Below are 53,813 nucleotides of genomic sequence, written 5' to 3' on the forward strand. Positions count from 1 at the left end.
ATAAACATTTGAAAAACATTAGTTTGTTAAAGGAATTAATCGAATATACATTTTCCACTTTTAAAAGGGATTACTGAAATAAATGAACTGTCGTATTCTAATTTTGACCAGACCTGTAATGAACAGAAATGCTAATTTCCTACATTTTTGCAGCAAAATGTAGATGTGGAGAAAAACTTTAGACAGAAATGCAAAAAATGCTCAGTCAGCTGCAATTAAAGATTCTGAAACTTCAGCTTTGAGTAACGATTTCCTATAAAATAAACAGTTTGAACCTTTTAGAGTGGTGATGACTCAACAGGAAATCAGGTGACACATAAATGACTGCCAGACATTCTCCAGGTAAACTAAAGGTTTTTATTTAGTTTTGAACATTTTATGTTGCCATTTCAGCCAAATTCACTTAATTTCCTTTAGTTTCACGTCTGACTGGTGTAATAATCCCCTTCTCTTCATAACGAGACATGTTTCATTCCTCCAGGTTGCTGAGGCCACAGAAGACCATGTAGTCTACATGTATCTGCTGATGGGACACTCCAAAATACAAATTTAGAATTTTGTCCAAAACAAGAGAAACCAAGGTGTAGGTTTCATCAAGTTGAAGTGATTCTGACCGCTGAGAACAACAACCAGTCTACTGCAGAGACTGACTTGTGAACAGCACGGCAAAATATCTGAGAAGCTCAAATGAGATTATTTATGAAGAGACTCGTCACCATGGTGACACGAGTAAGAAATGATCTCTGAACATTTATCAGTTTCTATAAGGATCCTCTCCATGGAAGCAGAACCAGGAAGGCATTTCATATTTGGCAAACATCCTAACACAAGTTTGTAAACATTTTTTTGTCCCTTGTTGAAATAAAGTACAGACCAGAAGCCACGCGTTGATCCGTGAAAAGGAAAAAAATAACTGAAATCTTCTGTTTCTCTGTGGAATTCACACTAAGAATGTAAAACAAAGTACCAGAGTCCTGACGGGGCCTCTAGAGGAGGAGGAGGATGACGTGGCTTCTTAATAAAAAAACTCAAACAGAAGACTTTTGCCTCTGGATTATCAGGCTCATTAAGGGGGCGCGGCCTAGAGAGGAACCGCTGTGAAAAGCGAGGATCCGTTTGCATCTCTTCGAGGAGAATCAGGTGTCTCTCCAGCCAGGTGGATCCTGATCCTGGCTGCTCAAACACTAGCAGCTTTTTTACTTTTTTTTTTAAAGTTTTTTGTCATATTTCTAACTTTTTCTCCGTGCTCCTGTCACTCAGCATAACTCTCACATGAACACACTTTTGTAACTCTCCTTTCTCCCTTATGACAGCCACGCACGCACACACAAACACATACACACACACCCACACCAAGTCTCCAGGCAGTTGTAGTTCCTTTGCATAGTGTGGATTCATTGGGGTTGGGCCCAGCTCAGACGCTGGAAGGCTCTGTGAACAGTGACTTAATTACCCCCAACCTCATCACCCTTTGTGGTTGTAGCAACTAAACTTACCACCCCCACTGCTAGTGCCTGGTGACCTCATTTCCTGTTTGTCTTCACAGGCTTCTCTAGTACGTCATCTTACAGAAACAAAAGGAAATGAGGCAGCAGAGAAATATTTGCTAATTCGGATTTCTGGAACTCGAGTGCAGAGCGACTTCTCAAGTTCAACACATAAGGCTGTTGGTAATTTATGCTGCATTGTTCAAGAAAAAACAAAACAAAACTTAATATATCATCTGATGACTCTTGTTTACACTAGGAGTCTAAATAAATATCTCCCTCTTAATTTTTATACTTAAATACAAGTTAATATTTTTCTTGATGCTCCAAAATACTTTGTCTGAAAAGAGAAAGTGTCCTTCACAAGTTTTCTCCCTCCCTATCTCCGATCCAGTGGTACCAAGTTCCACCAGAACCAACGAAAAAACAGAACAGATGGGAGTCGAGTCGGATGTTTTCGGTTTCAGGCAAGTAAAGACGCCCGTGGAATCAAAAGGAAAGAGGAGGGAATGAAGGATGAGGAGGTGTTGTAATAAATAAGAGTGGGTTGGTCACGCCCACCCTGGTTTGACACTCCGTTCACAATACTGATGATAGAAGATGTGCTGTGCTCTCAGCACCAGGACTGGGCTCGGCGCTGGTCGAAATCAGCTATCAGTCGCTTGATGTGGGCCAGTTTGTTGTGCAGGTATTCACAGCGCTGTTTGTCTTCATGGTAGTTCGGGTTGTGCTGGGGGGGGGGGAGAGAGAAAAGGTCAGAATATTAGACTAATAATGCTGATCCTTGAAGCAGCTTGTGATTCAATTTCCTCTAGCAATACACCTGGGTACATAGCACCTGTACACAAGGGCTTAGATCTTTGACTGTAGTCAGAAAATAACCCCCCAAAACACGTCAAATCCTAATTTAGTGAGTAGCTGTAAGCTTCAGCTGATGTTTGCAGCTGGGCTAAAGCTACAAGTTTCTGCTTTTCTTTCTCTTTTTCTTTTAAAGAAGAAAATAAAAATACGAACGGGTGCAAAGATGCCATTATTCCTTGTTTACCACCAGGAACCTTATTGGTTCATCTTTACCCAAAAAGAGGGTGCAGCCATTTATAGGAAAAGGAAGTGGCTTTGCATCACTCGGTTTTATGCTAATGCAGTCAGGTCTGGTGTTTTAATATTTGTTTTAACATGAAACACATCTTACAAACATTTCTCTACCTTCTCTGTAGTCACACAAGCATCTCTAGTCAGGCTGAGACAGTTTAAATAATGATCAGTAGATCAGATCAAACCTCAGTGGAGGTTGATGTCCAACACAGAAGTAACAAAGACAAAAATAAAAACTCCAAACACACGTTGGTCAGCCACGTTGCATTATTAGAGCAGAACGAGAAGAAAGTTTTTTTTATAAAGCATCTCTTTAGATAAAAATCACAAGAACCACAAACAATAATAAAAAAAATTAAATAAACAAATAGCTTTTTAAAGTTATGATGGTGTGAAGTCATTACCGGTCATGTTTGTAAATATTTTGTCAACAATGCGCTGAACCTTGATTTGAAACTGAAATCGCAGTCTCTGCCAGAAAAATGATCAGAATTCAATCTTTTCTTGAAATCGTTCAGCTTTAGTAAAATAAAGATGTTTAAATAAAATATTGCATTTGTGTGTTCTGTATTGATAGCAGTTCATTAAGGAATAGCATAAAATGGCCAAAGCTGCACCAATAATTTGATATGTTTCAATAATTACTGATATTGATCAATACGAATAAAATTTGTATTGATATGCTTTTTAAAACATATTGCCCAGCCTTAACCCTGCCACTGTCCTCGTGGGAGCTCACTCCTCACCCCTGCCACGTGGACCTCAAGGGATAAACCATCAGTCCTGCTCAATGGTCAACTTTCCAGGCGGGGTCACGCATGAGGACAGTGGGAGGGTTAAGCGTATGCCACATCATCATAGCCTGTGCAAAAACTCACTTGTTTCATCTTTTTGTATTCCCTCAGGACCTCATCCTGCACTTTCTGTTGAAGGTGAAAAACAAACGTTGGTTAAACTTAAAAACAACAATCATGGAACATTTTTACCAAACAAAAACATCCATCACCCCTAACAAATGAGTTTACATCTTACTGTCACACGTGTGTGAGCCTTCTTGCCTGATCACAATACTCTGTATGCTTACACACACACACACACACACACACACACACACACACACACACACACACACACACACACACACACACACACACACACACACACACACACACACACACACACACACACACACACACACACACACACACACACACACACACACACACACACACACTTCTGACCTGATGCTCTTTAGTTCCAGGAGTCAGCTTCCGACACTGAGCCTCCAGCTGTGTGAAGCGGCGGGTGATGCTCTCCACACGTGCGTGTAGCTGACGATACTCGCCGTACTCTGCGTTAAAGTCATCCTTGTAGCCTTGTCTCTGGTCAAGGGACACCAGCGGCGTGTACTTCCTGTAAACATGGGAGCGAGTGGGTTTCTTTCCTTCTTGTGACTCTGAAACATGCAAATACTCCAAACTCCTTCCTCTGGTGTCCCAATTAGTTTTTAAATGATTGGAGTTGTTGGAGGAGAGTTTCTGTTGAGTTTAATGTTACTCACACGACGTAGTCAGGCATCTCAGTTTTGGATGAAGACTCAGTGGACTGGACAAGTGGCTTCTCTTTGTCTGAAAAAAGAGGGAAGGATGACAATCAATGTGTTCAGCCATTGAATTTATCCGTTACGTGTCATTTACATGTTCACACACTTCCATCCCTCTGTTATTGTTCTGTGTGTGTACATAGAAAGGTCTAGGAAATATACTTGTGTAAAGATTTAAACCTCATGGCCACTAGAGGGTGTGAAAACTCCAAAAAACATCTTTTCAGAACAAGAAAAAGCCATTTTCTCAAATGAACAACAGACGTTTTCCAGTCAGTGTGCTCAGATTGAGGTTTGGACTTTTTCTGCAATCCAAGAGGGAAGATTCTTGTTAGGCAAAACAAAGTAAACAAGTGTTTTTACTCAGACATGCTGTTGTCTCCAACCTTCACACCATTTTAGAAAAGGAAAAACCATCTTGGTCTGAAACAATCAGACATTTAAGTGTAGATGCTTCAGTTCAGGTTAAATCCTGCTAAATCTAATTAGTAAATCAGATCAACCCTACATGCTTGTACAGGTTTCCCTTCACTCACGCCAAGTTTCTGCCCTAACATGGCTAATTTATTCTGCTGGAGGACACTTAACATAAAATACATTTCCATTATGCTTTTATCAACTCGAGCGTTCAAAGCTGAGGCGTTGGATGTTTCTTGAAAAGATTAAAAAAATCTGTTCTGTAGAGATCAAGTGTTGAGGTCTGAAAATAATTCATGAGTTTGCCTGAAAACAGAAGTTGTGTTTTGTCTGTTTTATACAAGCAGCATCTGCTTAAACACACTTATAATAAAATAAAAAACACTTATTTTACAGTCTTTAGTCAAATAAAGTATAGGGATGCACCGATCAGGTTTTTTGCCGATCACCGATACCGATATCAAACAATGCTGATCACCGATACCGATCACGTGGAATGGCCAGAAATTTTCTACATTATAATGAGTGCTACAAACTACATAATCTGGGAATAAAGGAAATGCAACCTAATCTAAAATGGTCTGCATTAAGGTTGTCACGGTGTGAAAATTTAACCTCATGGTTATTGTGACCAAAATTACCACGGTTTTCGGTATTATTGCGGTATTTTTTTTTAAACGTGCTACATTTTCACACAATTAAATAAACCCTGTATGTCAGGAAATATTGTCCTCAGTTTGTGTCTAAATTTTGCCTAAAATGTGTTATTTTGTAATTATGTTGTTTATTTGTTTACATTTTTTCCCTTTAGTCTTTAAAATACCAATATTTGCCCATAACTTCTTATTTTATGTCTGTTTGATGTCATCATTTTAAAAATATTAGTTCAGATGGTACTCAGTACTCAAGTAGCCTTATAATCAGATACTTGTTTACCCTTACTTGAGTAATAAACCCTATATCAGGAAAATATTGTCCTCGGTTTGTGTTCCAGTGAGCTTTGCAGATGTGGGAAAATGTCATCAGGCAGTAATCATTGTTAAATTCATAATTATTCTCGGAAAGAGACCAACTCTTATCTGCCCCTGGGAGCCCCGTAATGCATGGCGTCATTTCAACATGGGGGTGTCCGTGACACGGTTTATATGCAGGTAGCGGCGCTGCGGCTGCTTTATATAGCGACTCGTTGCATTCTCCCTCAACCCAAATCCTCGTATCACGCATTTGATCTAAAATGCTAACGTTAGCTTGCCTTGCGTTGACTGTAGAGTTGTGGGTGATGGTCACGCAGATGTGTCATGAGATTTGAAGCATTGCTGCCTTTCACAGACACTTTTTCTGCACGTGCTGAAAACAGGATAGCCGTCCTCTATCAGCTGTCCCTCGGCATTCTTCAAATATCCAAAAGATGCCCGTACTTCCCACTTTGTCTTCTTTGAGGGATAATAAATGTCCTCCTGAGCACTGCCGTCTCCTCCTTTGGCCATTATTTCAGCTTTAGCTTCAAGAAAGTTTTGGTTGTAAACAACAAAGTGCGCATGTGCCGCCGGCAACTTCAGCAGATGATAAGGTGGCTGGTAAGGGTCACCGCGCCTACACCGCAGCCACGGTAACCACCGAGATAATATAGTTTTTTTTTTTTAAAAACAAGACAGTTATTATTATTGTCAACTTTTTTACTGGGGTTTATCGCTACACCGGTTACCGTGACAACCCTACCTGATCGGTCTGCTTTGATCCATTTTGAAAACTCCGATCAAAACCGATAGGGGCGCTATCGGCCGATTGGGATCAAATGCCGATCCATCGGTGCATCCCTAATAAAGTAAGCGACAATCCTGGGTTTGGTGGATTTCATGTTAGTGCAACACTCATTAATGAAGCCATACCTTGATCTTTGTGAGAACTTTTGCTAAGAGCACCTCCCACTTCCTCGTCAGCGCTGCGTTTCTTTTTAGCTCTCTGACTCTCCTGCACCTGCTCTGCCACAACCGGAGGACTAAAGCTGGGTCTTTCCGTCTGTTTCCCTTTATCCTTCTCTCTGTCCTTGTCCTTGTGCTTCTTGGATTTCTTCCGACACTTTTTACTTGAACCGCTACATGAGGGAGGGCTGGTGATGACAGTGGAGGTAACAGTGAGGGAGGTGCACGGCAAAGGTGTAGGGGAGGCGGCGGGTTTGGAGACGGGGTGCCGACAGGAGTCCTGCAGGGTCCCATCAGCAGAAACGGGGCTGGGGGAGGGGTCTCTGCAGGAAGAGCTCTGGTCCATGGGCAGGTCCTGGGTGCCGCAGCCCTCTGGGGTGCTGGGTGAGTTAGAGTTGGAGGCTGGGCTGGGCTGCTGATGAGAGGGAGCTGGAGGGTGAGATGATATGGGCAGGTGGGTGGGAGGGCCCGAGGTGACATTGGGGGGTAGGGACGAGTGTTTAGAGCTGGGGCTGCCCTCATCCTCTCGGCGCTCAGAGGAGGATGAAGATGCAGCGGACCCCCGGTTACTGAGGTGAGAGATGCGTGCCTTCTTGGGAGCCAAGGGATCAATGAAGTCAAAGTCAGGCTGGCGCTTCTGCAACAAAATACAAAAACAAACCCATTAACCCAACGACTGTGTCTCTTTAATGTCTGCCTCTGCGTCCATTTGTCCAGCTACCTGAGGGGAAGTGGGGAATCCGTCTTTAGGGGGACTGCTTGATGCAACTCTCTCAGTAGGAAGACCTAATTTACTGTTTAAAACAAAAGAGGAAAGTAATTCAGCTGCTGTTTGTAAATCACTAAACAATCACTAGCTTATTAAAAAATAAACCACTGAGCCCTATAATCGTATTATTAATCACAAATACACAGATTCTATTAGAGATGCATTTAGCCCTATGCTGCACTGTGATGTGTCCGTCAGTAATATAAAACTTCTGACTGCTTACGTCTAAATTTCCTGTTTAATTACTCATTTATTTTAAAATTATTCAGCATTTTCCCTGATGGCTGTAAACCAAACTGGTCATGTAATAAATAACAACAATAATAATAATAATAATAATAATAATAATATAAAACAGAACTGGCCGTTCCTGTACCGAGCTAAGATCCGGTCGACCTGGGTCTTCTCGTCTTCGGAATAGCCAGGCCAGTCTCGCTGGACATCCCGATACATAAAGTCCTTCAGAGAGTACGTGTTGTCTTTGGGATTCATGTTAGCCACCTGTTAAACACAAATGCACTAAAGCAACATTGAAACCTTCACAGCTTCATACAGAAACTTCAGATTTCCTGCCATCTGTGCAGGCACAGTATATTTAGCAGGTTAGGGCTTTATTTCCAGTAAACCAAGTCTTCTGCAGTGAACGGCTCTATTCACGTCTTTAACATCAAGCCAAACTCAAAGCCTCCTCGTGAATCAGAATAACCAAGCTAGGCATGTAGATGGCAGACGTGAAGGAAAACACTTGTCCCAGATTTTCTGTGCTGCTCAGGAACTCAGCATCAGATGGTCATGTCTGGCAGATGCTATAGATCACTGTACACAAAAACTACCAGACACAAGAACAGTTTCTTTCCTTCAGCTATTTCTCTCCTGAATCTGTAGATTCTTTCACCATCCTTTTACTATACCTTTTAATACTTATTCAGTATGCTTATGGATATGAGTGTGTGTGTGTGTGTGTATATACATGTTCTTATGTGTTTTTTATGTATTTTTATTCTCATTTATTGTAGTTGTATGTTTTAGAGAGCGAACATCTACCGAAGCTAAATTCCTTGTAAATGTAATTTTACTTGGCCAATAAACCTGAATCTGAAATATTATATTACTGTAAATACTCAAAAACAGTCCGTTATAAACTGTAATCTAAACCACAAAGATCACCTGCTGCAGGGTGGTCCCCAGAGAGTTGCGGTCCTTCTGGTTGATCCCGTCCCGCTGCAGACGGCCAAGCACCTCCAGTTTCTTGTAGGACCTGAGCGCCAGCAGGTGGATGATGCGGTCCCGGAGCGGCCTCTGGGACACGGGGTTGTTGGAAAGGCACTTGCGTATGGTGTTGGCTGGGTTGATCGGTGTGGAGCGTTTTCGCTCTGGGACGACATCTGGGGCTGATAGTGCAGGCTTACGAATGTGCACTTGCTTTCCTAAAAGCAAGAGAAAAAAAGGTATTTTAGTCATTTTATAGTAGCGATGCTAAAGACGCTGAATAATAAAAAAAGAAAAAGATTAAAAGGACCTGAAAGTACCTAAACTCTCCAACTTTCATGCATTTTTACAAAGCAGCAACCTGCAATGAGTCATGGGAGATTATCTTTAAACGAATAAGAGTCACAGTATTATGCTGTTAAACTAATGGCACCAACCAGCGGTTCTCCGGTTACCTCCAGTTCTAATCCTCGCCGCCCTTTCCTGTCTGTTATCTAAACGACGTAAGGCCCTGTTGGGTATTTCTGGGCCGTGTGTTTTATCAGGGTGCCGCCACACTCCCCTATTCTTCCACACACTTGTTATGAAATTCTAAAGCTCTTTAAAAGATTAGAGTTAGAGAGGAAAAGGAAACACCTCCCCTCCTCCACCTTGGCCAGAAGGCAGACTAGAGCGTACCGTGAGATCACCCTTGGCAACTACCTAACTGACTGCAGTCTCCTCCTTAGATCCTCTTCTGCACACCTGGAGTTGTAATAATTTTCCCATCAAATGCAAATGAATTTACAACACGGATTCACTTGTCATTAGAAATAAATGACAGGTAATAGGAGTTTCAGGTTCCTACGAGGACCTATTAGGAGCAGGACCATAACACCATCTTTCTCATTAGGCGCCAACGTTCAACCAGCTGCTACAAGTTTCTGTGCAGCGTCTCTCGTTTCCCAGTTTCTGTCTAAGCCGGTTTCTGTTTGAGCCTGCCTATGCAAATCCATCCCTAGATCTGTGTTAAAGAAGATATTACAAACCATCAGAACAACTCAAGACCCTTCTAGAGTTAGAGTGATCACGTTTCCGTACCCGCATTCGCTCTATGACTTTTTTTGGGTAGATGAAGATAGAAATGTATTCAAATACTTCCATTTTGAATTTTTTTTTTTGCCTGGCCTTTCAGGCCAAGTTGAAAAACCGTTTTAGCAAGTGCCATACAACGGGTGTACGCCGTATCCATTACGTGACATCACAGGACAAGTGATGGTGTGACTCCCTCATGGACACGATCTGCATCCTCATGTCCAAAATAAAATCCCAAACTATGGAAACTCTGGGTAGTACCAGGAAGGAGCTGTGCGTGACTAACAGGGACTCAAACAGTAATGCAGTTACATGGCGTTGTAGTAATATGACTAACACGAGTGTCCACTTAGCCCGACCTCAACCGTGGCTAAACACGTCAGCTGCAAACCAAAACGTGTTGTGATGCGCACGTAATAACAAACACAAACGGTTTGTTGTTTTTGACTGGTCTTTGGTTTTAGTTTAGAAGCTTCCAGAATTTCAGACAGCACTAATCTATCCAGATTGATCCAATATATCCAGATTAATCTACCCATATGAGTTTGACAATGAAGACATAAATGACTCTGAATCAGTTTAAAGATGTTCTATATTGATTTGGTCAACAGTAATTAATAATGTGATGTGAATGGAGTCATATTGATGCTTGAACATGCATTAGTCCGTCCAAGATGAAAGCAGCAGCTGGTCTTTCAAAGTCGTTTCCATGCATTTTCTCTGTGGGAGATTCAGTTTTCAGTGGTGTCCTTTATCAGCAACAGTTTTTAAACCTTTACAAGATAACTAAACAAGATTTGCTGATATTTGAAACCAGACTGTATGAAAATATAGATTTGCATGAATAAAACTGCCACTTGTCCATAAAAAGAACATTAAAAACACAGGAAAGAAATACTCTGTACTCAAACGTCTAATCTGGAACAACAGAACAGTTCACATAATCATAATTAGGACTTTAAACAGGATTTTGATTCATATTTCTACAAAATTAGACAAAGAGAGGAGAGAGTTGCTGGTTTTAAAGCCATAAGTTGGGGCCTTACCTCTGTACTGGCCCCCAGGCTTGATGACTTTGGTCCCACGTTCACGTGTGTCCTCCACAGCCTGGGTCATGCGTTCCCGGGTCACCTGGTAGGAGTCATTGGTGGCGCACACTGTGACCTTGTCCTGTACCGTCGCCAACAATGCCAGGTGTGAGGCCCCTGAGCTGTAGACAAAGATGGGATGGTGAGAGAGAGGTGAGGCACTGAGGGATTATCTTCCAGCAACATGTAGCAAGGCAGCAATAGATGATTCAGCTAAATGGCGATTACCTTGACACATACTGGTGGATACACTCAAAACTTCCCTGAGGGTTGTCTTTGCCCACATTGGACAAGTAGAAATCAAAATTGTGGAAGGTGTCTGAGGGGGAGTCAGTCTTGGGAATTTTAATGTGCTGTGAAACAAATAAATGCACAGAAACAAAATTCACACACATATAACAATATTGTGAGAATGAAGATCTGAACATATGAATATAATTAACCGGTTTAATTAACTAACATTTTTAGTGTACAACGCCTTGTTTGGTTGTAATGCCTTGTTGAATGCGCTTTATAAATAAAATTGGATTGGATAACTGTCATTTCTTTAAGTGAAGATGAAAAGTTAGCTTGTATATAAAAAAAAAAGACAGACTGCATTACTGGACATATGTTGGGTGATATTAAGGGAGAATTTTCTGATGTGCATGATTCACAGCTTAAAGCAGCAATCTGGAGTATTTCCCCTTTCAGGAATTATGTAAGATTTTTAAGAAATCCGTAAAAGTGATAGTCTAGCCCCGTACTGTCTCGTAGAGCTCTATGCAATTTGAAATGAGCGCCGCTCAGCATTAGCCAATACCGCTAGACATCCATTTATGTAAAGATGTCAATCACAGTACGTGTGTGTTTGCAGAAGTATCAAGAATAAAGCAAAGTTGGCAACATGCCTTATGAACAAGTACATCTTTAAAATAAAAATATAAACGAATAAGCAGCATAACAATGAAAAAAATTGTAAAGCAATGTTTTTTTTAGCTCTGTTGGGCAGCTAGAGGTGCACTTTCATGAATGAGAGGCATTGCTTGTAGTTGTAGTCACAGAAGTATAGAGAGGGGCTTGAGGTGCAAAACAGTTTTCCACCTCTAGATGGTACCATCTTAGAAAACTCCAGATTTCTGCTTTAAACAGTCCAGGCACTGGTAAATAGCTCAACCTTTTTATCAACAAACCTTATTGAAGCAAAGAAGCATAAATAATACTTAAAAAGTACTTAGTGAGAATGTAAGAAAATATTGATACATTAAAAATCACAAATACTTTTGATACACATTATGATACCAAAACAAAGCACTGAATACATTTGAGAATTTACATGCAAACTTTTACTATTCATTGTGTGGTGCAAATCAAATTCCAACAGCTAGGTGGCAGCAGTCTTTCCCACCTTCATTATGACAGAAGTACGACATTGCTTGATAACAAAGGGTTGTGTCTTGGAAGCGTCTGTCCGGAGTTTTCCATTTAAGTTCAGTCTTCAAAAATTGCAAATATCACCTGGCTTTAAAGTGGCAGTGTGTAGTTTTCTGACGATAGGGGGCAGTACACAGTCCATTGAGAGAATGCTATTGCAGAATGCCAATTGTAGTTTCCAGATCTGCTCGGGGTCCTGCGATAGCCGATGGCATCAAACTTTGGCAATACCACTTGACCAAATTATATCGCCTCTCTTTTTTGATTCTGTTTTTCCACATAGATTTTGGAAAGAGTTTAGTTGTTTGGTCATGAAATTCATGTTTCTTATTGCCAACATGTTTTCAAACGTGGTAACGTAACTTCTGTAGGTCGTACGTCCAGCCAATCATCTAGTGAGACATCATCGAAGAACCCCGAGCTGGCAAGAAGGAAACATGGCATCGAATATAGCCGCCAATATTTTTTTAAAGAATGAACATAATTTTATTCCTTTTCAACAAAATTTCAATGGATATTTCCAGGGATTAATGGTAAAAACTACACATCGTCCCTTTTGGGTGTTGCGATATATCGTATTGTCTCCCAGATTCTTGCCAATACACACCCCTGGTAAATAATACAAAAATGTTCTTCAAATTTTAAGCCTCACAACATAAAATCACTTTAAAAAAAAAGCAATTACCCCTTGGAGTCCCTTGAATTTTATTGTAGGTCGTGAAGAAGGTACGTTCTGAAATAGACAAAACAGTTAAACACACGAAGATCTTTTAAAATGAACCACTGAATGTGTATGACTCTTAAATATTGTAATTATCCAAACAGTTGAAGTTTGAAGCAAACATTTGTCTAGTGATGTACACTCTGAAGTGATTTTTTATGAAGCACGTTTATTTCAAGTTTTGACTGAGAAACAAAATAAAGTAAAAAGCCACACATTTTGCAGAGACTGCTGTGGAGCAGCAGATCGCAGGTTAGGACAGGAAAGCACAAAACTCCCAATTTTCCACATAGCTCAAACACACCGAGCTAGTTGGCTGGACTCCTGAATGAGTTGCATTTAACTGGTTGGAGTGCATTTTATCAGCGCTAAACCCAAAACATCTTTGCACATTAAAAAAAAAGGACTGGTTGTAAGATAAAGTGTAGATTCTGTTACGAGTGTGAGACAAATGTGTCACAGTTTGAGAAGGCTAAGCTACTCCAAGTCACGGACTCCCTCCCCCACTCCCTCACACCGTTCTTCTGATCACATTTCACATCACCACAGAACGACAAAGATAGCCACCTTCCATAGTTCGATGACTGGTTCAGCTGCAGCGCACATTGCTGAGAGGGAGAGAAACAAAAAGCAGGCAGTTTTGGCTGCTCAGTCAGCAAGAGGTGGCAGGCTGCCGTCCAGCACAGCAAACTGACCAACGTGTCCAATAAGGTTTCAGCGTGGACAGCCACAAAAGAAGTTTTTCAGCCTAGCGATAATGCAGTCAAACTGACTGAATACTTATGTGAGATTTAACTAATAAAAACCAAATGCTTTTCAGATGTCCACATATTAATCTAAACCATTGCCAGCAGACACGTGTGCAAGACATTGACACCTGAACATCACCTATATATGTATATTTTACATAGACAACCTCACTTGGCTGTCAACCAGACAAACCTTTGCCTTCAGAAATATGTGCAGTGTCCAACATACAATAAAAAGACGCCATGCACCATAAAAAGCAATCACTGAGACCTCTGGACACTACAGCTCCATATAGAGCAACCAGTCCTGGATGGATCCCTAGTCAGAGTCCCGTGTTATGTAACCGTATAGTTGTTGGCAGCTTGACGGAGTTAAGGTCAGGTAACTTGGCTTCAGGAGTCTGCAACTCAAGACTGCATTGGTTTCTCTAGATTAGTTCACCTGTGTTAACCTCAACTCGATTACATAACCAAAACAGTTCTGGATTAACATGTTATATTTAATCTGGTGCATTTAATCTGAAGTCATTTGTACATGTAAGTTCTGCTTTAAAGAGTGAATGAGCCATTCTGTATTATTGTGTTGCAGTACATCACTGATAAATAGTTGCTTGACGTGGCTGGGACTGTGAAGGATGGACATAAAACTAGCATAAACCATCTTTTTAGCTACTGTTTGATTAGTAATAAGCGGGTTAAATGGCTCCACAAGGCTGAGCCTGGCAGGAGATCCCTGCCAGGCGGTGGTGTTAGGTTTTCCTTCCAGCAGGAACTGTAACCATATGGTAACATGACCAGTCACTGACATGCTTCAGACACCAGGAAATGATCAAATATTGTTCCATTTAGCGACCTTATTTGTGTATATTTCCACCCTGCTATTCACCTGAACACAATTTAATTGGATAAAAAGTAAAAACTGGATCATAAAGCATTAAAATAAACTAAATTTAACTCGTAAATGTCCCTTCAAGACGTGTATTAAACCCTATAAAATGTCCTTATTTGGTGAGTAGTTTAAGTTAACTTGACTAGAGGGAGAAAATGCGACTTGCAGCTAATGCTAACAAGCTTGTCACTAAATTAAAGAAGTTTTTAAGTTAATAAAGGTTTGTCAGTTCGTAAAACCAGGCCAAAACACACGCCTAGGTTCACGTGTGTCGCATTAAGTTGATAAACTGGACGAGATAAACTAGTGTAGTTTAATAACAAGCGAAAAGTCTCCCTGTCAACAGTTTAGCTAGGTAGCCTTAGCTGTGCGTGGCAGTTGGGCTTCCTAGCTGAGAGGAGCGGTGTCAGCCCCGAGAAGTCTCCGCTGATACACTTACTAAAAAGGTTTTAAATGTCTGTTTCACTCACCGAGCTATTTTGGTAGTTTTCTATCGACCTCAGTGCTGTTTCGGTCAACTTGACGTGCAGTACGGTGACTCTTTCTGCGTTCTGTTGGCCACAATTTAATCCGTACCTCCCATCCTCGGAGAGAGCCGCCATCTTTACCAGCCCTCCACCATCGTCCCTCTGAAGCGGGAGGCTTAAGCAGCCTGGTCTCCCTGCGCTCACCCCGCTCCTGGGAGGGATCACCGCTGCCCTGGAGCTGACAGCTGGAGACAGCTCGGCTCAGCCTGCTTCATTCAGTGATTCCAGTTAAAAACTAGGCTAAAAGTGCTGCATTTTTCGTGCCGTTTAATCTGCAGATCGACTTTTTCTTTTTTTTATTTAGATTTTAATTAGTTTTTTTTGTTTTATTTCTTAGTTAAAGAAAACTCTGCTTCATCTTTTCGACCCTTACATGGTTAAAACACTCATAGCTACTAGTTCCCCCTTTCTCTTTATGCCCATAACCTTTCAGTCAAACATCACACACACACACACACACACACACACACACACACACACACACACACACACACACACACACACACACACACACACACACACACACACAGCTGCATGTTGCTGACATGGTAAAACTAATTGTAGCCAGCTGAAAGTGTTAGTGGTAGCTTTTGTGACAAGTCACTTTTTAGAAAACGTTTGGGATGCATTTTCATTAGACTGATCAATTTAAAATCAATGTATTCTCTTTAATCAATTACTGACGTCAACTTTCAAAACCTTCCCAAAAACATCAATCATACACCTTTGTTGAACAAATAATGTCTCCATGAAGAAAAACAACAATGAAAAATGTAAAATTTTGCCTTTTTTATTCATTGGAATTATATATACAATTTAATTACATAATAATGTAAAGCACTAACATTTAGAATTGACATATATTTAGGATTTTTTGTTTTATACTTTATATGTCCCAGATTGGCATATAAACTGACATTATTACAAAGGACGTGCACTTTCCTTGTCAACAGGACTATCTAGCGGTGTCAGTCCCCTTGACGTGGTGATTAGCGGTGTAGCCATGGGCAGGGTGGGGAAAGGCTTGAGTGAATCCAGCAGATTACCACAGCTCTCTACCCCACCCATCCCCCTGACTAGTCACACAATTATACAGGTCACATGTTTACAACATTAACAAGGTTTAAAAAGGGAACAAATAGATTTGCATGCAAAGGAAAATTGTAGTTTTACATTTGTAGTGACGCAACATTTGCATGGGTTTAGTTTACAGTGTTACATTACACTCACTATTTATCTGCATCCATGTCAATTTCAGAATTGTTGTCTGACTGGTTGTCTGCTGTGCAAACAATTTTGTAAAGCTTTTGGGTGGATGACTCACTCCGTGTGTGTTTACTGATGCTCTGAAGTTGGGATCCAATGTAAGAGTATCTTAAAATTACACTCCCTTTGTTTCAAGTTAAACATCAAAGACCTAGTGTGTTACATCACAGTGCATGCTTTATTTCTGTTTGTTGTTTTGTGCGCTGTGACACTTTCCTCGAAGTTTTTATTACAAATCGCTCATGGTGATCAGGTTGCAGCTTTGAGTGACACACATGATGCTCTTTTCTTTTTAAGAATAGTATTTTTTATGATTTTATGTGTGATGTAAACTCAGACTAATAGTTCTAACACACTCTAAAATCACTCAAGGATCCAAACCAATACCAAAGCTTTAAAAAAAAATCAGTTGTTTTAAATCCCAGTGGACAGGGAGACAGAAATGAAAGTGAAAGGGGGGAGAAGAAAGGAAGACACGGAGGAAGAAATAAAATCTCAGTAAGATAAACAATAAAAGGTGTCGAAAAAAATTCTCCTAGACCTGCAGAAAAAGAGAGAGAGTGAGAAAAAAGGGACACAAAAATACAACAGAAGCTAAATATCACTCCACCAACAGCATGAGGATGTATAGCTAACATTTTTTGCTGAATAGCACATGGTAATAATTCATAGTGTATTTTGTGCCAACCACAGCCTTGAGTTATGTGTCAAAAATGCCTAAGTTCATAATAGTAAGAAAACCATGTGTGCTCCTGCGTGCGTACACGCACTTGTGTATATAAGGTCCATAGGAGTGTGTATGAAGGGCCAAAGACCCACAGAAAATGGAAGAGTTCCAAGCCCCAAAAATATGTATTTAGTTATTTATTTAAAGGGAAATTCCACCTCTAAGTGCAATTTATTCTGTTGCCACATGCCCCAGAGTTAGATAAGTGGGAAAACGCATTTTGTAACAAGCCCAGTCATTCTCCTAATCTGACTTTAGCTTAGCATAAACAATGTAAGTGGATGGTAACAGCTAGCATTTCAATCATTCAAATAAAAAAATAAAAATAATACCCACTTCCATCAACGCAAATGTGTGGCTACTTATACCCAGTACAGTATTTTGAAGGAACAGCACAAAGTTGCACTAAAAATGGCCAAGTACTTGAAGAAGTGTCTTTTGGGGTAGCTGTGTCTTGTCCCTGCAGCAGCTGCTTACAGCTGTGCTTTGTCGTAATCTAGTCCCAAGCAGAAGTGTGGACTCGAGTCAGATGACTTGGACTCAAGTCAGACTCGAGTAATTATTTTAATGACTTCTGACTTGACTTGATCAAATCTATAAAGACTTATGACTTGACTCGGACTTGAATGCCAATGACTTGCGACTTGAATCGACTTGCATCTGTTGACTTGATGATGACTTGAGCATATTTTATATTTGAGCACAAAAGTGCCACGACATGGACAAAAATCATAAATCATTCTTCATTCTGGGTTTGATCTTGTACGGCTAAAGGCAGCAGCACATTGTTTAGAATCAGTTTCAGTTGCACTTTCTGCTTGTTTGAGCAAATAAATAAAGCTTTAAGAAGCTTTATTTCTGGAATGTATTCATTATCATTTGTCCAATTGAAATTGGACAAATGCCTTGATTATGACTTGAAAATTCAAAGTTAAGGACATCATTGACTTTGGACTCAACTTGGACTTGGTTGTCTTTGACTTGGACTTGACTTGAGATGTGACTAGAAAGACTTGGGACTTTCTTGTGACTTGCAAAGCAGTGACTTGGTAACACCTCTGCTCCCAAGTCTGAATCTGCTCCTATTATTCCTTCGTGTTCCTTATTATTTTCATTTGTGGTTGATACGATTATTGAGGCTTCGGCTTACTCCCACAATCTCAAAACATGACTGTTAGGTTCATTGGTCTCTCTAAATTGCCCTAAGGTGTGAGTGTGTGTGTGCTTGGTTGTTTGTCCTGTGTGTCTAAGTGTTGCCCTGCGATGGACAGGCAACCTGTCCAGGATGTACCTCGCCTGCATGCCCGGAGACAGCTGGAGGAAGGATAAGTGGGTAAAGAAGATGGATGGATGGATTATTATTGAGGTCACCAAGAAAAATAGGCATCATTACTGAGTAATTTTCATGACTTTTTTCACACAAAATGCTAGCTGTTACCATTCACTTACATTGTTTATGCTAAGGGGCTGTGCAGTGGCGCTGTGGTTAGAGCTGTTGCCTTGTAGCAAGAAGGTCCTGGGTTCGATTCCCGGCCTGGGATCCTTCTGCATGGAGTTTGCATGTTCTCCCTGTGCATGCGTGGGTTCTAATGAATGCACTGTTTCCTCACAAGCTATAAAATCAGTGGCTCCTGACAATAAATTGTTATGTTATTCTAGGATTAGTTAAACTTTGGAGTTCTTGGTTGTGTTTTCCACACATTGCTGCTCCTTGTGTAAAATACTCACCAGAATGATCTGGAAAAGTTTAGCAGGAATCCAACGTCATTCGAATTCCTCCTAAAATGACACAACCTGCATTTACTTGTTGAGTTTTAACGGTCTGATAATTAAATAAGCAAGCAGGCAGGTGATTCAGATTTAGCTCAAATGATAGAATAACATTTGTCTGCTAACTCACATGGAGAACTAGATAACAGCTGCTTTTCTTGATAAACTAGGTTAAAGAACATGAAAAGAAACCTGCACATCTCCAGGAGCATGTCATTTGGAAGAGATAAGACTCATTACTGCGCATAATTCAAATTATGCTGCTACTGCAGAGCAAAGACGGGTTGTTAAGAGCACCATGAGGGCAAACTGTTCAAGGAGTTGACTTTTACGGTTGGAATCTGTGGATAGACAATATGGAGTCGTCCCCACCCAAGCTAGGTTGACAAATATTCTTCAATAAGATAAGGAGACACACGTATAAAAATCACTAAAGCACTTCTGAAGAAGAAGAAAATGACAAAAACAACCAGGCATGTCGCTGGTCTTGAATTCCAAAAGAACCAGTTTGAGGTTCATAAGAAATTTAAAGTTACACAACTTTTTCCGGCGGTGTTGGTAAGGGTTTTGGCCCCTTCTTTTGGTTTCCTTTCTTTTTAATAAAACCTTTGTAAAGACAAGGACACTTTGAGTTTGGTTTTTGCTTGGTCAAGCCTTTTTCTCCTCCGTTAGGGTTACTTTGCGTTAAACTTGTCCTTTTTATGTTTATTCCCCTCTCTTTCCTAGCAGAGCCCACAGAGGGGTGTAACAGCGGGAATAGTGTTTGAGGAAATAAAAGTTACTTTGTAAGAAATATTGTGAACAATTAGGTTCCTCTGCAGTTTTACAAAGAGTGAAAATGAGCTTTTTCATGTCACAATAAAAGCCCCAATAAGAATGTTCCCACAAACAAAGCCCCAGAACAGATTCTGCACAAGCTTCAGCATTTTTCTGTATGTTTGGTGTGCACATAGAATAAAGTGTTTTTGTGTAACATTACAAGTACTTATTTCACAGTTTTGGTAAAGGTTTGTCCTCTTTAGACATTCAAAATTGCATTAGAGTTGGATTTTGAGGCATGGAAAATAAAGATGTTTTAAAGAGCAAGTCACCCCCAAATCAACCTTTTTTCCTGATAAACTATATAAATGCGTGTCTAATCGTGCCACAGACACGTGTAGTGAATAGTTTTGCACTTTAGTGCATTTTAATAAAAATTTTAATTTTCGCCCTAAATCTGTCAGTGTTGTAGTCAGGTTAAAAATTCTGCTCTGCATTTGAATTAAAATCTGCCATCGCTATTGGCTAAGAGGTACCCTAGAATGTTAGCTGGTACCATATGATGTCACAATGTCGTTGTGAGCCTGTGTGTGTGTATTTGTTAGTGGCTCCGTCCTCTCGGTCTGCTAGGCAACAGCATTAGTTGCATTTTTCAAACAGGAAGTGGGAGTGGAGTAATACTCTGGTAGGGGGTGACTTGTTCTTTGAATAAAAAATATTCTGTGGAATTTGCTAATTCATGAAAAAAAAACAAAGTGAACACGTGTTCCTTCCTTATTTACTACCTCATCTGCAGAAAAAACTGTTTAGCAGACTAAAGTCCATTAGTATAAAGTTACTATGATCAATGCAGTAAAACAATATATAGATTAGCCATTTCAGCCCAATGAATGAGGCTCCTTTTAGTTTTAATTATTTTTGGTCAGTCTTAATAAATGTAAACAATAAACTATGGTACTTATTTGTGAACTTTAAAATTTGCATTTACTTTTAATTTTGTAGTGGGAACTATTATTTTGTCTGCTAATGTTTTAGTCAAATGAACCATTTAGTTGGTTTTCTTGAATTCAGTTAACCCTTTAACTGCCACACATAGAAAAAAAAACGTGAACAATTTTTATTCTTTAGCATTTTGATTTGATTTGTCTGGTGCAGTAAGGGTTAGAGTATGATGTAGGTTAATAATTATATAAAACAAGAATGCTTATTCAAACAGCCCCATACTCTACCAGGAGTGTGACTTAATGGGTTAAAGGTGGTGTGTAGGATGTGGAGACATCTAGTGGCACACATCGTTGCCAAACGCACACAATGAAGTCAAAGTGTGAACATTATATTCAACAGCATATTTCCTCCCTTTTTGAGTTATTGTCACAATAAAATTCTCTATATAAATTCTTGTAAGCTGGGTGTTCTTTTGCAGAGCACTAATCAACCCAACATTTGTTTTTGGACTGTGCCAACTTGCTAACTCCACACATTAAAATCCCCAACTAAGATTTAAATAATAACGCTTTAGCTCTGAGCCTTCAGCGCTGACTAAAGCTCCATCCTGTAGCCTGCTGCTGGAGATGTGAATAGAAATTTGAAAAATTTCAGAACTCTTCAAGTCTGCACCAGTCTGCCAGCATTGGCTTGGCAAACAGCCAAAGAAGCAGCTGGTTCAAAAAGTTATCTGTCAGGAAAAGCATCTGTCTTCTTCATCCCCTGCCCTTCCCTGCTTTTTGACCTCTGTTACCTGCCAGAGTCTCAGTGACCCAAATCACTTTAGGCTTTAGTTTTAATTCAGCCCTTTTTTTTAAAATTAAACCAGTAAAGTTAGAATAGAAGTGAAATAAAAATAGACGTTACATTTATTTATGAGACAGTGAAAGCCTCCAGTATAGAAGTTGTCACTGTTCGCCACATATTCATTCATAAAAGTCGAAGGATTTTGCTTTCAGTCATTTTACAAACCCATTTAAAAAATCGTATTTTCAGAAATAAAGTCTAGATAATTTAATGGCCTCCAATGAATTGGACCTTATCAAAAAGGAATGTTTTCCAGAAGGGAGAATTTTTGCCTGGATCCTAACAACGACTCTGAAGCAGCAAACAGCTGTTTGAAGTTCATCTCCTTCCTAGCTCCACGTGGCGGTCTGGCCCTGAGGACAGATTCTGTTGGCAGTGAGAAACAAACATCTGCTCCAGCTTAACCCTCCCATAAAACACACACACACACACACACACACACACACACACACACACACACACACACACACACACACACACACACACACACACACACACACACACACACACACACACACGAAGGAAAGAGGGATGCGTGAACGTTGGGTTTGTGTTTGACGGAAAGAAGGAAGAAGACGACAGTCATAACTTACAGACTCGAGTCCTTTTTAATGTCTCTTAAATTTACAAAACACACAGCTGATTGTTTTTACAGAATATTTTCTTAATGCACAACAAATTCATGTCAAAGGTTAAAATTTTAGACACACACAGCCTGGGAAAGCAGCTCCCTGCTGGATTTATTTGCACCCACCTGGTCTTTAAAGACCTTGAAACAGCAGCTTTTCCAGTTAATGATTGGCCAGTATGGGGGAAAGTGTGCACTCACTGCTGTCTCTTATCGCCTCTGACCACAAAGCTGCTGGAGAGGTATCTCAGTGGCTGACATTAATATAGAGGGCAGCGCTTTGTTTAAAGAGACAGGTTATTTTCTGTGTTGTCTGCTGGAGGAGGAGATGGGGAGCATGCAAGAGCCCCGTTGACACAACTGGAGCTTTAATTCATTGCAGATTGTGCAGTTTGCTTTGGTTTGATTGCACGCTACGTTTTCCAGCTACGAAACCATCAAATAAAACAGATGTGTAGTCTTTTTTAAAGATGTCTGCAGATTATGCTTTTTCTTTGTCTATTTTCTTGTCAAATCACCACTTGGAAATTATTCTCCCCTGCAAAAAGGATGGAAAACTGTAAACTTTAGCATTCCTGTTCTCTCTTCTGCATATCGTATGCTGCACACTGCCTTCCTAAGGAGATGAGCCTCTTTGTAGGAACATGAGCCGTCAGGGTGGATTCCCACCAGCTGTACTCTGGTGACAGCACACAGGTGGGCCTGTGGTCGATCAGGTAACGGTTCAGGTAGCTTTCCTCCAGGCCTCTGGCCGTCACCCTGTTTGCTTGGTCCTGCAGAATGAGTAAAGAACAGCCATGGACTAGCTTACGCATCTCAGACACCGACCCGCCGTAAAACTCCGAGGTGTAATAGTAGTCCCCTTCATCCTCCTCCACACACGCTGATGAAACCTCCTGATCCTCATAAGGATACATATTTCTTTGCATCCCGTAGATTTCTGGGTGCAGCGTCGCCACGAGATCTCCCAGGATCTCCTCCCCAATGGGGCCCACAAACTTCTGGTCCACATCAGCGCAGAAAATGTACTCGACCTCGCTGTCAACAGAGTACCGGATGGCATCAGTCAACAGGACCATCCGACGATACGCCAACCGCTCCCACCCAGGCAGTTCTGCAACAGGGAGCACTTTTATCTGCCGCCCGGGACCCAGCTCGACTTGGGGATCCAGGGTACGAGAGTTGTCTGTGAGGATGTAATATGTGACCATCTGGCTGGGGAGAAAATGGATTTCAGCGGAGGAGATGAACGACCGAACAAAGCGGGCGTACGTTCCCACCACCAGAGTCAACAAACCAACATGGATTCCTTGTTCTGAGAGTTTAGCTCTCTGCAACGCTGCGTTACTGCTGTCCCCCCACACCAAAGGTGCGCCCCACGGTGTCTCCCCTGGGGTTTGGAGCTCTGCTGTTTTGACCACAGTCATGTCTTTCAGGATTCTTCCATCTTCCAATCCCAAGGTGTGGTGGACGGAATGAGCTGACTTCAGACTGCCCGCAGTTTTACGTCCATTCAAAAAATCTAAGAAGACAAAAACAGCATTTCAGTATTCATAAGAAAGGGATATTTATAAAACTGCACACAAAGATGCATAAGCTCCCTCGTAAACAAGACAATTAGTGTTTAATGTGGCATGGTGGAGAAACGAGGGCCCGGGCGGGATTCAATCCCCAGACTCTTGGGTGAGAGTCACGTACGCCAACCAGTCAGCCAAAGGGACATCCCCTTAGCCAAGTAGCCAGGGTGCACGATCAATCGGTACACTGTGACAGGATGCTCACACTGCCACATCAACTCAGCTGAAGTCACTTTAAAGCAGTCTGGGTATTATCTTTTAGCATTTTTGTTTGTGCGTGCATTGTCCTGATACAGAAAGAGTAGGAACATTATCTTCTGCACACTCACATAAGATAAGAGACAGGAGAAAACAGCTTAGGAGTAGCTGTATTCTGGTCATTCGGACTGGACCTGCTGGGAGATACAAACGCACACATGCACTCATCATTTATTTATTTAAAGCTGCTACACTTTACCCTTATGCCACCTCCAAATATCCCCCTTATACTGACAGATTTGATAGAAATATGGTTGTTATAGAACTGTTTCCCCTTGAGAAGGATCCTATCTTTAATTTTCACAAGTAATCTGTGAAAAGCCTGCTGAACGTCTGTAGTAAATTGCATTTATATCAGTTTATCGCAGTCTGGATGCTTTTCCTGATTAAGAAGAAGGAAGAAAGAAGCTTTTGACTAAAGGATGCTCCAACATATGTCATGTGTAGGAACATTAAACAGGTCAGACTGATATCAATGGGGGCATTAGTGTCACTCCACTTGATTTCATGGGACTGAACCGTCACTGGATGGTTGACATCACGTTTTAGCTGAACCAGTCCCAGTTTACATGCCTGTAAACTAAAGCTGCAGCACATGGGGCAGCAGTTAATTCATGAGATGCCATGAAAAAAAAAACCATGACAAAAGCAGAAGAGGAGGAGCAGAGGGCATGGAGAGCGTACTGACCTGAAGGTGTCTTGCAGAGCAGAAAGACTGCCATGCTGTGGATGAACTTGTCAAGTTTTTTCCAGACGGGATTTTTGCTGCTTCCTAAGTTTGTGGATCTTGGTAGCTCTCTCTGTCCCTGGAAGCCTGCCGTTAAAGTCCCTGTTTTTGGCCATTCGTTTTTCAAGTCTAAACTTCACTTTCTGCCTCGTCTTGCTGCTTTTCCACTGTTTTCCACTCCCTAGTCTTCAGATAACTGGTTCCCAACTCCCCCTACTCACGTTCTCTCTGAGGCTCTTGAAACATTCCCCATTGGAGCACAACCAGAGCAGCCAGATGTGAGGGGAGGAGTTGGAAAAAAAAATAAAGCAACCAGAGAGGGCGTCCAAGAATTGCAGAGAATGAAGAAGGAATTGTGTCTTCTTTTCCATGCTGAAAGATAAACTTTAAAAACTAAATCCAAGACTGAGGTTTATGAGCTACTTGTTCTTTCCACAACATTCATTTTAATAAAATTCTGCACATATTTAGGAAAAAGGGGGAAAATTATGTAGTGCAGCACGATTTTATGTGCAAATTTTTGTTGCTGTACTTGGCAAATGTTGTCCTCAAGGTGGCGATATAAGAGAGGGCAACACGTAATCAGAACTTAGCATGCAGGCAAGTGTTGCACAGTAAAATAAACCCATGTACTTTCTTAAATGAAAAGCCCTCAGGCAAATCTGTTTAACTTATTTTATGAGTCATTGCAAAGGTGGTTTTCTTTACTTAGTAAGTCTTTAATTACTGGATTTGGGGCTTTCCTGATATATATATATATATAGGTCCTTCTCAAAAACTGTGCTTTCATCCGTAAAAAGTACTTTGGACCACTGTTTCTGGTTAAAAAAATTATCATATTGTGATGAAGTTCATTATTTTCTGTAATGTACTGAAAAACATTAGACTTTCATATATATTAGATTCATTACACACAACTGAAGTAGTTCAAGCATTTTATTGTTTCTAATATTGATGATTTTGGCATACAGCTCATGAAAACCCAAAATTCCTATCTCAAAAACTTAGCATATCATGATAAGGTTCTCTAAACAAGCTATTAACCTAATCATCTGAATCAACTAATTAACTCTAAACACCTGCAGGAGATTCCTGAGGCTTTGAAAAACTCCCAGCCTGGTTCATTACTCAAAACTGCAATCATGGGTAAGACTGCCGACCTGACTGCTGTCCAGAAGGCCATCATTGACACCCTCAAGCAAGAGGGTAAGACACAGAAAAAAATTTCTGAACGAATAGGCTGTTCCCAGAGTGCTGTATCAAGGCACCTCAGTGGGAAGTCTGTGCGAGGAAAAAGTGTGGTAGAAAAGGCTGCACAACGAGAAGAGGTGACTGGACCCTGAGGAAGATTGTGGAGAAGGACCGATTCCAGACCTTGGGAGACCTGCGAAAGCAGTGGACTGAGTCTGAAGTAGAAACATCCAGAGTCTCCGTGTACAGGCGTGTGCAGGAAATGGGCTACAGGTGCCGCATTCCCCAGGTCAAGCCACTTTTGAACCAGAAATAGCGGCAGAAGCGCCTGACCTGGGCTACAGAGAAGCATCACTGGACTGTTGCTCAGTGGTCCAAAGTACATTTTTCGGATGAAAGCAAATTTTGCATGTCATTCAGAAATCAAGGTGCCAGAGTCTGGAGGAAGACTGGGCAGAGGGAAATGCCAAAATGCCTGAAGTCCAGTGTCAAGCACCTACAGTCAGTGATGGTCTGGGGTGCCATGTCAGCTGCTGGTGTTGGTCCACTGTGTTCTATCAAAGGCAGGGTCAATGCAGCTAGCTATCAGGAGATTTTGGAGCACTGCATGCTTCCATCTGCTGAAATGCTTTATGGAGATGAAGATTTCATTTTTCAGCACAGCCTGGCACCTGCTCACAGTGCCAAAACCACTGGTAAATGGTTTACTGACCATGGTATTACTGTGCTCAATTGGCCTGCCAACTCTCCTGACCTGAACCCCATAGAGAATCTGTGGGATATTATGAAGAGAAAGTTGAGAGACGCAAGACCCAACACTCTGGATGAGCTTAAGGCCGCTATCGAAGCATCCTGGGCCTCCATAACACCTCAGCAGTGCCACAGGCTGATGGCCTCCAAGCCATGCCGCATTGAAGCAGTCATTTCTGCTAAAGGATTCCCGACCAAGTATTGAGTGCATAAATTAAAAGAATGATTTGAAGTTGGCTTTTTTGTATTAAAAACACTTTTCTTTTATTGGTTGGATGAAATATGCTAATTTTTTGAGATAGGAATTTTGGGTTTTCATGAGCTGTATGCCACAATCATCAATATTAGAAACAATAAAAGGCTTGAACTACTTCAGTTGTGTGTAATGAATCTAATTTATATGAAAGTCTTATGTTTATCAGTACATTACAGAAAATAATTAACTTTATGATGATATGAAAATTTTTTGAGAAGGACCTGTAAATATATATATATATATATATATATATATATATATATATATATATATATAATGATTTTTCAATTTCAATTATGTTTTCATTCAAAATTTTTAATATTTATTTATTAATTATTTCTGTTGTGTCCTTGGGCAAGACACTTAACCCCATGCCTGCTGGCAGTGGTCAAAGGAACCGGTGGCACCAGTGTTCGACAGGCCTTGCCTTTGTCAGTGCGCCCCAGGGCAGCTGTCGCTACATTGAAGCTCATCCCCACCAGTGTGTGAATGGGTGAATGACTGTGTTGTGAAGTGCCTTCGGGGTTGTAGAACCCTAATAAGGTGCAATACAAGTACAGGCCATTTACCATGTATTTAGTATAAAACATACCAATCGGTCCAAAAGGCAAAAATCTATAGAAAAACTATTTATCAAGAGCACTTTAATTTCATGTTTTTATTCAAGTTCCTCTGAATTACAGCTTTCCATCATTTCCTGCTCAACACCAGCCATGTAAAGAAGCTAGCGGCGTCATGGCGAGCAGCAAAGAAGCAGTCAGTGACAAAATCGTCTCTCCCCTTGGATACTATTGTGTTCATGGACGTAGTTGCAGAACTGTCAAGTAAATAGGTGGCAGGAACGGCCAATCACACGTTAGCAAGTATCAGCAGAGCCAGTAGATGAACTTATGGACGGTTCTAATGGGAAACAGGCTTCAACACAAAGGGTTGTTTTCCGCTTGGTCCTATTGCTCAACTAGTGTCTATTTAATATTTCCTGCACACGCCTGTACACGGAGACTCTGGATGTTTCTACTCCAGACTCAGTCCACTGCTTTCGCAGGTCTCCCAAAGTCTGGAATCGGTCCTTCTCCACAATCTTCCTCAGGGACCGGTCACCTCTTCTCGTTGTGCAGCGTTTTCTGCCACACTTTTTCCTCCCACAGACTTCCCACTGAGGTGCCTTGATACAGCACTCTGGGAACAGCCTATTCGTTCAGAAATTTTTTTCTGTGTCTTACCCTCTTGCTTGAGGGTGTCAAGATTTTGGATGAAAAAAGTGCAGGGGACAAAAACTGACTTTGGAAAAAATGGTCTCCCATTATTCTGTGTCCCCTCCAAAGCTACAACCATGATTGTGTTCAATCCCTTGTAAAATAATGTCATATTGATCGATGGTTTCTAAATCGAATCAAATCAAAACGGTGTTGTGACAGAATTTGAGGTATCTGTGAACATCGAGTCCATTGTATCGATCTCTTATCGCGAGTCACCCTCTGAGTATCCCTGTATTTTCTCTGATCACAAACTATAAAACATTCAAACAGCACATTCATGATGTCACTTTGCTGTTTATTTTGATAAATCTCATATTTTTACACGTCCATACAGAAACTGAAACATAAATATTAGTTTGTGTAAACAATCTTTGACTGAGGAATTTGTCCAAATCAAGCCAAAAATCATAAATAAAACAGCACAGGCTAGTCTAACGGATAAATCACTGGGATCATGGAAAGCTTCATCCCAAACATCATCGGAGAAAGAGTCAAAGCTGGAATTTCACAGACAAACAACAGCATTGCCTTGTGTGAAGCGAGCGTCCTGACAGCGCGGTTCTGGCAGTGATCTGATGCTTTAGCTTCGTGAAACGGTGCTACACACAAAGAAATTCCTGAAGAGTTTTGGTTTAGTTATTTTTTTCACTTATTTTATATTTTTTCTGGACTTAGAAAAATAGTTTCTCTAATGCAGCAGAACTGATACAAAACTAAATAAGTTACAGAAGGAAAACAATCTCTTTTTAGGGTTTCATTGGCATTTACTAATCCACCAAGTTATAGATCTTCACTTTTTATTAGTTCTAATAAAATAAAATATGAATATGATCATCCTGTTTAACTTGTCTGATTTATAGCAAATAATAGCTCACAATAAAATATACTTCTTTATGTGTTTGAAAGCAAACTAAAAACCATTTTGTTGCTTTTGTTTCACTGAACCCTGAGAATAAATCTTGAGTCGACAGATTTAAATATTTAAAACAGTTGAATATTTTGTGTCACGTATAGCCAACATAATGCTAATTTAGTTTTGAAAGGTTGATTTATTCTCAATGGGAATGATTGCTCATCATCACATGGAGTTCTCAGAATAAATGGGATTAAATTAAACCCATAATTTCACAATCGTTGTCTCTAAATGATACATAGATGTAGATAAATGTGGCATGCTTGAGCAGGCAGTAAGGAGAGGAGAACCAAGACCACTGGGCTCTCTGCTACCTTATTCTGATTAAATGCTTTTAGATTCAACACAGAGAGTCACATTTTACAGCACAGAGGCTCTGAATAAGTCCATATTTTAAATCACATCAAGAAAGGTTACACGTCTAAATGAAGAATTAATGAATCAAAGGGATGGATCAGAAATAGATCGGAAATGCAGCATTTGGGGTCTTTCTCACTTTCTTCTTAACATTTGGATTTTTTTCCCCTTTCATCTGTTCTCCTTGTTCCTCTGTTCCCAAAATCTCCTCCCCCGAACCTGCTCACTTCTGGTCATCATCCAGCATCTCAAACAGGGCCTGCAGCAGCCGGTCGTCTCTGTGCCTGTATGGTTTGGTGTTGTAGAAGCCGTCGCTGTAGTCGCTGTACAGACTGTCCTCGGGGCCACTGTACTTGTTGATCAAGTCCAGAGCTTGGTACAGCTTTTGGGCTGGGAATTTTGTAGGAGGAGGAGGAAAGATGTCCCGGGCTGGCTGCTGGTTGCTCCACATGGAGGGGAAGGGCCTGGGCGTGGCGCGGGGCTGCTGCGATGCGGCGGCGTGTCGGTTAAACGCCGTCTGCAGGAGACGCAGCAGGGCCAGAGAGGGGGAAGAGAGGGAGTTTGAGGGGAGTTTGGGCTCCTTCTCTGGATTGGAGGAAGAGGCGTGTTCAGACTCAGCCCTCTGAGGTGGGCGGGCCTGTGTGGGTTCCTATAGCAACAAATGTGACACAGATTGGCGTTGTAGAAAGAAAAAACAAGATTTCAACTGGGAATTTCCACAGTGTACCACAACTGTACTGTTCCCAGGACACCAGCACGGTAACTCACCTCCATCATGTCATCCATATGTTCCACACCTCGGCGGTCGTTCTGCACTGCGTTGTACGGAATGTACACTCGAGGTTTCTTCATGTGCTTGGGTTTCTCTGATGTTCCGTGGAGAATCAGCTTCCAGTTCAAGATTCGTCCCTTGTTCTCCATATGGCCCGACTGTGACAGGAAACAGGAACTGTCTTAAGACCTAACGGGAAAACTGTTCTGTAGGTCCTATGATTGTTTTGCAACCCTGAACCTGATTTATTTGTGTAGCTACCCTAAAGAAATGTAAACCTGAAGGCTAAAATAAGACTTTTCTCTATAAAACTCACAGTATCTGTGATCTTTAAGGTCCAGATTCCCGCAGGATCTTCTCCCCAAGTATGAACAGACATGAAGTCCCAATTCTTGAAACCATTGGCTGAGGTATCCCTTTCTCGCTCTGCCAGTAGAACTGTGGTGGTGCCTTAAGAAAAACCCAAAGGACTGAGTCATTTGGGGATTTTGTTGTTATAAACTTGTGTTTATGTGTGCTTGTGTCTTTTCTCACCGGCAGGGGAGGTGAGTGTGATGTGCAGATCTCCTCTCCGGGTGTATTCGATACTGGCCTCCACCTGAACATGCTCCAGCGAGTGAACGGCGTTCTCCTGTCCCACGCAGGCTTTGGTAGGAATCTCTATGGTGATCTCTCCCGATGCTTTTAACTCTCTGTGGATAGCAACAAGGGAGAACAGAGGTGGGCCCTGAAATTGCATGCTTACAAGATTATATGTTGTTGTGTAGCTTTATCTGTTATTTATTGATGTAGGAGAGACCACTTCAATTGATGTAGAAGCGCTTCCTCAGAAAGTTTTGCAGCTGATGTCCTTCGCAAATGACCATTAAATAACTATAATAACTAGCCTACTCTACTACAGTAGCAGTAGCTCTGCGGGCCGACCTAGCCATGCTCCATGTAGCCTCAGCAGGTCTGCCATTGGCCTGAGCAGTTTGTGTATTGCCAATCAGAGTGCTCGGTTTGGACAGGGGGATGTTGCGATGGAGCAAAACAACAAAGATGGCAGCAGCTTGTTTGAAATGGTAAATAGTAAATAGTAAATGGTCTGTATTTGATATAGCACCTTCTAGAGTCCTGGAACCCCCCAAGGCACTTTACAACACAACCAGTCATTCACCCATTCACACACTGGTGGGGATGAGCTACAATGTAGCCACAGCTGCCCTGGGTGCATTGACAGAGGCAAGGCTGCCGAGCACTGGCACCACCGGTCCCTCCGACCACCACAAGCAAGCAAGGTGGGGTTAAGTGTCTTGCCCAAGGACACAACAGAAACAATTAATGAATAAATATTAAAAAATTTGAAACAACAGCAACAGACTGAGCAGGGCTCAAACCTGCAACCTTCCAATTACGGGGTGAGCACTTAACTCCTGTGCCATTGTCACCCTGGGTATGGGATCAACATTGGATTATTTAGACTTGGGCTTTTCTTTGAGTCAGCACCTAGAGGTACTTGAGTCCATTATTTAGGAAAAGGATGTATTTGTGTCTGTCTTCTTGGACAGTTTATGGCAGACTGCCCTGTTGACTGACATCTGGAGCGTTAAGTACATCACATCATTCGTTGTCCAACAGCGTGTGGAGACAGTTTGAAAAACAACCGTAGACCTAGCACCACAACTAAGATCTGTCTATGGGTCGTGACCAGACTACATTCACATATATAGAATGGTTTGCCGGGCTAGATACTAACCACCATATCTCATCATAATCATTATCATAATGCAAAAACTATGGGGGTGAGATTTTGTATAGTGTAATTAAAAAAAGAGATGTGTCTATGACCATTATGGCCTTTTGAGATTAGACCTGTTTGAAGAAACTTTACTATTTGCCCCATTCAGCCTAGTCATTAGCATATCAATCTAGTCAGAAATATCTGTTTCTGAAAACATTGACTCAAACAAAGATTTTCTAAAAGCTAAACTTCCACCTTAAGGAGCTTAGCCTTTTGCTTAACTTGGTGACATCTCTTGGTGAGTAATAGCGCTCTTGGAGAGGCACAATAATGGTGGACGAGGAAATGGTTCCTCCAAAGCTTTCCTTACTGGATAAATAATATGTTTACAAATTAGGTTTCCTTTACTTTTATTTCAGTTAAAGACCACTCAGTCAGAACTCTGCACATACCTTGGCTGAAAAGAATCATCCCTGACGATGCACTGTTTTTTTTCCGGTACGTGCGTCCACGTGGCTGGGTCAGAGAGGTCCACCAGAGCTTTGGCGTTGAGAAGTCCAAAGCCAAAACGGCTGTTGACCATCAGTCCTGCTCCGTTCCTCTTCCAGCCTGGGTTATTGGCTAAAGGGTCAAACTCTGAGGTCCAGACCACGATGTGCTGCAGGTCTCTCCAGGTAAGATTCGGACTGCGGCAACAAAGGAGGGCAGATCAGTATGTCACGTACAGAGCTGTGTGATTTTACTGTATCCAACAATTATTTAAAATGATTCAGGATCCAACAGCGTTTTATACTTTTGTTCCAGCGCCAGGGCAAATATGCCAGCAGCCAGCGGGGCAGAAGCTGAAGTGCCGGTGTGAGTCTGAGTGCACTCATTGTGAAGATCAGCACTTGTCTGATAAAAGAACAACACAAACAACCATAAATCAAAACATTATGTCATTAAGTGAACATTTTCTTGTACAAAAGTATTTGTACTCACAATCCTCTGGTCAGTATAGTCTCCGCTGCTGTACGCTGTAGCCAGAGTGGAGGAGCACTTCTCAGCGTACCACGGGGACAGGCCCTGCTGGGAGGCGCTGCTGATTGAGATGGTGAAGATGCTGTCTGTGTAGCCATCACAGTCACAGTTATCGCCCTGGCGACCGCCGTTACCTGATGCCCAAACAAAGATGGAGCCTTTTCCACCACGGCCCTGTAAAGGAAAACGTGGATTCAATTCCACCTCTGAGTACACGAATCCAGTCAGCTCTGTACCGATCTTGTTTTATTCCCACATCTGCTGCAGAGCTCACACAACCTGAACTTGGATGAACAAAAAGGAATGTACCTTCTGAATGCCGTATTCAAAAGCCTTCTGAGCCAGACGACCAGGCCCCTCCACAGTCTTCCCGTCGTCATTGGGCCCCCAGCTGGCGCTGTAGATGTCCACATGGTTCGGATTAAATCCGATGGAGCTCGCTTCGATGGCGTCTGTCACAATTCCATCCAGCATACGGATTCCTGCAGAGAGAGACAGAAGACTGTCTGCTTGCTTATGAACACATAACTTGGTTTTACACACAAAAACCACAAAGCAACAGAATCTGCTCAGGCTAAATCTAGGAGTAAACATGCAACACTAATAAACAAGAGGGAGGCATGGCAGGAAGACAATTAGAGGTTATATTCTGCTAAGTATGATTTATGATTAAATTACTGGTAGTTAAAATATGAGAAGCCAAAATCTTTACCTCCAACCTTTGAATTGTACGCCACTCCAACACCACACTTGTTGTTGTCGGCCTGCATTGCAATCTCTCCTGCACACCTGGTGCCGTGCCTGAATCGGAAGGACAAGCTCATGATAAGCTTCTGCAGCTTTTATTTTTTGCGTTTTGTGCATTTTTAAAATGTTTTCATCTTGTTTTCGTTTATTTTGAAAAAAAAAAAAGAAGTTAACCCCAGCTTGAAAGGGAAATTACCAAAAGGGACATTTTCTAAGTAAGCCTTTGGTGGACTTACTTGTTTTCATTGGTGGAGTCGTATCTGGGAAATGGGTCGGGGTCGTTGTCGTTGAAATCGTAACTGGCAGCAGCGTCCTTCAGCAAGTAAAAGAGAAACCAGTCAGGAATTCAAATAAAAGCTGGCATAGCGTCAGAGCAAATCAGTGACAAACGCTTCAAAAGCAGATCCGGTCAACCCGTTGTCACGGTGACATCTACAGCATGAGTAACAATGTGTGTGAAGACATAAGGCCACATGTTGGTGGCTGGGAGCCAGTTTGAACAGCAGTCTGTTTCTGCGTTTGTTTCAGCATCACTACCCGATCAGATCAGATGCATTGACAATGAAGCACAAGCACTTAGATCAAATGAAATCAGAAGTTGTCTGATTTATTTATTATTTTTCTGCAGCCTAGGTGGGTAAGAGCTGCCTGGCCACAGCCGTGTGGAAAACCACACCACTAATGGGACTTTTAGGGTTCTTGTAAACAAAGGAAATGCTCTTCCTGTCCTGACTGACATCATATTCTTTCCCTTCCAGATGGGAATGAGATTAATTTCTAAATTCTTCATCCGTGAATGTAGAGAGGCTGCAGCCAAAACCACGTTTAGCTTCTATTAATTAAAATCAACAAAGCTCCTCAGGGAAGTGCCTCATCACACAGTGGATTCATTACTGCCTTCACAAAAATGCCTTGTGAGGTGTCACCAGCAGTGTTGCCATGGCAACATCAGGCTCAGACGACGGAGGCTGTCTCCATGGAAACGGTGTCTTACGTAGTTGGAGTAGATGTCTGTGTGGTTCCACTCCAGCCCGTCATCGAGGACGGTGAGGACCACTCCCTTCCCGGTGATGCCCTTCTCCCACACTGGGATGACGTGCAGGTCTAGCTTCGGCAGTGAGGACGACGTCCGCGTGTCTTGCTGGAAAACGGGAGGAGGAAATTATTCAAATACAGATCTCCGAACATCTTTAGCTGAGTTGTCCTCTGACCTTCACTAGAACTCATTACCGGGTTGTCAGAATTTCTTTTGTTGGGGCATGAGTCCACTCCTGCTCTATGGCCACTTGAAGAGCAAATGCTACTTGAAGGTCGTATTCATTTTGGATGAGTCAGAGAAAGAACTGCGATGATTTAATTGGCTCTCAAGACTTCATGGTGCCTAAAGATGAAATCTTAAGTTTTTATTCCCCATTTCACATTCATTTGAAATCATTCCAAAGGTTCCAAAGATTCTCTCATATTACACAACCTAAACCTGATCTAAAGGAGGAATCTGCAGCTAATGCCTTCAAGGGGCAAGATTTAGCAAGATTGTGATTCATGAGCTCTGATCTTTGTGCATTGTGCACACAGACTGCAGAGCACCATCCTAAGAAATGACTCATCTGCCTTTTCTTTTCTTTTCCCTCAGACTCTCACCCATTACAGAGATCACAAGACTTAAATTCCAAAATATATAATGTTCTCTGTAAGTATTTAACCCCTTGCAGATTTAATCTGTTTTTGTTTTTTGTAACCCCAAGCCTAAATGGTTCTCATTTCTGCAAATGGATTTAGGGACAGAAATGTCCAGTGTTACTATTGCTCCAGATCTTTAGAGACAAACACCTTCCAGAAAGTCTTACTTTTATCCCATCAGTCCACAAAACATTTTCCAAAAGGTCTTCATCAAAATGAATAAATTTGTTTTTATTTTATTTTATTTTATTTTATTAAACAGAGTGACTTTGACTCATAAACCTTAAACCTTGACCATGTGAGGCCTGCAGTGATTTGGATTTAATTGAATTCAGTTTATTTAAATAGCGCCAAGTCACAACAAGTCCTTTCAAAGCATTTTACAAAGTAAACATTCCAATTGAGTTCAGTTAATTATGCCAATTGGTTAAAACTTTCAAGGAATCCAGCAGATTACATTGAGTCACTGAACTGTTGTAACAATAACTTTACAGAAATCCTCCTACTAAGCAAGCATGTAGCAACAGTGGAGAGGAAAACTCATTTTTAATAGGAAGAAACCTCTATTAGAACCTGGTTCAGTATGAGTGGCCATCCATCGTGACTCACTGGGGGTTTGAGGAGACAGAGCTCATACACACACACACACACACACACACACACACACACACACACACACACACACACACACACACACACACACACACACACACACACACACACACACACACACACACACACACACACACACACACACACACACACACACACACACACTCATACACACAACATATTTGAATGTTGTTCTGGTTTATTTTATTCTTGAATTTTTTTTTGAAAACGAGACATGGAGCACTGTTTTTGAGATCTTTTAGCCTCTTTCATGTTGTCAGACAGGTTCAACTAAAGTAATTTCTTTATTCCACAGGTCAGGTAGTAATCAGACCAGGATTTGGCTGGTGGAACTAAATTTTGCATTCCAAATAAAGTGGATAATCTCAGTTAATCAATGATTTAACAAGTGGGTGAATTATTATTTCACACAGGCCCAAATTGGTCCAAATAGCTTTCCCCCTTTACATACTGACATATTTCCCAGAGTTAGATAAGTGGGAAGAAACAACTTTTAACCAACCCAGTCATTTTTAGGACACGGCTGCACTCCTTTCGCTTTAGCTTAGCATAAAACACAGTAAGTGAATGGATCCAACTAGCATTATGAGTAAAAATGTCTTTAAAATCACTCATTAGTGAGCTCACTTTTGTTTAGTGACCTAAATAATCAGACTGACTGGCAAATTAAAATAACTAGTAACATAATGGAATCACAGGTGCCATTTTAGACTTGGAACTACTTAATGACAAAGCACAGCTGCAAGCCTCCGCTGGCAGCCTCAGAGACACAGCTTCTGTAACAAACTTAATGTTTACTTAAATTTGTTTCCCAGTCCTAAAAACTGAAGTCTGAATAAAACTCAAAAACTGTTTGCAAGCTGTGACGTGACCTTTGTTGATGCTACTAGAAGCTCCCAGTTTCCAGCTTTGTAAAGATTTTAATAACATGAGGCAAACCATGCAGAAGCTCATGTGCATCTCTCTGCACCAACAGAATGATTAACATGAACTGGCTCCAGCGCAGTAGTGGATGCACCCAGGCACAGCCAAACAGGCAGCAGGACTTTCAAACTGCAAGTATGAGTCACTCTTTTAATTGAGTTTATGCAGCCACCCACTCACGATGGATGAAGATGTTCGTCCCACTCCTCGCTCCACCTCTGCCATCCTACTGGCCCTCTTCCCGTCTCTCAGCTTTACCCCAATCAGTGAGCATCAGCCCTGCCAACGTCACAGTCTTTTTATTTCAGCCTCTGCGTTATCTAATTATTTTGCTCATAATCCTGCATGCCATCAATTATTAATGCTGCAGGGAAAAAACACAGAGTGACACCTGAGAGCACGGTTTATGTTGCGTTTATTACTGGCTAAATGAGGGAAGCAGGTAAACACCACTGCCTCAGATGAATCGTGCCGTGGCCCTCACGGTGACACAGACATGGGCTGATGTGGAAATACAGAAAGCGGCACTTTAAGGCCAATTCCATTAGTGTCATCATCCCTCATCAGCACAAATGATTCATCTCAATGTGTTTTCTCATCCACCACAGGCAGCATGACTCATGTTCGGTTAGCACAGGTGCAAAAACCAGAAGAGCTGAGGCTGAGAGAACATAGTTGTAGCACAAGTCCATGTATGATGGAGAAAAAACATAAAACACCATTTATTTACTGTCATTTGTTCCTCTTTTATGTGGATTTTATATTTCTGATATTTGGTTCAATGAGCTTATTTGCATCAAAGTGCTGCCATGTTACCTGTTACTTTAAAGCTTGTGGATCAAATCCGTAACGATTTCCAGGTCAGTGTTTTATCAACATACAACAAATAAATTAGTAATGGATGTGAAAGAGGATGCACAGCTGTGACAATCTGCTGTTCTACGCTGCTACTTGGCCTCAGCATGCTAAAACGTGCCTTTCTGCTGCCCCATCCTGGATTATTGCTCCCTCCACCCCTCTCATGTCCACCAGGGACTGTGGAACCAATTAGAGAAATGGCTCTTTTGGCTGAAACTGCCTGATGGTGGGTTACTGTTTCACTGTTGTCATGTATGCACTGATGTACATGTTTATAAACTTGCATTAATGTGCAAGCACACAAGCTACATGAGCACACCTGCTGCATGCATGCACGTTGCACACTGCAGTGATCTTCAGCCCTGAGCTAAAAAATGCTGTGGAGGTTAATTGTCACAGGACTTTAGGCAAACCGTTAGGTGACGTTAGACCAAGAATATGTAAAATATGACCCAAGAGGCGATTGTGAACCAAAATCTGATATCCATTTCTAGTTACTGTATTCAGAAACATGTTGAATCTTTATTGGAAACTCACCAGGTACCACTGCTGGTTCCACATGGGGTCATCGAACAGTTTGTCCACAGAACAGTCCCTACAGCTCCTGAGCGCCGCTCTCTTACTGCGCCGCTTTTCATACTGCTGCTCGGCCCAGAGCACCTGACCAAAAAAAATTAATACATTGATGTGTCTCAAAAGGTGAGGAGCTCCCACACAGCCTGGGACAAAAAAAAAGAATAAATAAATAAAAATCAAAAACTGAAAACTCTTACCCGATCATCCTCAGACAGCTGCCTGGTGATGTGGTCAGCGCTACGTTTCATTCTGCGGGGGTGCGTTTGGTGTCTGAACAAGAAATGATTTTCCAGGGCCCCAATCTGGAGAAAAAACAGAGTCAAACTAATTACTGTCCACAATAAAGTAAGAGGGGATTTCGTATTATTTTTTTCCACCTGCAGGACAAAACCCCAAGCCTATATGAGGCACACCAGTAAATAACAATAATGCTGTAGGTTGTTTACAGATTTTAATATGAGCACACAAAAATAATCCAGAAGATGTGTGAACTTTGGGGACATTAAAGGTTTCATTTGAGCTGCAGCCTTCTGTTATCTGTGTGTTTTCATGATTTCAGAGCAACAGGTTATGTCAGAATAAAATCACCAGTGTTTTGTATCCTTGTTCAGGAAATTAGGATACACAACAGGGGTGGACAGGTGCAGTAATGGGTTGTAGAGGTGAGGGAACGATGAGTCATAGCTTGCTTTAATCCTGCGATTTAACAGCTAAAGGTATAATTTCCCCCTTCTTTCATCACTGTTTTGATTCAAATGTAATGCAACATCTTCTTGCCCTATACATGAGATATTTAAAATGCCCCCAACGTATAAACTGACCTCATTTTGAACTTATTGAGGGGTTGGTCTAAACGCGCTCCAGGAGCGTCGGTCGTCCCTACCTGTCGGACCAGATCGTAGTCCAACTCCCTGGCGATGGCCTCGGCGGCGGACATACCGCCCGGGATCTCCACTGCCCACTCGTTCAGGTACTGTCTGTCCCCGAAAGATGCGCCCAGCGAGCGGGGAACCACGGAGCAGAGGACGGCAAACACACAGCACATCACCGCTGGACGACATCTCACTTCCATGTCAGAAAAAAATTCTACCTATTTACAAAACCAACCTGATTATCTTCGAGAAAAACAGATAAAAACTGCGAGATGGAGGTGGTGAGAATAAAGATTCTCCTCGGAGTTCAGTTTATTTCCCGGAGACACCGCTGGAGGAGAAGGAGAAAACAGGAATCTGCGCGTTTTTGACCCGAACGGGAGAGGAAACCGTGATGATGGGCAGGGCTGCTGGGTTTGTGTGTGTCCTCGCGATGGGGGGTTGCTCACACGTCAAATTACTGGTGCTTCTGACGTCAGATTGGCGTCTACCTCTGGTTAAACTCCCTAAGGCAGAAAGTCCAAACGGGAGGGAAGAGGTCTAAAAATATCCCGAACGTCCACGAAGGAGGAAGAGGAGGGAGGAGAAGATGTGAAGAAGAAAAATAAAAATACAACAGACAAGCATACATAGCCTGCGTAGTCTGTTGTATTTTTTTCTCCTTCTCCTCCCTCCTCCTTTTCCTCCATATCTATAACTTTTGTCTCATCCATCCTAGTTTATCCCGCCGGTGTTAATCAGGGGATATATATAATCGTAGTTCCAGCACGTCTTTGTAGTTCTTTATCTGTTTAAAGCAAATGACTGTTGTCAGAAATCACTGTACCATTTCTTTTCCATCATGTCCCCAGGCTGCAGTCGTTTAATCAGGAAATAAAAGGGCATGTTCAGCACCGCGGACAGCTCCTTGTCTCCATTCTAACTGGAGCCGAACTGCAGCTAAACACCAGGAAGTCAGGAAAAAGCACCAGTAAGTAAAACAAAGCCGCTGACTCTAGCAGCTGGACTAGCTCTGATCCCTTTAAAGGGATCCTACTTTCAAATTGTTTTCTTGAGCCAGTATGTGCTAAAATTACCATTTACAGTGTTTATAAAAGGCCACCTAGCCCCTATCGCCCCCTGTGGCCATCAGGTTTGTTGGACTTGAGAAGTGAGCTGACATACCTGGTTTTGCAGTCTGGTTCCAGCACGTTTCCTGCATGTTTTAGATCATGAACACAGCTAATTTAGTTTAGTGATGAATCACTCCTGTAGAAATTCAATTGAATTAATTTTATTTATATAACGCCAAACAACGACAAGAGTCGTCTCAAGGCACTTCACATTGTAAGCATTCCAATACAGGTCAGTTCATTAAGTCAATCAGTAAGAAGTTTTCTATATAAGGAACCCAGCAAAGCACCCAAGCCTCTGCCTGTGACCCAGCAAATCGTGATGTGCACCCACTCAGACCGTTTGTCGAGTACCTGCTGCCGAGCCGGGTTTCTTCACGTCGCTCCTGCAGTTCTCCTACTTCCTGGTCCATGCCTGCAGGGCCTATGCCTGCAGGTCCTCCATGCTGCAGCCTCTTCTGAGTCCCGCCGCTGCAGCCTCTTCCGGGTCCCACGCCTGCTGCTGCAGCCTCTTCAGGGTCCCATGCCTGCCGCTGCAGCCTCTTCCGGGTCCCACGTCTGCCGCTGCAGCCTCTTCCGGGTCCCACGTCTGCCGCTGCAGCCTCTTCCGGGTCCCACGCCTGCCGCTGCAGCCTCTTCCGGGTCCCACACCTGCTGCTGCAGCCTCTTCAGGGTCCCACGCCTGCTGCTGCAGTCTCCTGTTCCAGTTTCCGAGTGTTCCAGTTTTCCAGTGTCCTGCTGTCGAGTTCCAGTGTCCCGCGCCTGCTGCTGTCGAGGCCCAGTGTCCTGCTGTCGAGTTCCAGTGTCCTGCGCCTGTTGCTGTTGAGTTCCAGTGTTCCAAGTCCGAGGGTTCCTGTTCCAAGTCCGAGGGTTCCCGGTTCCATGTCCGAGGGTTCCCGGTTCCAAGTCCGAGGGTTCCCGTGTCCAAGTCCAAGGGTTCCCGTGTCCAAGTCTGAGTTCAAGTGTCCCGAGTCTCCAGTGCTATGTGGCTTTGTGGGGGTTTGGTATCCGCCCCTTGGGGGGTGGGGGTGGGGGTGGGGGGGGGTACTGTCACAATCTGCTCCTGCCTCCCTGACTGTGTCTCTCCCCTGCCCTTCATTAGTCCCTATTGGTTTCACCTGCCCATTGTTTACCTGCCCATGTGTTCATGATTGTTTCCTTGAGTATTTATACCTCCCGTCTTGTTTGAGTCTTTGTCGGATCATTGTTTGTTGTCAGTGTTGTTTTGTTCTGTCGTTCCCACTCTGCCATTAAATCCACTTTTATTTTCATCAGTGCCTGCATTCCTGCCTCCACACATGTCTGCCGTCATCCACACCCGCAACGTGACAGCGCGTGCACACACACACACACACACACACACACACACACACACACACACACACACACACACACACACACACACACACACACACACACACACACATGTATTGATAATCTCCACCGACTTCCATTCATTTTAGTGACACCACATATGCCTAACCCTACAGCACCGTTTTTGCAGGTTAACCCCTCAAATGAACCAGGGACTAGGTTAACTCCTGCCTGGTTATTATTATTATTCCTACTCCCAAACATAGCTAAACCCATAACTAGTTGTAAGATTTAACACTAGAACCCTGACACTTTTGTAAACTATATAGCTAGAACTGTCCCATTACGTTAGACACAAAATCATATTCACCAAAATTTCTTCCAGATTGTCTACAGCAGTTCCCAAACTTATTTAGCCACGCACCCCCTAGCCCCCACATCAGGACATGGCTATCTATCTATATCTATCTATCTATCTATCTATCTATCTATCTATCTATCTATCTATCTATCTATCTATCTATCTATCTATCTATCTATCTATCTATCTATCTATCTATCTATCTATCTATCTATCTATCTATCTATATCTATCTATCTATCTATATCTATCTATCTATCTATCTATCTATCTATCTATCTATCTATCTATCTATCTATCTATCTATCTATCTATCTATCTATCTATCTATCTATCTATCTATCTATCTATCTATCTATCTATCTATCTATCTATCTATCTATCTATCTATCTATCTATGTATCTATGTATCTATCTATCTATCTATCTATCTATCTATCTATCTATCTATCTATCTATCTATCTATCTATCTATCTATCTATCTATCTATCTATCTATCTATCTATCATCTATCTATCTATCTATCTATCTATCTATCTATCTATCTATCTATCTATCTATCTATCTATCTATCTATCTATCTATCTATCTATCTATCTATCTATCTATCTATCTATCTATCTATCTATCTATCTATCTATCTATCTATCTATCTATCTATCTATCTATCTATCTATCTATCTATCTATCTATATCTATCTATCTATATCTATCTATCTATCTATCTATCTATCTATCTATCTATCTATCTATCTATCTATCTATCTCTATCTATCTATATCTATCTATCTATCTATCTATCTATCTATCTATCTATCTATCTATCTATCTATCTATCTATCTATCTATCTATCTATCTATCTATCTATCTATCTATCTATCTATCTATCTATCTATCTATCTATCTATCTATCTATCTATCATCTATCTATCTATCTATCTATCTATCTATCTATCTATCTATCTATCTATCTATCTATCTATCTATCTATCTATCTATCTATGTATCTATCTATCTATCTATGTATCTATCTATATATATCAGACGTCAAGCTAAACAGTCACTCGACAGACAGGGTTAAAAAATATGATCAACCTTTTTCCCTATCACTTTCATTTTTTAAAGAGCAAGTCACCCCTTACAAGAAGCGTACTTCACTCCCACTTCATGTTTGAAAAATGCAACAAATGCTGTTGCCTAGCAGACGGAGAGGGTGGAGCCACTACAAATACACACACTCACGACATTGTGACATCATAATCTACCAGTTTACATCATAGCATACCTCTTAGCCAATGGCGATGTCAGATTTAAATTCAAATGCAGTGAAGAGTTTTTACCTGACAACGGTACAACACTGACAGTTTCCGGTAGAAATTTTAAATTTTAACTAAAATGCACTAAAGTGCAAAACTACTGGCTACACGTGTCTGCAGCACGATTAGACACGCATTTATATAGTTTATCAGAAAAAAATAGTTTATTTGGGGGTGACTTGCTCTTTAAATAGTCATTAATAAACATTCGATACCATTACAATTTCCTATGATTTAATTTTAAATAAATATTTGGAGTGCCCAGGTAGCACATCAACAATGCAATTTAATGGTTTTTTCAAAGTAGGAACGTTTAACCTGGGGCCAGCTAGCTCTCTCCTTCCTTCTGCTCTGCGTAAACCTGAGCTGGTCACCTACTTGTGTGTAATCAAATGTCTATAGGGGAAAAGATGGAAAAGCTATGGCCATGAGGTTCACTTTTGCCTCAGACCGACTGTTTTATGGTGTGGCTGAATCTGCGATCCGCTGCCACGCGGACTGGAATAACAAATGCTGCAGTAACATGAGTTGTGGTCAGGTTCATGACTGGCTCCACTGGCTGGAGCGGACTCGACTTTAATACGTCATCCCAAAATAGAAGCTAATATCTTAATTTCACCTGGAATGAAAATTGTTGATATAAAACCTCTTAAAAGTTTTTTTTATCACAGAGGAGGCAGCGCTCATTTCTGCCTTCAGTCTGATGGTGCGCCGGAGTTTGCGCAGCGTGCGCTTTTTGTATCTGTGTGTGTGTGTGTGTGTGTGCGTGTGTGCGTGTGTGTGTGTGTGTGTGTGCACGGCACAGCTCCATGAGCCGCTGCAGTCGTTATTGGTGCTATTTAAACCAATGTTGTAAAATGACTTCTGCCCAGCCCAGATGTGCTCACATGTGCACCCGTGAGCCGTGGTTCCGCTGGAACGCGTCTGACCTCTGACAGGCGCACTCTGAACTTCAGATCTTCAGCGTGTTGTTAATAGCCTGACACGTTTAGAATGCTGTCCCACAGTCAGTGTGCTAATATAATAATATAATAATGCTAAAATGCTCAGATGGGAATCATTTCTTGATTTATTTTGTTACATCCACAATGTTCTGTGTGTGAGGTTTACAATGTCAGAACACCTGCATGAGACAGGGTGTTAATTACAATCTGCCAGGCACCACCTTCAGATTTCTCCAACATCATTAAAAATGATCAAATACGGAACATATCGGCGTGCGCAGGCCAGAGCGCTGAAGCTCGGCGCATTGTTATTATGAAGCTAGGGCACATGCAGAGGACACACACGCGCGCGCAAAATATACTTGTTTTCAATTACATTTATTGGGCCCACTTACATTTTCTTAGGCCGACCCACAAATGAGTTTCTGGCTACGCTAATGGTGACATATGACAGACTTCTCTGAGCTCCGCAGCCATTACACTTTTCACCTTGCGCACCCCCTAGTGGCAGCTCACGCACCACACTTAGGGAATCCCTGACCTACAGGACTAACCCTGGGATTTGATCACCATGGGAGCCCCACTGGTGAGAGCTTCTGATAGAGGAAACACAACAAATATGCAAAAGCATTTGCTCATAAAAAAACACGATGCTTAAAGGGTATGTTGTGTTTTTGACCCGGTGGTGAGGTGGTGCTCACTCCTCACCCCTGCCACATGGACCTCAAGGGATAAACACCAACCCTGCTCAGTGGTCAACATTCCTCGTGGGGTCACCCATTAGGACAGTGGGAGGGTTAAAAATGAGGTTATTATTTAGGTGAAATCACCTTTATCAACAACGGACGTTAAGAAACTAATCCATGCCTTCATCACCTGTCAGTTGGATTATTGTAATTTAGTGTATGGTGGAACTAGCAATCATTTCTTTTGTGAGCTGCTTGTGTTTTAGAAGAAAAATGTGTCACTGATTCTTCTATAAGAGTGGAGGTTAATTTGTTTCCAGTTTCTAACGACTGTATGACCCAGTCACAAATAATCACAACCATCGGAGCTTGACTGTAATTAGAGACTCTTAACCCTCTGGAGGCAGGCGTTGCAGATTTGCAACAGTTAAAACCTACCTACCTGGTTACTCCACATACGTATTTCATGAGCATTTTTTAACACAGAAGTACCCCTGAAGGACTTAGTTGTTGGTCCTTTTATCAAAACTTATTTTGAGCCTGACAGGGTTGAGTTTTCATTCTGATGATCAGTGTTTTTTCTTTAGAGTGGGCTGTGTACCTTTGGTCATCTGGTCGTGTGTAAACAGGTCTGCACCGGATTGGTTCTATAGTCCATCTTTACCTAGCAACAACTGTTTGCTCTCTTCGTGGGATGCACTCATGTTCACAGAAACACACAAATGATGAGGTGAAGAATATCCAGCAAGCTGGATGGTTTATGTCAGATTTCTCCACAGATGATGGAGTCTTTGTTCCTATTGATTCTCTGAATCAACCACTCTCTATATCTACATCAGCTGTGTGTGTGTGTGTGTGTGTGTGTGTGTGTGTGTGTGTGTGTGTGTGTGTGTGTGTGCGTGTGCTGTTTGATGAGATCACATCCTGCTTCTGTCCCTATTCCACAGAAGAAACACTCGCCCCAGCACACTAAACACACACCACCTTAATGGAGCAGGTTCAAAGGTCATTGTGTGTTTCGTCAGCTAATGAGTTTTCCAGCTGAACTGAAAATTGATGTGAAAGAAATCTTCGGCTTTTGGCTGTGGGGTGACGCAGATGAAGATGGGGACGCAGGAGAGATGCCTCACCCAAAATATTTCAACCAGAATCCATTAGTGAGAACAAATGACGTGAGAACCCATGCTGCTTTCCTGCTCATCTCATTGACCATTACACAATTACAATACCCGGTGTCTTGCTTCCTTGAATTGCTTAGCTTATCGAGAAGAACATAAAACCTTTCTTGTATCTGGTTGGATCCCCTCCTTTTATACTTTTTCCAACTACTTTAATTTGTCATGCTCCACAGTCAGTTAGATGCTGGAAACGCTCCTCAGAGAAAACTCAGTCGGACTTCAGGAAACTTTCATCACTGCAGACTCGTCACAAACAACAGATGGTGCTGGCTGTGTCAGAGGACCTAGTTCTTGTGTCAGTGAGGCTCAGACAAGCTCCTTTCTTTTCAGTTCTGATGCACAGCTTGAAATTCAGCAAGTTGTCTTCACCACACCTAGATGCATTGTGTTGTTGTCATGTGATTGGCTGATTAGCTGTCTGTGTCAACCAGCAACTACACACATGTGCCTACTGACCACAGTGTGTATATTTTAAAAAGTCACTGACCAAAAATAATAAATAAGTCTATCACATTTATTAGGAAAGTCATGTAAATGTGTGTCAAATTTAAACTTTACATATATTTTTAATACATTTTCAGTGGTCTCTAGTTGGAATAAATGCCTTGGAAGTCATTATCTGGGGAGAAAAAGCTCAGGTGTGCTTGTTTGAGGAAGTACAAGTCAGCTGGAGGAGAAAGTAGACGACAGGTTTTGGAGCCTTATTCCCTGATATTTGGACAGCTCGCCACAGATTGGCTAACACCAACGTTACTCTACCACTGACTCATTTGCTCTGCATCACCGATGTTTTACCTCCACAAACAACACAAGCCTGGAGGAGTTCTGCTGTGTGGTGGAGTTGCTAAGGCTAATGCCACAGTGTGTTGCAAACACAAAACGTTTTACAGAAATTGAGCTAAAATTCAATGTGATCATTGTGTGATGAACAGAAAGCTCTTTCATGGCGATGAACCCATAGGAGAATCAATTTCCCTCTGGGATTAATAAAGTATTTTGAATTGAATTGAATAAAACACGAACTTGTTTATTTTTGGTGTGGTGACGTTCTAGCTCCAACAATATTAATGAAACTGGACTCAGAGATCAAGAATCTGTGAGTGATTCAAGCCACTAAAGTTCAGGCAGCGCCATACAAATGTCATTTGTTATCAAAGTAAAATGTCACTCTGGTGTTGCAGTCTTTCATCCTCCAGCTTATGAACTGGAGACAATCTGATGATGTGCTGGTCTGGTGCAATGTAGACATTGGTGTCTTTGCTTTCATTTGCACCGATAACCTTTTAATACACTTTAGAAAAGTGACCGAGGCTGAATTGGGAGAGAGGTTGTCCACTGATTAGAAAGGTGAGCGGTTTGATAGCAGGCAACATGTCGAAGTATCCTTGGGCAAGATACGAACCTTTAAGGTTGCTTTGCGCTGTAAAAGCGTCAGCCCCCTGCTCCTATCAGAGCGTCCACACCGACTACAGTGCAGTGTGGACTCAGCTTATTCTGTGCTCCACATGCAGTTCATCTTGACGTTAAAGAAGTTCCACGAGCCAGACAGGAAGTGAGACGAGTTTCAGCAGAATGCATTTGGTTTGTTTACAAATAAAACCAGTGTCACATTATACTTGCCGACACATTTGAACCTTTAAACAGAGAGTTGCAATAATTCAGTCACGGATGTTGTGAGAAAGCATGAATAACTTTTTCAGAATGTTAGGAGACTTTGCCTTGGCTAGAAGTTTTAACAGAACTACAAAGGATTGATGCTGAAGGAAAGCTAACATCACTTACACAGTGACGTGCAAAAGCACACTGAGCGAGCAACCAGAAACAGTTCCCACAGGAAAAAGATCCAACTCAAAGAAATTTGCATTATTTTCCAGTGGGATCAATAGAGGCTGATTCTGAAATGATTGACAGCACATCTCTGGATTAATTCATCACAATTGTGGAATGACTTGATATATAAAAAACTCCAGACCAGCTTCCACATTTGAAAAAAAAAATTAGACAAAAACTAGAAACTTTACTAAACTTAGCAGAACAACAGTCAGAACCACTTTGATTGACAGTATATTTACAAACTGTTTAAGAAGCAGATTAAGGAATTAACTATTGATCAGCTAATGAATGTGAGCAAAAATCATAACAAAACAAAATAAAAAACAAATAGAAACCAATCATCAGGAGTAAATTAGCAGAGGACACAGAGAGCTGAATCATAAACACAAAGTTGCAAACCGTTGTGAGGAAAATGATATGAGCTCAAGAGTCCGCCACGACCGACGCTGGGGCAATGCTTGATGGGCTGCCTTCGTCGGCCGACACACCGGGCCCCCGACAGCGAGCAGTGATGCCTGCAACGCCAGCTAAAGTACCGAAGTATAACGGGCTAACCCCGCTAGAGCCCTACCTCTCACAAGTACGGCTTGCCGCGAGACATAATGGCTGGAGCGACTGCGAGGCTGCTACACACCTAGCGCTAGCATTGGAAGGAGATGCACTGCAGGTACTCCTCGACCTAGCCGCGTCAGAGCAGCATGAGCTCCAGGCCCTCACCACAGCACTCGAGAGGTGATTTGGGCAGCGGCACTCCACTGATCAGAGCAGGGAGCAGCTGACCAACCGGAGCCGTAGGACGGGGGAGAGCCTGGGCACCTTTGCAGCGGATGTGTTGCTGTATGCTCGTCGTGGCTACCCAGAGTTCCCAGCAGCAGCCCGGGAGGAGCTTAGCCTGCATGCTTTCCTGCGAGGACTTTTCCCAGAGCGACTGCGCCAACACGTCCGCCTGGCCATGCCTCAGACTCTCAGTGAGGTGCTCCTTCAGGCTGAAAGGGCCGAGCTGGTGCTCGCCTCGCCACCCCACCAGCAGGTGCCCCCCCCAAGCTACCCTCAAGAGCCGCAGACTGCGACGGGGAGGGGGCGGTCACGGAGATATGTCAGCTGCGGCCCTCGGTGCCTCGGAGGCGTCCTCGTCGTCCCACTGACCGCTGTTACCAGTGTGATGAGCCTGGCCACATGGCGCGTGACTGCCCGGCACCTGCCCAGATGGTCAGAACTATGGAGCCTCCGGGAAACGGGGTGGGAGCGGTGTAGTGAGGGGACCACCGCCCCAGTTTCCTGTCCCCCTCCAAGGACGATGCACGGTGGTGGGCCGGGTTGGGCACCTCAAGGGACTAAACCTGAGCTGCTGCATTGAGGGCCAGCCATGCCGGGCCCTGGTGGACACAGGGTCTACCATCTCCCTGATACGACCTGGCGTGCTCCCTGGAACGTCCGGGTTGTTGGTGAAGGGTTGGACTCCTACCGACACCCAGCTGATGACAGTGACGGGAGAGAGAACTGATACACGGGGGAAGAAACCGTTGCAGATCCGAGTGAGGGATCTGGAGCTGATTCACGACTTCTGGCTGGCTGACATTCAAGACCAGTGCATCATCAGCCTTGATCTGCTGATGCGCTGGGGGGCCTGCGTCGATACCGCAAAGCGGGCTATCACTCTTGGCACAGAGACTCTCGCCCTCCAGTGCGGGCAAAAGCAGGGAGCGGATGGGATCAGAGACAGGTGTCAGGCAGCTGCCGCTCAGCAGATTTCGGGTGCCAGTGGTTCCGGGTCATCTCTACTCACCTCAACCCCGGCCCCTCAGTCCAACAAATCTCCCTCGACCGAGACAACCAAGGCTGTTGGTGACCTGTGGCAGCGCAGCAGCGTAGGTCTCAACGGTGATCAGCGCCAGTGGTTGAGGTGCCTCCTGGATGAGAATGTGGACATCTTTGCCGCCAGTGACAAAGACTGCAGGCAGACAGGGCTGGTCCAGCACACTATCGACACCGGCTCTGCCCAACCCATTTGTCTACGCCCACACCGGCTGCCCCTCTCAAAACGGCAGGTGGCGGAGGAAAAGATCCATGAGATGGCTGTGGCTGGGGTGATCGAGCCGTCCAACAACCCATGGGCGGCACCCGTGGTCCTGGTGGGGAAGAAGGATGGCAGTCCGAGGTTCTGCGTGGACTTTCGCCATCTCAACGCAGTCACCAAGAAGGACTCGTACCCGCTTCCGCAGATCGACGAGGCCCTAGATTATGTCTGCGGCTCCAGCTGGTTCAGCTCCCTCGACCTACGCAGTGGTTACTGGCAGGTGGAGCTAACCCCCGAAACAAGGCCTAAGACTGCATTCACCATTGGACAGGGGCTGTGGCAGTTCAGGGTCATGCCCTTTGGGCTCTGTAATGCGCCAGCGACGTTTGAGAGACTGATGGAGAGGGTGCTCATGAACATCCCTCGTAGCCGCTGTGTTGTGTACCTGGATGACCTGTTGGTACACGGTGGCGACTTCGACAGTGCACTGTCCCACCTGAGCGAGGTCTTCGGTGCCATCCGTCGAGCCGGGCTGTGGCTCAACCCTGCGAAGTGCCGGCTGTTGACGAGAGAGACTATGTTCTTAGGCCATGTGGTCAGCGCTCAGGGTATCGCCACCGATCCCGCTAAGGTGGCGGCGGTCCGGGATTGGCCGACCCCCTCGAACGTCAAAGAACTGCGGAGCTTCCTGGGCCTAGCCTCCTACTACTGTCGGTTCATTAAGGGGTTCACGACGACAGCCAGCCCCCTCCACCGCTTAACCGACAAGGGCCAGCCGTTTGGCTGGAGTGATGCCTGCGCTGCGGCTTTCGCACAGCTGAAGGAGGCCCTCACCAGAGTCCCAGTCCTGGCCTACCCCGACGCCCGGCAACCCTTTATTGTGGACACTGACTCTAGCAATGTAGGAGTCAGGGCGGTCATTTCTCAGCAGGACGATGCTGGAGAACGAGTGGTGGCATACTTCAGCCGAGCTCTGGGGCGAGCCGAGAGGAACTACTGTGTGACCCGGCTGGAGCTGCTGGCCGTGTTGCTAGCAGTGCGGCACTTCCGGCCATATCTGCACGGCTGCCGGTTCCTCCTGCGCACTGACCATGCATCTCTGACTTGGCTCCTGAACTTCAAAAACCCAGAGGGTCAGGTGGCCCGCTGGCTGGAGGTCCTTCAGGGTTACAACTTTGAGATCCAGCATCGGGCAGGTCGACAGCATGGCAACACTGATGCTCTCTCCAGAAGGCCCTGCATGGCCGTTGAGTGCCGCTACTGTCTGCGATAGTAGGAGCGGGTCCAGGAGGCGCTGGGGGTGGCTGCTGCTCAGGCCACAGCCAGCGGAGGGGGATGGCTCCCATTGGCCCCGCAGCAGCTGAAGCAGGAGCAGGAGGCCGATGCGATGTTTGTGCAGGTGGGGGCCTGGCTGGAGGCGGCACAACGCCCCGACTGGACGGGGGTGTCGGGACAGGAACCCGAAGTGAAGGCCTACTACTCCCAGTACAACAACCTGGAGACACATGACGGCCTCCTGTACCGGAGATGGCGGGCCCCCGGGCAGGGCAGAGATCTCCTGCAGCTGTTGGTGCCTCGGGCGCTGCGGTCGCAGGTGCTCGAGCTCGTCCACGGCTCGGTGGGGGCCGGCCACTATGGGAATGCCAAAACTCTCCGCCGTCTCAGAGGACGGTTCTACTGGCCGGGCTGTCGACGGGATGTAGAGCTTCATGTGCACTGTGGTGACACCTGCACGGCACAGAAAGGCCCAACTCAACGCTCCACTGCCCCTCTTCAACAGTACCTGGTGGGGGCCCCGATGGAGCGAGTGGGAGTGGACGTCTTAGGGCCTTTCCCTGTTACGGAGTCAGGGAACCGGTACGTGTTGGTGGCCATAGATTATTTCACAAAGTGGCCAGAGGCCTACGCTGTGCTGGACCGGAGTGCGTCGACGACGGTGGAGAAGCTGGTGGAGGAGATGTTCACCCGGTTTGGGGTCCCGGCCGAGCTCCACAGCGACATGGGGCGTAACTTCGAATCAAAGGTCTTCAAGGAGATCTGTCGGTGGCTGGGGGTGGAGAAGACGAGAACCACACCGTTCCACCCGCAAAGCGACAGCTTGGTTGAGTGCTTTAACCGCATGCTGGCCACCCAGCTCGCCATTCTCACCGGCTGCCACCAGCGAGATTGGGACCGACATCTGCCCCTGGTCCTTTGGTCGTATCGGACTGCGGTTCAGGAGTCCAGCCAGTGCACACCTGCCGCTTTGATGTTTGGACAGGAGCTCCGGATACCCGTGGATCTGGTGTTTGGGTCCCCCCCCCCGAGCCGGAGATTGACGGCGGGCCAGAGATGGACTACTACAGGAGGCTGAGGGAGCGGCTGCAGGTGGTTCATGACTACACCCGCCAGGCCCAGGCCAGCGCCGGAGTGCGACAGAAAAGAGCCTACGACACTAAGTGCCGGGGGCCGGGTTTTCGCGCCTGGCGACAAGGTTTGGGTGTACTGCCCGGTTCGCAAGAGAGGAGTGTCCCCCAAACTCTGCAGTCACTAGCAAGGGCCGACGGAGGTTGTGGAGCGGCTAACAGAAGTGGTGTACCAGGACAGACTCTTGCCGTATCGACCGCTCGCTCAGGCAGAGGCCGGGGCAGGGGATGCTGGCAGCACCCCATGTTCTGACCCGAGTGACTTTTCCCCTGCCTGTCGAGACCGGCCGGTGCACCAGAAGAAGGCACCTGGACGTTTGCAGGACTTTGTGTGGGGTAATGGGGTTGTTGGGGACGACTGACCCCTTAGGTGGGGGCTGTGTAGCGGGCCAGGGCTGTTCGGGGTTTGTTCTGTTATTACAGTTATGTGCTTGTTGTCATGTTTTTATGGTGACGGGTGACGCTCTCTCTCGGTTTTTCCGGTGAAAGCGCGCCCTTTTTTGTTGTTGTTGTTGCTGTGGCCGCGCTGAGGAGTGTGAGATTAAACGGGTGCTCCCAAAGAAACCTCTGTCTCCTCCGTGACTGAGCTCACCACATTGGTGTCAGAAGTGGGATACTCACCCTCGCCATAATGGAGAGAGACATTCGGAGGCTGGAGCAAGCTATCGAGGAGAACATTACCCGCCTCTGTCTCCTCCGTGACTGAGCCCACCACAATACTATGTAATTGTTGCTTTAATAGGTGCATGGATGGAGCCAGAGAAGTTTCCCAGTGCGTTCCCAACAAGTTCAGAAAACAGTAAAAAATTAACACAAATAACTCAAAAGCATTCCTGTGGATCGTGCGGTTGAGGGAACATATGCCCACAATAATGGAATTAAAAACATGCATTACAAGACAAGCAAACAATAAAAAGAAAGAAGAAAGGCTAGAGCTGCTGTAACTGGCTGCAACTCGTGCTGCACCATCTTGGCAAAAAAATAAAAATAAATAAATAAATAAAAATAACTTATTATATTAGATAGCCCAATAAGCATATCAAATTTATATGGAAAGTACTAACTGGTGTAATTGGGAAAAACTCATATGATACAAAGTGTGTCAATTTTTGCATAGAAAAAATACCTTTTTAATGTGGTCAGTGGGTTTTATGAATTATTTATGAACGGGGACCAGAATTAGCAGCCACAGTAAAATGTATAAATGAAACAGAGGGGGGATAGTACTGAAAAGTATTTCTGAAACCTCCCAAAACTAAACTTCTGCTGATTGGGATGGAGTTAACATGATGGTAGTAAAAATGTCATTGATTGTTTTACAAACCCATCATTCACAACTGGATCATTTCCTAATAAAATGAAAATAGGAAAAGTTGTACAAACACATAAATCTGGAGATAAACACCTTTGAATTTGAGGAACAAGAGTTCTGCTCTTGATGAATGGGTCACATCCTTTTGTCGCCAGCAGGGGGCAACGCTGGACTTCTTGATTAATCTGCTCACTGGGAGGAAAGATGGCATCAGAGGGTGAGTCAACATTTCCCTGAGGGTCCCGTCAGGAACAGTCTGAAAGTGAAACGTTTGTTCTAAAAGCAAAAATAAAAATGAAAATTAATAAATAAACAAACAAATAGATAAACAAACCC

At 43.3% G+C, this 53,813-nt stretch overlaps 3 protein-coding genes across 5 annotated transcripts; all 3 read right to left on the reverse strand.

The window, feature by feature from the left end:
* Nucleotides 1-337: 337 nt before the first annotated feature.
* ell2 (elongation factor for RNA polymerase II 2) lies at nt 338-15,397 on the reverse strand. The gene is made up of 12 exons (XM_015959366.3): nt 14,907-15,397; nt 12,763-12,810; nt 10,893-11,017; nt 10,623-10,786; nt 8,461-8,720; nt 7,670-7,794; nt 7,246-7,318; nt 6,492-7,161; nt 4,144-4,210; nt 3,824-3,995; nt 3,461-3,505; nt 338-2,217 (listed from the first exon to the last, which is right to left on the reverse strand). The coding sequence occupies exons 1-12, from the start codon at nt 15,036-15,038 to the stop codon at nt 2,101-2,103; spliced, it is 1,998 nt and encodes a 665-aa protein (XP_015814852.1). The 5' UTR covers nt 15,039-15,397; the 3' UTR covers nt 338-2,100.
* A 6,452-nt stretch (nt 15,398-21,849) lies between these two features.
* LOC107385470 (globoside alpha-1,3-N-acetylgalactosaminyltransferase 1) lies at nt 21,850-24,748 on the reverse strand. Of its 3 annotated transcripts, none has more exons than XM_015959364.3 (3): nt 24,428-24,746; nt 23,811-23,873; nt 21,850-23,426 (listed from the first exon to the last, which is right to left on the reverse strand). In XM_015959364.3, exons 1-3 carry the CDS (start codon nt 24,459-24,461, stop codon nt 22,471-22,473), a joined length of 1,053 nt encoding a protein of 350 aa, XP_015814850.3. In that variant the 5' UTR covers nt 24,462-24,746; the 3' UTR covers nt 21,850-22,470. The 3 variants fall into 3 exon arrangements, with proteins under 3 accessions (XP_015814850.3, XP_015814849.3, XP_015814851.3); XM_015959363.3 differs by having other exon boundaries at nt 23,811-23,876; XM_015959365.3 differs by lacking the exon at nt 23,811-23,873 and having other exon boundaries at nt 24,428-24,748.
* A 3,448-nt stretch (nt 24,749-28,196) lies between these two features.
* pcsk1 (proprotein convertase subtilisin/kexin type 1) lies at nt 28,197-39,761 on the reverse strand. The gene is made up of 14 exons (XM_015959362.3): nt 39,009-39,761; nt 38,323-38,427; nt 38,087-38,209; nt 34,449-34,595; nt 33,691-33,767; nt 33,420-33,508; nt 33,017-33,189; nt 32,669-32,881; nt 32,481-32,581; nt 32,140-32,373; nt 30,499-30,656; nt 30,281-30,414; nt 29,961-30,122; nt 28,197-29,841 (listed from the first exon to the last, which is right to left on the reverse strand). The coding sequence occupies exons 1-14, from the start codon at nt 39,195-39,197 to the stop codon at nt 29,416-29,418; spliced, it is 2,331 nt and encodes a 776-aa protein (XP_015814848.3). The 5' UTR covers nt 39,198-39,761; the 3' UTR covers nt 28,197-29,415.
* Between the last annotated feature and the right edge of the window lie 14,052 nt (nt 39,762-53,813).

Source organism: Nothobranchius furzeri, chromosome 3 (assembly GCF_043380555.1).
Source record: "Nothobranchius furzeri strain GRZ-AD chromosome 3, NfurGRZ-RIMD1, whole genome shotgun sequence".
Taxonomy (NCBI): domain Eukaryota; kingdom Metazoa; phylum Chordata; class Actinopteri; order Cyprinodontiformes; family Nothobranchiidae; genus Nothobranchius; species Nothobranchius furzeri.

What these genes read in the sequence shown, in the direction of transcription:
- ell2 (XM_015959366.3), bottom strand. Translation starts at nt 15,038, where the DNA reads ATGGCGGCTCTCTCCGAGGATGGGAGGTACGGATTAAATTGTGGCCAA. An exon ending in GTCGACCGGATCTTAGCTCG is followed by an intron (nt 7,319 to 7,669) that starts GTACAGGAACGG and finishes TGTTTTAAACAG; the next exon opens with TAAATTAGGTCTTCCTACTG. An exon ending in AATACAAAAAGATGAAACAA is followed by an intron (nt 2,218 to 3,460) that starts GTGAGTTTTTGC and finishes CCCCCCCCCCAG; the next exon opens with CACAACCCGAACTACCATGA.
- pcsk1 (XM_015959362.3), bottom strand. Translation starts at nt 39,197, where the DNA reads ATGGAAGTGAGATGTCGTCCAGCGGTGATGTGCTGTGTGTTTGCCGTC. An exon ending in ACTACGATCTGGTCCGACAG is followed by an intron (nt 38,428 to 39,008) that starts GTAGGGACGACC and finishes TTTTTTCTCCAG; the next exon opens with ATTGGGGCCCTGGAAAATCA. An exon ending in AGCTGTCTGAGGATGATCGG is followed by an intron (nt 38,210 to 38,322) that starts GTAAGAGTTTTC and finishes TTTTTTGGTCAG; the next exon opens with GTGCTCTGGGCCGAGCAGCA.
- LOC107385470 (XM_015959363.3), bottom strand. Translation starts at nt 24,461, where the DNA reads ATGGCAGTCTTTCTGCTCTGCAAGACACCTTCAG. An exon ending in GCTCTGCAAGACACCTTCAG is followed by an intron (nt 23,877 to 24,427) that starts GTCAGTACGCTC and finishes TGTATCTCCCAG; the next exon opens with CAGGTCCAGTCCGAATGACC. An exon ending in TCTCCTGTCTCTTATCTTAT is followed by an intron (nt 23,427 to 23,810) that starts GTGAGTGTGCAG and finishes TTGTCTTCTTAG; the next exon opens with ATTTTTTGAATGGACGTAAA.